This window comes from Schistocerca piceifrons, chromosome X (genome assembly GCF_021461385.2).
Source record: "Schistocerca piceifrons isolate TAMUIC-IGC-003096 chromosome X, iqSchPice1.1, whole genome shotgun sequence".
In the NCBI taxonomy this organism is placed as follows: domain Eukaryota; kingdom Metazoa; phylum Arthropoda; class Insecta; order Orthoptera; family Acrididae; genus Schistocerca; species Schistocerca piceifrons.
In genome coordinates this window covers 253,731,281-253,803,369 of record NC_060149.1, presented here as the reverse complement: position 1 = coordinate 253,803,369, position 72,089 = coordinate 253,731,281, and the positions used below count along the sequence as shown (strand labels likewise).

The 72,089-nt window shown below is 41.2% G+C and overlaps 1 protein-coding gene across 3 annotated transcripts; it reads left to right on the top strand.

The window, feature by feature from the left end:
• Positions 1–29,095: 29,095 nt before the first annotated feature.
• LOC124722475 (zinc finger protein 492-like) lies at positions 29,096–71,705 on the top strand. Of its 3 annotated transcripts, none has more exons than XM_047247632.1 (3): positions 29,096–29,133; positions 54,943–55,293; positions 69,352–71,705. In XM_047247632.1, coding segments are annotated over exons 1-3 (2,106 nt in total). In that variant the 5' UTR covers positions 29,096–29,131; the 3' UTR covers positions 71,105–71,705. The 3 variants fall into 3 exon arrangements, with proteins under 3 accessions (XP_047103588.1, XP_047103589.1, XP_047103587.1); XM_047247633.1 differs by lacking the exon at positions 29,096–29,133 and adding an exon at positions 29,152–29,468 and having other exon boundaries at positions 54,959–55,293; XM_047247631.1 differs by lacking the exon at positions 29,096–29,133 and adding an exon at positions 29,152–29,468.
• Positions 71,706–72,089: the final 384 nt, after the last annotated feature.

Genomic DNA, 72,089 nt, shown 5'->3' with positions numbered 1-72,089 from the left:
CTTGCCGTTTTCTCACATGCTATCCAGCGAACCATAGATGAAGGGCAAAAGGAAGATCCCATATTTCTAGATTTCGGAAGCGTTTGACACGGTTTGGAGGGATGACTGGAGTTATGTGTGTCCTGCAGACCAATGCAGTATGGCTCTGTTGATTTTCCTTTAAGGTGTGGACCTATTGACTGTAGGATGGCATCAGCACGTTCACATTCAGAAGACAGAACCACAAAAAAAATCTGCTGCATATGTTGGATCTCCTACATACAATGTAAAATATTCATAGTTTCTCAAACCATTTGTTTGAATTATTGTGTGTTAGAGAGGTATTATGGCGATCTAGTGTTTAGCTCTGTTTTTTTATTTCTTTTTTATTTGCAGGTCAAGTTCCGTAGGACCAAATTGAGGAGCAAATCTCCAAGGTCATAGAACGTGTCAGTATATGAAATTACAACATAAAAGTAATAACAGATAAAAATAAATGTTTATGAACCCGAAAAATGTCAGTCCATAAGTTTAAGTAAACGCAATCAACAACACAACAAGTATCAGCTTAATTTTTCAAGGAACTCCTCGACAGAATAGAAGGAGTGGCCCATGAGGAAACTTTAAGTTTCGATTTGAAAGCGCATGGATTACTGTTAAGATTTTTGAATTCGAGTGGTAGGTTAATGAAAATGGATGCAGCAGTATAGGTATAGTGCACACTTCTCTTCACAAGAGTTAAGAAGTCCGATCCAAGTACAGGTTTGGTTTCTGCCTAGTATTAACTGAGTGAAAGCTGCTTATTCTTGGGAACAAGCTAATATTGTTAACAAGAAATGACAGCAAGGAATATATATATGTATATGTATATGTATATGTATATATATATATATATATATTTGAGAGGCCAGTGTCACAATACACAGACCCGTGAACAGGGGTCGACAAGAGGTTCGTGGACTTACACCACTTTTTGCCTAACCACCCGTTTCTGAGCCAAAAACATCCTTTTGGAATGGGAAGAGTTACCCCAAAATATAATACCATATGACATAAGCGAATGAAAATAAGCAAAGTAGACTAATTTTCGTGTCGAACAATCACTCACTTCAGATACTGTTCAAATAGTAAAAATTGCAGCATTAAGTCTTTGAACAAGAAAGTAGTGGAATAGAGTTCGTATGAGCGCATTTTCTTAGTGCTCATTGCCTGTATCAGGAGCAGGTATGCACTCATGGGCAAACCTATTGTTCTCCTTTGATTGACAGGTCATTAACCTATTGTTCTCCTTTGATTGACAGGTACTTAACCTATTGTTCTGCTTAGGGGATCCTTCTTTTTGATTGACAGACACTTAACCTATTGCTCCCACCCCCCTCCACCATCCCCCCCCCCCTCAGGAAAATTCCCCATTGCTGCTACAGGTGCACTTTCAGGTCGGATTTACTGGAATAGGCCCTTTCACTCTTATCAATTTGATTGACTACTTAATTAAATTGATCAATTAATTAACCTCTCCCCATCTGGTAAATTTCCTCCTCCCCCCCTCCCCCAGGAAATGGTGGGAAGTTCAAATTCCAGCAGCATAATGCAACATACCATGGCTACCTCCACTAACTTAAGAAAATGGCAGGGAAAAAGGGTACTTGGGCTACCTCCACTAACCTAAGTCATCCGACTGCCACCTCTTCCTAGGAATTGGTTGGAAAAGGACTCAGCCTGCGCTGAACATGAGTCTTTATTTTCAGTCTTTATTTAAACAATTAGAGGCAGTACCACCAGCAAGTGCGTCCGAAATCCAATGACCTAGTACACAGTACTGCCACCAGAGGGTGCTTTTATCCCTTCTGTGATGTAATCCAAGATGGCAGTCTGGTGGTGGAGAGGAAGGATCTCATAACAGGAAATTCAAGGTATATTGTTTATTTATAAAAAAATCAGTTTCTGGGGCTTGGATTTCTCTTGCTCATCATTCTCTGCTGTTTGGAAACATGTAGGTCTTGTATGAAGTAATTACATGGGGCAAACATGCTGCATAACCTACTGTTTGGCACAGTACTCTAGGTGCCTTAACCTAATGTTTGGTCTTTGTTGGTGTTTACCTACTGTTCTGTTAAGTGGTTTTCAATGTTACCCCCATTTCCTTAAACTATTGTACCGCCTTTGGCACCAAATTAAGTAATTAGTTATGTCCTTCCACGATTTTCTGGTACACTTTTCGAATTTCACAAGCTTTTGAACGCCATTTCTGGCGCATTCTTCTTAGTTACCCACCCCCTTAAACTACTGTACGACGTTTTACATAACAATTATGCAAATTAATCAAGTGTTATGCACTTGACCCGCTGTTCTCTTCCGTGTAATCTACTCACGCAGACCCTCCCCTTAACTGCTGTCCTGCTAACACCACGGTGACATAAAAAAATTATGCAAATTAATTAATTCGATATTCTTCACATTTATGGGGTAGTTTCTTTTAATTCACAGCATCCTATTGGTTGGTGAAATCGATAGAATATAGTTTGAACAAAAGATCGCTAATAAAAACACATCCCGCCACTCGAACCCCCGACACCAATGCTACCGACTTCACTCATGCCCCCAGGAGTTGGGATGCACCAGCGGTCCCCGCAAAGTGGCAACGCGGTCTTTAGCTGCCAAGCGATGCGTTGGTGTCAGTTTGGGTCCTGCAAGGATGAGGCAGTGGCATCCCTTTCATACTCGACACCTGAAAAATTCCTGTTGAAATACATGTTCACCTAGGCACCATTGCTGGCTAGATGACGAACAGCTGTGGTGTGCATCCAGCACTGAGAGAGATGTTCCAATGCTTCCCAGAATAGTAAAGGATGCATTGTTCCCAGAAATCGTAATCGGACAGCCTGCTCTTCACTGAATTTACATCTCAAACTGCTGCTGCTCCGGTGTGGAAGCACGGTGCGCCATTATTTTCTGCAGACAAGACTTTCAGCAGAAAAATTATTTTGCACCAATCGCTAACTGCACTGACAGTTAAACCCTGCAAAAGTTGTCTAAATATCATCAAGTTCATATAAGACTAGCAAGAATATTGGGAGCCAGGAACATATTTACCAGTGTAACAACAATTAAATATATCAATTACTTAAACATCACCCCCTTAATAGCACTCATCTTCAGCAAAACTAGTGTCATTTGAGGCATACTCAATCTTTATACAGTACGGTCCATTGATCGTGACTGGGTCAAATATCTCACGAAATAAGCGTCAAACGAAAAACTACAAAGAACGAAACTTGTATAGCTTGAAGGGGGAAACCAGATGGAGCTATGGTTGGCCCCCTAGATGGCGCTGCCATAGGTCAAACGGATATCAACTGCGTTTATTTAAATAGGAACCCACATTTTTATTACATATTCGTGTAGTACGTAAAGAAATATGAATGTTTTAGTTGGACCATTCTTTTCGCTTTGTGATAGATTGCGCTTTAATAGTCTCAACATAAGGCTCACAATTTTAGACGAACAGTTGGTAACAGGTAGGTCTTTTAAATTCAAATACAGAATGTAGGTACGTTTGAACATTTTATTTCGGTTGTTCCAATGTGATACACGTTCCTTTCTGAACTTATCATTTCTGAGAACGCATGCTGTTACAGCGTGATTACCTGTAAATACCACATTAATGCAATAAATGCTCAAAATGATGTCCATCAGCCTCAATGCATTTGGCAACACGTGTAACGACATTCCCCTCAACAGCGAGTAGTTCGCCTGCTGCAATGTTCGCACATGCATTGACAATGCGCTGACGCATGTTGTCAGGCATTGTCGGTGGATCACGATAGCAAATATCCTTCAACTTTCCCCACAGAGAGAAATCCGGTGACGTCAGATGTGGTGAACGTGCGGGCCATGGTATGGTTCTTCGACGACCAATCCACCTGTCATGAAATAAGCTATTCAATACCGCTTCAACCGCACGCGAGCTATGTGCCGGACATCCATCATGTTGGCAGTACATCGCCATTCTGTCATGCAGTGAAACATCTTGTAGTAACATCGGTAGAACATTACGTAGGAAATCACCATACATTGCACCATTTAGATTGCCATCGATAAAATGGGGGCCAATTATCCTTCCTCTCATACTGCCGCACCATACATTAACCCGCCAAGGTCGCTGATGTTCCACTTGTCGCAGCCATCGTGGATTTTCCGTTGCCCAATAGTCCATATTATGCCGGTTTATGTTACCGCTGTTGGTGAATGACGCTTCGTCGCTAAATAGAACGCGTGCAATAAATCTGTCATCGTCCCGTAATTTCTCTTGTGCCCAGTGGCAGAACTGTACACGACGTTCAAACTCGTCGCCATGTAATTCCTGGTGCATAGAAATAGGGTGCAATCGATGTTGATGTAGCATTCTCAACACCGACGTTTTTGAGATTCCCGATTCTCGCGACATTTGTCTGCTACTGATGTGCGGATTAGCCGCGGCAACAGCTAAAACACCTACTTGGACATCATCATTTGTTGCACGTCGTGGTTGACGTTTCACATGTGGCTGAACACTTCCTGTTTAATGTAACTATCCGGCGAACGGTCCGGACACTTGATGATGTCGTCCAGGATACCGAGCAGCATACATAGTACACGCCCGTTGGTCATTAAAGTGAAAAAAGTGCTCCAACTAAAACATTCATATTTCTTTAAGTACTACACGAATATGTAATAAAAAATGGGGATTTCTATTTTTAAAAATCGCAGTTGATATCCGTTTGACCTATGGGAGCGCCATCTAGCGGGCCAACCATAGTGCCATCTGGTTTTCCCCTTCAAGCTGGACAAGTTTGGTTCTTTGTAGTTTTTTCGTTTGATGCTTATTTCGTGAGATATTTGGCCCGGTCACGATCAATGGACCACCCTGTATATACACGAGAACATAGTACACAAAATATATTTACACGACACACACACACACACACACACACACACACACACACACACACACACTATCACTCAGATTCCCTATCCCTTCTCTCGCTACAAGTGAGTGCGTATGAACAAATATATCAATATATAAACTGTTTTTCTATTTTTGCTTTTTTAAGTTTCTTTGTTTATGGTTTTTTCTTTCTTTCACACAGATGGTGTACAAATATAAATATAATTTTGTTCTTTTTCCTTTTTATCCTTTCTATCCCACACATTCTCGCTCCCTATGCATGTATATACAAGTGTACATAGTACACAAAATATATTTACACGATACACACACATACACACACAAAATTGCCTATACTATAATAAAATGGCCATACTATTACACTGCAGACTCTCTCTCTCTCTCTCTCTCTCTCTCTCTCTCTCTATCACACACACACACACACACACACACACACACTATCACTCAGTCAGAGTCCCCCATCCTTTCTCTCACTACAAGTGAGTAGTGTGAGTACGGGTGAGTTTCAATACCATCATCACAAATGACCCTTTTATCGTCATGAGGCGACAGACCGATTTTAGACTGCAGCACAGTGTACATCTCGTGTCCTCTCGATCGAATATTGGTCTGCCGTACCATATGCGGTGGTTGTGGTGCAGCACCGCGAACACCACTGGACAGGCAGTGCAAATAGTCTTCGACAGAGAGGGCTCTCGATGCCATACAACACACACCCTTAGCCTGCCTATGGGTGTCACTTTCCAATGTGTGATACACATACATTTTTGAGCGTAGACCTACAAACTCCCTAATCGGCAATCCATTCGCCTCTTCCTTCATAAGACCGATAACCTTATTGTTTTGCGGAATAATACGATAAGGATTATCAGCCCTGTATGAGGACATGCCGAATTCATTACCGTGGCACCTAATTACTTCATATGGATCGCAGTTCTTCACCCAATAGATGAAGCTATCTGTATCCATATAAAATAATTTAGGACCTTCGAAGTGAGTTTTAGAAAACTCATAATGAAAGTGGTACATGTAGAGTTTGGATAGGTCTAGTATGCACATCCCCACATAAATCCGCAAACTAACGGACTTACTGAACGCCTTAATAAGACCTTGACCGACATGCTATCAATTTTCATCATTGTTGAGCAGAGCAACTGAGATGAGGTGCTACCTTTCGTGACGTTTGCCTACAACACCACCAAACAAGACACCACAGGATTTACGCCATTTTTCCTGGTGCATGGCCGTGAGGCGACTACGACGATGGGGACTGTGTTTCTGTTACATCCTGATGACTTGGACGACGACTACATCGGTCAGGAGTTACCCAGAGCTGCGGAAGCTCTGCAGTTCGCTCGACTCCGTACGCTGCACGCTCAAGAAAACGGTCGCCGAAAGTATGACGCGAGCCACCGCCCTGTTGTCTACCAGCCTGGTGACCTCGTCTGGATCTTCACTCTTGTTGGTGCTTTCTCATCACACAGACCAAGTACAGCGTCAGTCGTCAGAGCCTTTCGCAGCACGTCGAAAGAATCTTGTTGAGCACCAACCCAGATAAATTTAGAATCGACTTTTAACAAATCTTGGAGTGGCCTGGCTTTGATACAAAAGTCTTGGATAAAACTCCGATACTAACAACACAATCTGAGGAAGATTCTCACGTCTCTAAAACTTTTAGGAGTAGGAAATTCCGTTATAGATCTCACCTTTTCTGGGTCTGGCCGCACGCCTTCGTATGACACAAGGTGCCCAAGTGTTTTGATTTCTTTTTCTCCAAAGAGACACTTTCTTGGATTAAGTTTCAGTCCGGCATGTTCGAGACACTTAAGAACGGCCCTCAGTCTTTTTATGTGTTCATCAAATGTCTCTGAGAACACTATAATATCATCTAAATAACAAAGACAAATCGTCCACTTCAGGTCCCTTAAAAGATTATCCATCATTCGTTCAAAAGTTGCTGGTGCATTACACAAACCAAACGGCATTACCTTAAACTCATACAGGCCCTCAGGGGTCATGAATGCAGTTTTCTCAAGATCAGCCTCATGTACTTCAATTTGCCAGCATCCCGAGTACATGTCCATGGTTGAGAAAAACTTAGCCCCCTTCAGACAATCTAGTGTATCCGCAATTCATGGAAGAGGGTAAACGTCATTTTTAGTTATCTTATTAAGCTTCCTGTAATCAACACAAAAGCGCAAACTGTCATCCTTCTTCCTGACGAGGACAACTGGTGACGACTATGGGCTCTGCAAAGGCTGAATGATGTCATTCACCATCATTTTCTCTACCTCGTCGCGAATTATTCGACGTTCTACTGCTGACACATGATATGCTCTCCAGTGCTAATCCGGTGCTTCACTGTCGATTTGTCTAATTTGCTCTTCACCTGTGGATTAAAGTATTCAGAGAACTCTCGAAGAATGGCAAGTAGCTTCTTATGTTGTTCCTTAGTGAGATCTGTTGATAGACGAGCTAGAAGATCTTGTCTCGTAGTGGTATCGCTAATTTCGCCCACAGACTCGGCATGGCAGTGACGCTCAACTGTTCTGCAGTTACTGGCTCAGCGTTTCCTATGCACATGCATCTTGGTAGGATCTGCGGTTCTCGGCGACAGTTGACTATTCACAATTCACCGAATCCGTTCTTTAACGAGACGACAGAGGCTGGGATGACCAAGTTATTTTTCAGTGGTATGCTGCTCTTACATTCCACTACAAGATCCATGGGTTGATGCATGGCATGACACATGACAGCTACCTTTATAGCACTGACTGCAGGAATGATCACTTCATCCTGCACACTTAGTCTCCACACACTCGGATGTGCATCTTCCTGTCCACAGTATCTCATCTCGTCTAGCATTATCTTCGACAAACTACAGTCTATAATTACGTGAGAAGCTTTCAAAACATCCCATCCGAGAATGACGTCATGACTACAGTCTTGTAAGACGATGAATTCCAAGGGCTGTGTATGGCCACTTTATACCCACACGAATGGTACATCTTCCTGTAGGTTTTATGTGTTTCCCATTAGCCACCTTCAGCAGACATATTTTGCTGTCGACGAATACAGTTTTCTGCAACTGGCGACGGTACATCTCCGAAATGAATGAATATGATGCTCCAGAGTCCGCAAGAGCTTCAGCTGGTCGGCCATCCAGGAGGATATCGACGTAGTTTCCTATCATTTTTGTAGTGATGGACGGCGGGGGATTTTTCTCTTCGGTGGCCTCATCTCCAAAGAAGGTCGCAACCTTTAGTATTCCAGGTTGCGGCGGCTACTAATCGGCTGGAGCTTCTAAACGGCGATGGAGACCTTGATCAGCGTGTTGGGGAACGTCCTCTCCAGCGGCTAGCTTGCTGCGATGGTGACCTACGTCGTCCTGCACCGTCATCTTCTTGTTCATATTCGTCGTCCCGGAGTTGGCGTCGGCTAAGATCGGTCTGCTGTCTTCTGGCACGGACGTCATCAAATATCCGCCCCCTTTATCGACAATAGCGCACCACATCTCCCGGTCGTCCGCAGTGGAAACATACCGGTTGGTTATCCTGGGTCCTCCAGATGTCAGTCTTCCTTGGTGCCCAAGCAGGTTCCTCATGCGCCATTGTAGGAACGTAACTCCGCCTGGGTTTCGACTTTTTCACCGTTTTAAAGGGAAGTGAAGGGCAAGAGATTGTGTTCAATGTGTGCTCCACTTCCTCCCTTATGACCTCTTGAAGCGTCTCGGTTTTTTGCTCGCCGTGCAATCCAAATACCTTCTGAACTTTCTCTCTCACTATCTAACGAAGAACACTTGTGAAATTAGTTGCTTCCTCCATGACAGACATCGATACGACGTTTGGAAGCCGTTCAAACTTTTTGCGTGTAATTCTTTTTTGATGCATTGTCTCGATATACTGGCACCATTTTATGAAGTCGTCTGCTGTCGAAACCTCCTTCAGGAGTAGGACTTGATACATTTCCTCAGCAACGCCCTTCATGAGATGTGCAACCTTATCTTCCTCTTTGATTCTAGGAGCCAATATTTTAGACAGCTACAAGACGTCTCGAATGTAGGATGCTGTAGTATCTCCTGGACGCCGTGCCCTGTACTTTAATTTATCTTCAGCGTTGCACTTCTGTCGTTGTGTGTCGCCGAAATCCCGCAGTCCCGCCTGGAGTACTTCCCAGCTTGTGAACTTCTATTTTTTCTCATACCATTCCTTGGCAGTGCCCTCGAAGTAGAAGAATACGTTAGCCAAACACACGGTGTCATCTCATTTGTTAAATTTGGCTATACGCTCATATATCTTCAGCCACTTGATTAGATCTTGGCCATCGTCACCAGAACACCCGGAAGGATGTCTCATGTGGTGGCACACAGTTGCTGTCATCGTAACGTCCTCTCCTTCTTCTGTCTCCGGTAGATAGCGATCTGTTGAATATGGCTCGAACTCGGGTTTCTCGCCACGTAAACGGCGGCTCTGTCGTGGCCTGATTGGAGCCACTGTGTCGTCGACAATGTGCGCTATCACAAGTTCCAATACCCGGCGCCTCCACCAGAATAATGTCACGTGGAAGAAGGTGTAATCAGATGAGTGACAAACGCTAACTTCACTTGACGAAGGTTTATTCAGCACTTGCACATACAAGAGCGTGGAGTGAACTGCCTCCGGTCAGGACACATACAGTATATATACATCTACAGAACATTCCAGTACAGTGATTCTTTACATTTGTGGATACTTGTAGAATGTACTCGAAGTGAATATAGAAATTAAAAGTGTATAGTCCAGGCGAGTTTTGAACTTACGACCCTCCATGCAACAGTTTAGTATCATAATCACTGCACCATGGTGCTAATCTGCTTCTGCTGCTACAGTCTCTTATGTTTCTAATGCTTGTATATTATGGAATAATCAATGATTGTGTAAATATGAGCATTCTGAAATATTCGATATTTGTATAAATAGCTGTACTCGCTGTCCAGGAGGTCAGTTCTGTCCTGGCTGTGCATTGATGTCAAAAACAAACATTCTTTTATTTCTAAGTTTTGGGCTTCATTGATGACTCTGTCACTGGATTCTGAACTGATTGTGATTTGATGTGACAATTTCAGTAGCATGTTGTTAAGTTCAGATTTGCACGCACCTATTTCTGGCAAGGATCTGACTTTCATCACGTTGGCTAGTGATATGTGTATTGGTAATAGCCTGTTTTTGTAAGTACAAAAAATGGTTCAAATGGCTCTGAGCACTATGGGACTTAACATCAGTGGTCATCAGTCCCCTAGAACTTAGAACTACTTAAACCTAACTAACCTAAGGACGTCACACACATCCATGCCCGAGGCAGGATTCGAACCTGCGACCGTAGCAGTCCCGCAGTTCCGGACTGCGCGCCTAGAACCACTAGACCACCGCGGTCGGCTTTGTAAGTACAGCCAGTAACAAGGTGTGACAGATCCTTGTTTGAAATCTGTTAACACTGTAAAGCTGAGATCATGTACCAGTATTCCCAGCTATTCCCTTAAATATTTAGTCTACCACACTTCCTCATACTTCACCTTCATAAAACAATCATTGTCTGACATTGCTGTATCATTAGTCTTTACATAAAATATCCAAAGCCACATACCTTTGAAAACCTGGAGGAATCTCTCATGGCATAGCTACATCTACTGACAATCGTAAATCATCTTGTAGTGCGCAATGTAACTTTTTTTTATCTTATGGGACCAAACTGCTGAGGTCATCGGTCCCTAAGCTTACATACTACTTAATGTAACTTAAACTAACTTACACTAAGAACAACACACACACACACACACACACACATGCCCGAGGGAAGACTTGAACCTCCGACGAGTATAGCCGTGCGAACCGTGACAAGACGCCTTAGGCCGCGCGGCTACACCGCGCGGCGCGCAACGTAACTCATAACAACAATAGCTCTACCGAATGAAAGGGATTTATCCATACAAAGTGATATAATTTAATTTACTCAGAATCTAGATCTTACAGTTAATCATTCTTACGATGGCATTTCACACTGGTATCTAGAAAGAACAACATGCGGAGTTACAGTTGAGCTGTAGCTTTCCACCTTCTCCACCACGTCCTTACAGACACACTAGATATATCCACTAACTATTTTCATTCGCATGGAACGAGACTTTGCCTTTCAGCATCACTCACTGCTGCTCGCTCTGTTGTTCTGACCTTGGGGTTTCCCCTGAGATACACATCTCTTGATGGATTGGGGTCATCGATCTGCAATTTGACAATTAACTTACCGCAGATTTTCTTCAATATTTCTGACTCCAACTCTACTTATGATTCAATAGCCATCTTACTATAGCTGCTGTTCACCTTGATGATGGCGTTTGTGGAGACAACTATCGATCTACAAAGGGCGTTCAAAAATTTTTACACAATCGTCTCTAACTTTTTTTAATTTTTGTTAACATACTTGGAAAATTTATCTATAAGTTGGTATATAAAAGTATTTTCTTTTATTTACAGGTGAGCCATAATGGACCGTGAAGTAGATGTCAGGTTGCGACAACATTCGGTGATGGAGTTCCTCTTCAAGACCGCCGATGACACCGCCACATCAATTCACAGGAAGTTGCTCCCTGTTTATGAGGAGGACACAGTGGATCGCAGCAGTATCCAGCGGAGGTTGCAGAGGTTTAAAGAGGGTGATTTCTCTCTACTGGACAATCCACGATGCGGTAGACCATCGACGGTAGTGAGTGATGTGAATAAGGAGACCACTGATCAAATCATCCAAAACGACAGATGTGTGACGACACGACAGCTTGCTGAAATGACTCGTTTGTCATTGGGTAGTGTGGTATCACCGGTACAGTCACTAGGGTACAGAAAAATCTGCACACGTTGGGTACCTAGATTATTGACAAGAGAAATGAAAACGATGAGGAAGAATGTGTGCGACGGTCTCATAAAGACCTTTACTGAAGAGTGGAAACGATGTTTTGACGGCGTCATTACCCAGGATGAAAAATCCATGGAGTGGCGTCATCCCGGTTCCCCTCGGAAGAAGAAACCAAGACTTTCACGAACAGCAGGCCGAAAGGTGATGGCCTCCTTCTTCTGGGATCAGTGTGGTGTCATTTTCCTCTACTTTTTGGAACCTGACTCTACAATTAACTGGGACCGTTACTGTTTGTCACTGAACGAGCTGAAACGTGCCATCAAGACCCACGGACCACAGCTTCAGGGTCAGCTCATCAGACTACACCATGACAATGTTAAACCCCATACAGCCCTTATGACACAGGAGAAAATCAGGAAAATGGATTGGAAAATTGTTCCTGATCCTCAGTACACTCTGGACTTGGCTCTGTCTGATTTTTACTTCTTTGGTCATCTTAAGGCCCACCTGCGTGGTTGAGAAAGACCTTATTTCTACTGAAAAGTCAATGGTGTGAAAGTCAATTCCCAGAATTTTACCAAAGTGCATTTGCATCATGGAAAGAACGTTGGTCCAGATGCGTCACAGCTGATGGAGGCTACATTGAGTGGGCCCAATGTATAGCTAAATGTTCCAAGTATGTTCACAAAAAATTTCATTCTCCTCCTGCAAAAAATAAAAAAATTAGAGAGGACTGTGAAAAACTTTTTGAAAGCCCTTTGTAGTACAGCATACATGTTATTCACCCAAAGAGCTGACACGTTTCCATTGATCGACGGCTGTATCCCGATGGTCCTGTGCCCACTGTGATCGTTATTGGCGATATCGTTGGGTCAACATGTGAATGCGTAGGGATAGTCTGCTGTGAAGCTCCATGTTCAACAGTGTTCAATAAATGGTGTGTTCCAAAACACTTGTGTGTGCACCAGCATTGTGCTCTTGTAGCAGAGATGCCACACATCACCATCTGTGCTCTTTTACGTTCTGTGAAGAGTCGTGGACATCTTAACTACACTCCTGGAAATTGAAATAAGAACACCGTGAATTCATTGTCCCAGGAAGGGGAAACTTTATTGACACATTCTTGGGGTCAGATACATCACATGATCACACTGACAGAACCACAGGCACATAGACACAGGCAACAGAGCATGCACAATGTCGGCACTAGTACAGTGTATATCCACCTTTCGCAGCAATGCAGGCTGCTATTCTCCCATGGAGACGATCGTAGAGATGCTAGATGTAGTCCTGTGGAACGGCTTGCCGTGCCATTTCCACCTGGCGCCTCAGTTGGACCAGCGTTCGTGCTGGACGTGCAGACCGCGTGAGACGACGCTTCATCCAGTCCCAAACATGATCAATGGGGGACAGATCCGGAGATCTTGCTGGCCAGGGTAGTTGACTTACACCTTCTAGAGCACGTTGGGTGGCACGGGATACATGCGGACGTGCATTGTCCTGTTGGAACAGCAAGTTCCCTTGCCGGTCTAGGAATGGTAGAACGATGGGTTCGATGACGGTTTGGATGTACCGTGCACTATTCAGTGTCCCCTCGACGATCACCAGTGGTGTACGGCCAGTGTACGAGATCGCTCCCCACACCATGATGCCGGGTGTTGGCCCTGTGTGCCTCGGTCGTATGCAGTCCTGATTGTGGCGCTCACCTGCACGGCGCCAAACACGCATACGACCATCATTGGCACGAAGGCAGAAGCGACTCTCATCGCTGAAGACGACACGTCTCCATTCGTCCCTCCATTCACGCCTGTCGCGACACCACTGGAGGTGGGCTGCACGATGTTGGGGCGTGAGCGGAAGACGGCCTAACAGTGTGCGGGACCGTAGCCCAGCTTCATGGAGACGGTTGCGAATGGTCCTCGCCGATACCCCAGGAGCAACAGTGTCCCTAATTTGCTGGGAAGTGGCGGTGCGGTCCCCTACGGCACTGCGTAGGATCCTACGGTCTTGGCGTGCATCCGTGCGTCGCTGCGGTCCGGTCCCAGGTCGACGGGCACGTGCACCTTCCGCCGACCACTGGCGACAACATCGATGTACTGTGGAGACCTCACGCCCCACGTGTTGAGCAATTCGGCGGTACGTCCACCCGGCCTCCCGCATGCCCACTATACGCCCTCGCTCAAAGTCCGTCAACTGCACATACGGTTCACGTCCACGCTGTCGCGGCATGCTACCAGTGTTAAAGACTACGATGGAGCTCCGTATGCCACGGCAAACTGGCTGACACTGACGGCGGCGGTGCACAAATGCTGCGCAGCTAGCGCCATTCGACGGCCAACACCGCGGTTCCTGGTGTGTCCGCTGTGCCGTGCGTGTGATCATTGCTTGTACAGCCCTCTCGCAGTGTCCGGAGCAAGTATCGTGGGTCTGACACACCGGTGTCAATGTGTTCTTTTTTCCATTTCCAGGAGTGTATTTAGCTCCTAGTGGTCGTTCCACTGTTCTACTACTTATTTCTGCAGATGCTCACGACAGTAGTACATGAACATTCGACCAACTTCGCCGTTTTCCTGAAAATCGTTCACAGGCTCTGTTCAATAATAATCTGCCCGTTTTCAAAGTCACTTATCTCGACGGATTCCCCCATTTGCTGCACATATCTTCGCTAGGGTGATCCCCCGTCTGTAGCTGCACTGCTTACATACTTTCGTTACATGGTCACATGCCTGCAACACGACCAGGCGGCATCCAACGTCATGGTGGCCAGTATCATAATGTTTTGTTCATCAGTGTATGTGTCTTCCTTACATATTACCACATGCTACTATAAACTGCTGCAGTGTACTATATTTAACAAACATTCGTTTGCTAAAGTTATGAAACCTTTAATTCTCTATTCAAAAATATGGGAAGAAGTGGCAGTATGGCTGCCTACCCTCCCTGCACTATCCCTGGTGGAGGCTCCAATGTGAGTATTGCAGGAAACAGCCCTATAAGGCATTACAGAGAGATGCTGCCACACACTGCACTTACATGTTGTTGTCTAGTTATAAAATTAGAGTAGGTTAAGTGTAAAGTTATGTAACCTTAGATATATACGTGAAAATATGCCGGCTGTTCAAAAATGGCTCTGAGCACTATGGGACTTAACTGCTGAGGTCATCAGTCCCCTAGAACTTACAACTACTTAAACCTAACTAACCTAAGGACTTCACACACATCCATGCCTGAGGCAGGATTCAAACCTGCGACCGTAGAGGTCGCGTGGTTCCAGACTATAGCGCCTAGAACCACTCGGCCACACTGACCGGCTATGCCGGCTGTGGTGCGGGGGCACCACACATAGCAGATGATAGGTGGCAAGCATCTGCCCACATTCCAAACTCCATTCCTGCAGGTATAGACATGCATCTAGAGACATTCATCAAGACTGTGAAAATCGCAGTCTGGCTATGCTGGAACACTGATGTCACACTTAATCTCACTGTTGGCCTAAGTGACACTGGTGCTGATTGGAGATGGGGAAGGTAGGTTATGAGGTTGCACTGTGATGCAGTGGGGTTGACAGAGCTGGATGGAGCAGCACAGTGTTCTGTTGTTCTAGGTGTGGACACTCGCAACAACCTGATGTATGCAGCACCAGACTGCAGGTGGCAGCGGATGACTTGTCTATTAGCAGCATGCAGACGAGTGCAGAGATGGTACCGAAACACAGCCCAGTGTGGGTTATCGACATGGACTGCAGAAGTTCTCATTGCTGTGCCAGAGGCCCTCAAGTGCTGCATTTGTTTAAATAAAGACACAGGTCTCCCTCTCTTATCCTACTAACACACGCCATAAATGTTTAAACAGCAAACAGTTTTTAACTTAGGGCAAGTCAGTTTTTAGGATTCCTAACCTAGGATGGCAAATGCTTAAACTTCACAAGAGGGCTGCCAATTGGGGTGGGGTAACTGTTTATAGTGCAAGTTGATTCAAACTTAGGGCAAGTGGGATTTTCAGTTTCCCACAATTTACACGTAGGAAAACTGGGATCTTAGCACAAGTGACCTGGCAACTAAGCAGGCTGTACCAGTGAGCTGCAGACCTGGCAACCATGTAGGCTGCATCAATATCCCCAGGTCCTTCATCTTGGATTCTATATGTAGCTCAAGTGACCTGGCCACCATGAGGTTTCACAAGTGAGCTGTGACATCATGGTAAATTCTGGCAACCATGCAGGCTGTGCTATGATCGTCAGGACTGCCATCTTGGATCGCCTTCTTGGATTGTGACATCATAGGGCTCAGGAAACACAGGAAATACGACAGCTATAAAACTTGCGCTAAGGTCAACCACCTTGGATTGTAACATCATACAGCCGTGTTGTCAGCCACTTTGAATTTCTATAGTTATTATTTTGACATCATATGGCTGCACAAAGGTCCTCAATCCTTTAAAATTGGACTAGGTCCGCCATCTTGGATTCTAACATCATAAAATCTGCCAGCTTGGATTTTATGCTCAGAACAATTACGTTATGTTCACCATCCTGGATTTTTTAAATTTCTCTCCACTTTATACCTAGCAAAATTCGATTATTTTAAACTTCTCACCAATTTTTTACCATCCTGTCATTTTATACGTAGGATAATTGGCCTATGATGTCAGAGGGGAAGGGGAAGAGGGGATGGAGGGAGAGAAATCTAAAAACAATGCCTGGTGAAATCATTGATGACATCATCAGAACCCTGGCTAACAATGCAGACTGCAAGATGTGTCTAGCCCCATTAATTGCAGAAACTGGCAATTGTACCTAAAAGATGAAATGTATGAGGTCGTCTACATGAGCACTAAAAAGTTTCGCTAAATATTGTTGAAAAGATTAATAACACATATGTTAAGATTCTAGATTTAACTACATACCTATGGATTTCATTTACAAGCAATTTACATTGGGGCCATCGCATTGAAAATGTTGTGAAGAAGGTGAACCAAAGACTGCATTTTACTGGCAAAACAACTAGACTGTGCTACAAATCTACTACAATAGACTGCCTATTCGTGCGTTATGCTTATCAATCCTCTGCAGTATTGCTACGTGGCAGGGGATACTTACCTGACAGGATTGACAGAGGTCTTCGAAAAAGTTCAAAGAAGTGCAGTTCGTTTTGAACTATTGCGAAATATTGAGAGAGTGTCACAGACATGACAGGCAAGTATAAGGAGGCAATAATTAAAATAAACATGTTTTTCGTTGCGCCAAGATATTTTCATGAAATTCCAATCAGCTGGAAACGACCACAGCGGTAATCTGCCAAACGCTAAAGGGTGAATTGCAGAGTAATCACGTACCTTTAGATGTTGTGACTCGACAGAATATAGTTTTAGCCATGCCTGACTTGTTATTTCAGAGAAAAGTACTATAATGTGAATTACATTCTATTTATACACATCATACTGAGGTGAAAAAAGTCATAAGATACATACATACAGATGGCGGTAGTATCGCATACACAAGGTATAAAAGAGCAGTACATTGCTGGACCTGTTATTTGTACTCAGGTGATTCCTGTGGACAGGTTTCCGATCTGATTATGGCCGCGTGACGGGAATTAACAGACTCTGGACGCGGAATGATAGTTAGAGCTATACTAATGGGACATTCCATTTCGAAAATCGTTAGGGAATTCAGTGTTCCGAGCTCCACAGTGTCAAGAGTATTCCGAGAACACTAAATTTCAAGCGTTACTACGCAGTGGCCTTCGGCCTTCACATAATGACCAAGAGCAGCGGCGTTTTTGTAGGATTGTCAGTGCTACAAGACAAGCAAAACTGTATGAAATAACCACAGAAATAATCGTGGAACTTACAAGGAATGTTTCCGTTACGATAGTGCAGCGAAATTTGGCATCAATGCTATGGCAGCAGACGACGGCCTCGAGTGCCTTTTTCTAACAGCACACTTCGCCAGTAGCGCTTCCCCTGGGCTCGCAACCCTAGACGACCGGGAAACCATAGCCTGGTTAGATGACTCCCGATTTCAGTTGGTAAGAGCTGATGGTAGGGTTCGAGTGTGGCGCAGACCCCACGAAGCAATGGACCCAGGTTGCCAACAAGGCATTGTGCAAGCTGGTAGTGGCTCCATAATGGTATGGGCTATGTTTACATGGAATGAACTGAGTCCTCTGATACGAATGAACCGATCATTTACTGGAAATTGTTATGTTCAGCCACTTGGAGACCATTGGCAGCCATTCATGGACTTCGTGTTCCCAAACAACGATAGAATTTTTGTGGATGACAATGCGCCATGTCACTGGGCCACAATTGTTCGAGAATGATTTGGTCACCCAGATCGACCGATGAGAATCCCACAGAACATTTGCGGGACATAATCGAGAGGTCATTTCGTACACAAGATCTTGCAGTGGCCACACTTTCGCAATTACGGACGGCTATAGAGGCAACATGTGTCAATATTGCTGCAGGGGACTTCTAATGACTTGTTGAGTTCATGCCACGTCGAGTTACTGCACTCTACCGGGCAAAAGGATGTCTGACACGATATTAGGACGTATTCCATGACTTTTGTCACCTAAGCATATTTAGTAAAATTCTTAACAAAATTGTTTAGTGAAAAATTCTATAGTTTCCTTTCATGTAAATACAGACTACAGTGGATTTTTTAATATTATATTTCGTTAACCAGCCCTGACAGCCATGAGTTTAAGGAGTCATTTCAGAGGTGCGCCATTAGGTGGATTCTCACATCCCACTAGCTGGTTACCAGCTCTCGCCTCAGTAACACGATTCGTAAACATTTCAAAAACTCCCGCTCACTTTCACATAAACAACGCTTCATGCAGACAGTTGAGGTACACGGGGCTAACGGAGTGGCGACAGGAAGAGCATGCAGCCACCCCTTAAATCTGTAAATCTGTGCCGCTGTGGTACAAAGGCACAAGAAAAAGAAGAACAGAAAAGAAATTATATTCTTCAAATCTACTGTATGGAAACGTAAAAGTACATGTGTTTGCTTACACTATGGCAAAATAGCTCTTGCAGCCTTAGTTTATCCTAGAAACTTCGGTAAGTTACATAAAAGTTTATTGTCATTCAAGAAGTAGAAGAGATGAGCCCTACAACACAGATGCAGACGTAGCACATGGAGTGAGCATTGTACCGATGGCCAGGCCAGATCGTGACCTACGGCTGGGGGGGAGGGGCTTTCCAGGCCAGCATTGCGTCTCCACGTGCTCGTCAGACTTAAGTGGGTTGGCAGAAGAGCGAGCGATAGGACAGCCTGGTACAGGACGGCAAACCCATAGAAGGCAACAGTGGACTATCAGTTCACAACACGTGGCTCTGTTCCCGAATAGTCCCCACCTGGAGATCCAAATAGTGGACTATTTTATCACTGGAATATTTTACACAAGAGGATGTAATCATTATTAAGCCATTTAATAAAGCTAAATATACACTACTGGCCATTAAAATTGCTACACCACGAAGATAACGTGCTACAAACGCGAAAATTAACCGACAGGAAGAAGATGCTGTGATATGCAAATGATTAGCTTTTCAGAGCATTCACACAAGGATGGCGCCGGTGGCGACACCTACAACGTGCTGACACGAGGAAAGTTTCCAACCGATTTCTCATACACAAACAGCACTTGACCGGCGTTGCCTAGTGAAACGTTGTTGTGATGCCTCGTGTAAGGAGGAGAAATGGGTACCATCACGTTTCCGACTTTGATAAAGGTCGGATTGTAGCCTATCGCGATTGCGGTTTATCGTATCGCGACATTACTGCTTGCATTGGTCAAGATCCAATGACTGTTAGCAGAATATGGAATCGGTGGGTTCAGTAGGGTAATATGGAACGCCGTGCTGGATCCCAACGGCCTCATATCACTAGCAGTCGAGATGACAGGCATCTTATCCGCATGGGTGTAACGGATCGTGCAGCCACGTCTCGATCCCTGAGTCAACAGATGGGGACGTTTGCAAGACAACAACCATCTGCACGAACAGTTCGACGAAGTTTGCAGCAGCATGGACTATCAGCTCAGAGGCCATGGCTGCGGTTACCCTTGACACTGCATCACAGACAGGAGCGCCTGTGATGGTGTACTCAGCGACGAACCTGGATGCACGAATGGTAAAACGTCATTTTTCGGATGAATACAGGTTCTGCTTACAGCATCATGATGGCCGCATCCGTGTTTGGCGACATCGCTGTGAACGCACATTGGAAGCGTGTATTCGTCATCGCCATACTAGCGTATCACCCGGCGTGGTGGTATGGGGTGCCATTGGTTACATGTCTCGGTCACCTCTTGTTCGCATTGACGGCACTTTGAACAGTGGGCGTTACATTTCAGATGTGTTATGGCCCGTGGCTCTACCCTTCGTTCGATCCCTGCGAAACAATACATTTCAGCAGGATAATGCACGACCGCAAGTTTCAGGTCCTGTTCGTATCTTTCTGGATACAGAAAATGTTTAACTGCTGCCCTGGCCAGCACATTCTCCAGATCTCTCACCAACTGAAAACGTCTCGTCAATGGTGGCCGAGCAACTGGCTCGTCACAATACAGAGGTCACTACTCTTGATGCACTGTGGTATCGTGTTGAAGCTGCATGGGCAGCTGTACCTGTACACGCCATCCAAGCTCTGTTTCACTCAATGCCCAGGCGTACCAAGGCCGTTATTACGGCCAGAGGGTGTTGTTATGGGTACTGATTTCTCAGGATCTATGCACCGAAATTGCGTGAAAATGTAATCACATGTCAGTTCTAGTATAATATATTTGTCCAATGAGTACCCGTTTATCATCTGCTTTTCTTGTTGGTGTAGCAATTTTAATGGCCAGTAGTGTAGTCATAAAACATAATGGTTGTAGTTTCTGCTTGTTCCGAGGTGTTTGCAGTACCATCACAGTAAAGCCTTGTTTGCTAATGTTACAAGGCTGGACCAGCCCATCATCTGAAGTGTTATCCCTGCAACACTGAAAAGTCTGTTGTCCCATTCAGGAACCATATGTTAGTCTGGCATCTCCACAGATACCCATGTCACATGGTTTCACCCATGGTACGGCTCTCGATATCTCTGAGACGTTATATGGCACTATGGATGAATCACTTGAGTTTATGACCCCACTCGTATATCATGTACACTAATGTTCCTATAACATTCCGTTTTAGTACTCCCAGTATTATTATTAAATCCTACAAAGCGGGGATCGACAGGGGTAAGACACGGGACACATATTTGGGATGGATTTTGAGCCATCCAGATTTAGGTTTCATGTGTTTTCCATTGATCTCTTAGGACAAATGTTGGGGCGGTTCCTGGAAATAGGCACAGCAGATTTCCTTCACCGAACCGAAATTCTACTCCATTTCTAATGACGTTGTCGTCGATGTGATGTATTAACCCTAATTGTTAATTGTCCTTCCCTTTACTATCACAGCCATTTATTCCATCCTGTCAAGAACGACGTTTTCAATTCTGTCTACTATAAAAATCCTCGTCTGCTATAAAATCCTGGATCCTGTTACAAAACTGACCCAATATTCCATAACCCAACATTTTGTTCACGACATAATTGTGTGGAATTGTGTTGAAACTGTGTCAATTGTTTCCTGGAAATCTACTACCCCTGGGTCACATGAATTTATGGAACCTCTGTTAATTCCTACAATGGAGGTATTTATTTTGCAAAAAAGTGATAATGTGCGAGAATAAAATGTATTCCATAATTCTACAACAGACTGATGTCGTCAATATAGGTCTATAAATATGTGCATCTGTCCGATGACTATTCTTGAAAATGGGAGTAAGTGTTGCTTTTTCCAATCGCTTGGAACCCTTACTAGCTCCAATGACTTACAACGAACTGATGCTAGAAGTGGAGAAAGCTCTTTCGTATAGTCTGCATAAAATTGTGTAGAAATCTCATGATATTCAGTTGCCTTTCTTCTCTTGAGCGACAGTTTAGTTGATTTTCTTGTTCCATGATCACTTACTTGCCCCTGTACCTGTCTTTTCGGCATTTTTGCATTGATTGAAAGGCGCACCATGTTATGACCTTCCTTGTGCAAGAGCAATAATTATAAATTGAGCAATCTGTGTGTTTGGGAGAAGGCTGACCAATTTACATAACTGATAACATCAACAGTCACCATACATTGAATGTAACTTTCCGTTATATCAAAATACGTGGTGAACATTAATCAAACCTGCAAACTGCAGGGACACACTCCTAACTGAAAATGAAGGAAAAAGATCCTATAAAAATGTGTCCAGGCATGTATCATGTGTTCCTTGTGTGTTGCAGGCTGTGTGATTCATGCAGCGTACTGTAAGCAGCAGAATGGCCCGATATTCATGTCAGGAACAAACCGATATGGTGTTTGTGCATGGCAAAGCAGATGGAAAAGATCGAGAGGCAGCACAGCTGGCCGGCCGGTGTGGTCGTGCGGTTCTACGCGCTTCAGTGTGGAACCGCGTGGCCGCTACGGACGGACCGAGACTCGAACTCGGGACCTTTGCCTTTCGCGGGCAAGTGCTCTACCATTTTTTTTTATTATTTAAAAAAACTCATTTTTTAAAATGGTCATTACTGTGTGATGTGACAGTACCATTTCCATAGCAGCTTGACTTGCTGACTTTGAGGGGCTCTGTCCAAAGATGACCTCAACAATTTTGTTCTATATTGTTCGTTGGCTTCGTTCGTGGCGGACATCCGATGACACTAGTTCAGGTTGTTCGTTGATCCGTTGACTCAGTTTTCTTTTTTTTAATTACAGAGGATAGCTAAACCCTCTGACCGAACACGCTGAGCTACCGTGCCGGCACACCACAACAACGACCATCTGAGCTACCCAAGCACGACTCACGTCCCGTCCTCACAGCTTTACTACTGCCAATACTTCGCCTCCTACCTTCCAAACTCTCCTTCGTAGGAGAGCTTCTGTAAAGTCTGGAAGGCAGGAGGCGAGGTACTGGCAGTAGTAAAGCTCTGAGGACGGGGCATGAGTCGTGCTTGGGTAGTTCAGATGGTAGAGCATTTGCCCGCGAAAGGCAAAGGTCCCGAGTTCGAGTCTCGGTCCGGCACACAGTTTTAATCTGCCAGGAAGTTTCATATCAGCGCACACTCTGCTGCAGAGTGAAAATCTCATTCTGGAAACGTAACATAGATACGTTCACTTTTCGTCTGTATTGTATCGCAATGCCTTGAGATGTTTGATATACTCTATACAAAGAACTCAGTTAACAGCACCATTATCGAAGGATACTATAAATCCTATCTCCACACTCACCTATGCCACAATGGCAAATTTCTTTTACTAAACTCACTACTTACTATGGAAAGCACAAATATGTCCTTTTCACCTTTAATGCAGGTAACCCTCCTACTACCAGGATTTTTTTTGTTACACTGAGTACCGCTGGGGTCAATATGACCCAAAGTAATTAACACAGGATATATTGGCAGTAGGTGGGTTTGGAAGGTAGGAGACGAGATACTGGCAGAAGTAAAGCTGTGAGTACGGGGCGTGAGTCGTGCTTAGGTAGCTCAGATTGTAGAGCACTTGCCCGCGAAAGGCAAAGGTCTCGAGTTCGAGTCTCGGTCGGGCACACAGTTTTAATCTGCCAGGAAGTTTCATATTGGCAGTATTTTGTTTATTTTAATGAACTGACTGAAACCAGGCAAACTATGTATATAACCACTTACAGATCTTGTCTTAATCCTTGATCTTATAGATCCTTACGTTTAAAACAAAGCAACTCTTTGTATTTAAAACAAAGAATCTCTTAATGTTGTTTACAGACAAAAGAAAAGCATCTTCTGCACGTTTCTGAATGTTTTCTATCCGCTGAACGATCGCATAGGGAGCACCGTCCACGTTTTGCCCCCGTATGCACTTCTGCTGAAGAAGGACGAAGAAGAGAAGCTTTGCTGCGCCGACTTCTGTTTTTTTGTACTAGACTTGTTCCCCGTTCCAGAATAAACCCTCTTCTTTTGTAGTTTTTTTTGTGCCAGTCAGGATTTAAGTCCAGCAAATTATGAAAGCATTTAGAGCACTAATATCCAAAATATTACAAAAAAGTAACCATGGGCCATCTTCTTGTCATATGTTTTGTGGTGTAGGTCCTGACTAGCCGTCACCTGTTTCCTCTCTGAAATGCATAGTACTCAGCAATATCACTATCTCACCCTTTTTTGGGCAGTAGAACGCTATTGTAGCTGATTCCTGGAATCCGAAGAGACGTGAAGCTGCAGTTCTTCTCCTTGCTTCGATAAATTCTGCAGGTAGTTCACGACGACTTTTTCTTAGTGTTCCTAGCAGTCATTTGTTTTCATTCTAGTTCCCTTGCCTAGTCCAAACCAGTAAAGAAATTATCTGTTGTGATATTTCTACCACTCCCAGGTAAATGTCCTGTCAACTCTAACACTACTCTCTTTTCCTGACTTATTCCTCTAGGCTGGCCTTCGCCCTTTCCTGTGTACACCTGCAGGTGAGTGACATAGTAATTAGTATGTCACATGCAACCCATACCTTTATACCATATTTTCCAGGTTATGAGGGGATGTACTGGCAGAATGTACACCTACCCCTACCCATAAAAGTTACAGTTGTTCATCATATTGAAAATAGGTCCGCCATGCTCTTCGTTCCATAAATTCACTATGCCCTCATTGTCACCTTTGTACACTCCCACAATAATAAGCAGGCCCAGAAAGTATTCAGATTCTTCTCTGTCAAGATCTGTCCATTTATTACCGAAAGTAATCTTATCTTCTTTGTTGGTCCACTTCAAAACAATCTGGAAAATGCTGGGCTTCATAAATAATTCAAATGCTGACTGCACAGTATTTACGTTCCTTACAGTATGCCTCATGGGACCTGGAGATGTCTTCAGTATATTCCGTGCTTGTTATCTCCCATGTAATCTAACACGATTATTTCCCCATCTTTCGTTTCCATTTCTCTACCTGAAAAAATGGGATTACTATTTTACATACTGGTATATACTTACATATTATTATTATTATTATTATTATTATTATTAGTACTGTCACTAAAGTTTTTGCAAACATGTGCTAGATTATATATACTTACTTGAAAACATTCTGATTTAAGATGTCAGGAACTTCGGGAAGTAGAGTATTCCAATCTCCAACATTTTCATCAGAATCTTCAGTTGGTTCACTACCTCCAGAAATAATAGCAACGACCTCTTTATATAAACAAACTGGTCTCTCGTTGGGAGAAATGTGTTTGTTACCAGGGTGATTATGTTGAGGAATAAATATCTACAGATGAGGAATAAATGTGTAGAAGATAATAATGTTTGTTTTATTTATAGGGCTTTAAGAGGATCTACATCAAAAATTTGGAGATATTACTTTTCAGTACGCCCTTGGAGTTTTCATATTTTAGTAAAACCAACAACAATCTTCAAAATATTTTTGCTGATAAATGCTGCATCCATCAACAACAGTCACAGTGATGCAGATGACAAGGTTTGACAGATCACACCACAGGCAGTGCTCCAGACGGTGGACACACCCTATGACTAAATGTCGGGTCATTTAGTACTAACCAGTGTTCTCCTAGGCAGATGTATGCCTGCACAGCAAAGCACAAGCAGGCGTATGTGGTTGCTTGCTTAATCTTATTATGTTATGCTCTGACCACATCACAGATGACGACTTTTACCCATCTCACACAGACTCACTATGGTGGTGGTGGTAGTAGCAGTTTTATTCATCCTAAAATCACTTTTACTAGGATACTGAACACGTCATGGTATTAAAATTTAAGAACAACAAAAATAACATAGTTCATATACACAGGCATTTACATGCAATTCTAGTTTGACATGGGTTGGACAGGTAGTCGGCTGCAGCCTTAAAATAAGAACCATACTGGCTATTGTCTGAAGTAATTTAGGGAAACCATGGATATCCTGAGGTACCTCATTCGGTTTATCCTTAATGTACATTACTGTTTTGTAAAGAAGTTTTTGAATAATGTAAAAGACTAGTTCTACACTGTTTATGCATTTCTGACACCCAGTTACTGCACACGCTACAGACACATGGATTATTGTATTGGACTGATTTTCGATTGCAGGTTACTGATGACTATGTCTTAGACTCAAATCTGTGCTTTGGACTTGTAGTTAGTGTAAACTGTTCTTGTGCCCTGTGTTCAATAAACATGATGTACATCACATCACAACGATAATATCAACATTTAAAACAGTCATTCATCCCTAAACCATTAAAATCAACAAATGCTGCACACTACCTGAGGCAAATTTCAAAGAAATACAAAAAGAGTAATAAGTTTTTAATATATTGCCTGACAGAACAAGTAAAGCACCCACAAGTTGAGGAAGAATGAAATGAAACTTTATGGGTCAAGAGGGCATGTGATGTTATTTCAGTGTCAGCCGGGGTGGCCGAGCGGTTCTAGGCGCTACAGTCTGGAACCACGCGACCGCTACGGTCGCAGGTTAGAATCCTGTCTCAGGCATGGATGTGTGTGATGTCCTTAGGTTAGTTAGGTTTAAGTAGTTCTAAGTTCTAGGGGACTGATGACCTCAGAAGTTACGTCCCATAGTGCTCAGAGCCATTTGAAGCCATGTTATTTCAGTGATTACGAAATCGAATGAAATACTAAGACTTGTCATTAGGAGGACACTTAACAGTGTGATGGTGCACCCCCTCGGGCCTGGATCCATGTACTGATTCGACTGAGAACGATGTAACAAATCCATTGTATCCTCTCTTGAGCAATCTCGTCGGAAACTGTTGCAACTGGTTCTTGATTTCTTGAATATTGGCACTGGGATGAAGTTGACAGCTGAGCTAACCCCCACACATGTTCTGTCAAGGACATGAGCAGGTACTTCAACATTATGCAGACAGCTCATAGAGACACATGCCATGTGTGGATGAGTATTGTTCTGTTGATAAATGGCACCACGATACCACTGCATGAGAGATAACACACAAGGGCACAAGATGTCAGTGACATGACATTGTGCCATCAGAGTTCTCTCAGTCACTACCAGCCATGTCGTATCCTATGGCTCCCCACATGACAGTACCAGCAGGAACACCGCTGTGCCTCTCCAAAATATTGGAAGAATGTGAACTCTCCATACTTACCAATAATGATCATCCAGTGAGTGCAAAAGCGTGAATCATCGCTGAACACAATGTGGTGTCATTCATTAGCAATCCATCTTCCTAGTCACTGCACCACTCACAACACAGGCATATTCATGGCAGGCTATGCATGGGGCAGTAAATCCCCTGTCCGGCTGGTGCTAGTCTCTCGCCGATGGTATAGGATGACACAGAATGTTGCAATGAGCACATTACTTGTTCTCACGTGCCAGGCACAGATGTAAAGGGGTTACAAAGTGTGCTTAGTGCACAGTATTGTGATTCCTTCTTGTGGTGATTAGACATGGTCGACCATAACCTTGAGGATGAGTATGCCTGGCTTCATGTTCTCATGCAGTCCAACACTGGGCCACTGTCACATTCAAAAGCCCCACATAGCTGGATATTGCACCATTAAACCAGCTAGCCAGATGGAGATCTATAGTGAGACCCTGTTCAAAATCCATCAAGTGCTGATAATGATATCTCACATGAGTACACAGTATCATTCACAGTGATCACTCAACATCTGACGCTGTTCACACCCCTGATATATTCTACCTGCCCTGGTAATGACACTAAAAACGAACTAAGCTAATGCACTATGCTGGCAATTCTATGTGTCACAGGGAACTGCATTTTCATACCATCTGAGGGTGTGTATGTGTGCAAAGTATCGACATGCGACCTTGTCTTCTGGGTGCTTCCCTTTTTTATCAGGAAATATAAATATACAAAACCATTTAAAAGTATACCATACAAGTCACTGACATTGTAAACATATGAATGGGTGTGAGGGCAGAGGGGTAGAAGAACACACTCACACAAGTGTGCACTCTATTAACAAGGACCAGAGAAGAAAATGACAAGTAATCTATTAAAGTATGTGGAACTTAAATCGTTAAACTGTTAAATACAGCCGCGCGGGATTAGCTGAGCGGTCTCAGGTGCTGCAGTCATCGACTGTGTGGCTGGTCCCGGTGGAGGTTCGAGACCTCCCTCGGGCATGGGTGTGTGTGTTTGTCCTTAGGATAATTTAGGTTAAGTAGAGTGTAATCTTAGGGACTGATGACCTTAGCAGTTAAGTCACATAAGATTTCACAAACATTTGAACATTTTTTTTGTTGAATACAGTGGGAGATCCCTGTTGTTTTCTTCTCATTTGTATGAGCACAACGATAAAAATAGTCCTTGTCTGTGGACTAATCATATTTATGCATGGATCCCCCTTTCCTCATGGATGACTTACTTGTTAGTCATGTTGATAACGAGGAAGAGCTTTTCTACTTCTCTGCATATTTTCATTTCTTCACATTTTTTCGTGCCAGTATTTTTTATGTTCTTTGCGGACTTGTACATTGTATGGAATTACAGCTAAGAGCTGCAGTAAAATTCAGTAATGAGAAATTTTCATAATATCACAATGTATGTGTATGTAAAGCAATCACTACATTTACATGCAGCACATCTTCCGGAAGACGAAAACTTAATTTCGAAAACCGTTTTTGCTCTCGTGTTTACATGTCGAGCTCTGAAGCGGATTTACTAGCCCAGTTAAATATGGCGCCTGGAAAACAGCTGTTACAGTTTCTGATTTAGTCAGCACAATCGCTATTCCTCTTCAGTCAGACGAGGTGTGAATAGCTACAGCCTAATATTTCTACTTGTCCGTCACTGTAAAAAAAAATCCACTGCGTTCATATTAACCGAAATTTTTTAAAAACAAGACGAAACCTGACAGCCCAAGCACATTTCAAAGCCGGTTGCGTTTACATAGGAGCGAAAATCGTTTGCGGAACTGGAAAACCGGCAACTACAAGCGGATTTCCAGAATCGATTTTGAAGTGTTAACATAACCACCCAGGATCGGTATTGGGAAATTGGTTTACGAAATCCGGTTTTGGGAGCCCCATGTAAACCAGTTGACTCTACAATGACAGGAGGACCATCTTGCGGCCGTCTTCAAATGAGTCACATCGACTCGTGCTTCTTTCGACTTAGGTGCCTTGTTGGAATATATCGACGCTTGCAGCAAAAATACATGGGCTATCGATATCCACTGTGTATATTGTATAGTGCTTCCTAATGGCGGTTGTAGGTTGATTGTTTTCATGAAACGCTGAACGTTTATATACATACAATGTTAGTAAAGTTTTTTCATGTAAACAATCTAAATAACGAAGTCACTTTAAGTGATGTTTACTACGCGGATGTTTCAGCCTATGAATAAAATATACTCGTGAATCACAAATACACAAGGGAATAAACGCCATAACGTTGTTTAACAAGTGCTGAATTATAAATAAACACTAAAAGCTATGCATGGTATAGCCAACCCTTATTGCTTTAATGAGTATTCCCGTATGTTGAGTGAGAGAGTGCAGCTTACAACTTATTTAAGTGCAGACGCTAATCGTCGGAAAGATGCGGCATACTAAAGTTGTTCGGTGACTTACTGGAGTTTTACATTGCCACATGTAAGTGCATAGTTCTTTTACATAACATCGTCATTTTCATATAGTATGAAGAGCGAGGATTCGAATTTGATGACGGCTCACGAAATCTTTCGGCACCATACTGCCAGTTATACATTTCTGCTTATTTGTTTTTAATTTGACAAGGACGCTGTCTAAGTTGTATTCTTGAAATAGCAACAATGAACATTCTTCTGATGAAATAATCTGCCGCATTGTTATAAGAAAACAGCCCAGCAAAGTATTAGTGGGTTGTGTTATACGTTTTCTCAAAAGTAGTAGCATGGTGCAGGGTACTGCATGGGTTGTGACCTGTCAAGTTTACCCCATTTTTTAGCATACTATATCCCTTTCTTGTATTGTTGTTGTTTCCTTGTATCTGTTTGGAGGAATATCGTACGCTGTTATTCTTTAAATCAATGCAACAGATATATGTCTTTGTTTTATCACCTCTGTATATGTATTTAAGGGATATAACCATAATTCACAGTCGCATGACATTAATGAATTTAAGGAAGCTGAACAAAAGGGGGAATACACGGACATAAATTACAGAAAGAAATCTACTTGTTATGTTGTGATTTTTTCCCAAACCTTAAAGACAGATGTTTCCTAAAAGATGAGATTTTTTTTAAGGCTTTGACATTAATTTTCGTAATAAAATAAATGAAAGGTATGCACACATGTGTACGTGGGTAATTTAGAGCTCTTTTTAGCAAACATCCTATTTCTCTTGGATGGCGTGACATGCATGTAGATGAAATATTAACTAGGAAATTTGAATGCATTTTATGTTCTGAACTTATTATAATTGAAATATAGTAAAAATTTGTACTAGTTTTCAAAAATATTTTAAGTGAGAGATTATTGTTTAAATCAGTCCTCATGTTTCCACACTTTTTTTTCCCTCCAGATATCTGCAGTTTGGTTTGAGCACTGCAAATGGTTAGCCTCTGTGATTTCATTTAATTATAAAATTAAGAATTTAAAATGAATAAAAGACATCCCAATAAAATCTTTGCTCCATCAGATTCTTGTAGTTTTTTTTATTTCTGTGTTTTATTTTATTTTTATCTTTCAAAATTTGCCATTCTGACTGACTATAGGGTGGTTATTATACTTGGATGTTTATCTCTCTCAGATAAAAACAGGGTGTGAACTTACTTAAAGAATGATCAGCTAATTTTGCCTATGTGGGTTAGAGAAACTATGGAAAATGTTTCCCTGAAAGGAAGACATTATTTTAGTACCCTAAACATTCTGTCATCACTATCAATTTTATGAAATGTAAGGTGGACATTTGCTCTGCTCTTTCCCCCCCTCATCCCCCCCCCCTCTTCCTCCGTTTTATGTAGTACAAAGCATGACATAGAATAAGTTTTTAGTACTGTTGTGTTAAATCTACTGACTCTTAGTATCTACTGACTTCTTAGTATCGTTCGTACTATTGGTGATAAGCTGCAAACTTTTAGGGACTAGTGTAGCAGGGGATACACCCGTCGGCTTTGGACAATGACGTCACAAGTGGCCAATCGAGAAGCGATTCTTCTTAGTGTTGTAGCTCCCTTCAGTGGCTGATAAGTGTTTTTTGGCTTTTTAAAAAAAAATCTCACGAGATAGAATAAACAGATCCACTTTATTAAGCAATCAGTAAAAAAACGAAACTGAAACATAACAGCAAAAGCGAAAATGGTAAACTGCTCTCTGGCGACTTGTGACGTCATTGTCCAAAGCCGACGGGTTGTATCCCCTGCTGCACTAGACCCAACTTTTACTAGCCTGTCTCACAACCGAACTCTATAGTGGAAACATTTCTGTAAGTACTTGCAGCAAGTTTCTAAAATTAACTTCTCAAAGCAACTTGCGGAAGTTAAACAGTCACAAGTTTTTATGCTAGTCTAAGCATTTGCAGAAGTTACTTGCTAGTGAATACACACCTTAACGTTCAGCTCTCATCACATTCTTTGAGGCCTTGATTTCTATGGTTGATGTATGAGGTTACTCAGTTTAACATCTTCTGGGTGTAATGCAATAGCATTTTCCCTGTATAAACCATACTTGAGAACATGCTGTATTGGATAAGTATGAGGAAAGAAATCTGATATAGTCTTGTTGGAGAATCAACCTGCCATTTACCTGAGATAATTTTGGGAAATCACAAAAACATATATATAAGGATTGTTATATTGGATTTGAACCCATTCCTCTCAAATATAAATCAAATGTCTTAAAAGTAGTACCTCCTCACTCAACATCATATTTTGCAATCACATTAGTTGCCTCATCCCCTGGTCTCATCCCTTTTCATTCTTTCCTCTGATGTTCTCTATTTCTACCAGTGCTTCCCCATTTTTACCAGTGCTTCTAATTCATGTGTCTGCTGATCACTGCTTTTCTTCGTATATTCGCACCTCACTTTCTCTCCTTTTGATCCTTGTTCACTCTGACCTGATCACTGTATTCCTTTCATCTGCCATCGTATTTGACACCAGTTGCCACCAGGTCTTACTGTGTTAACTGTATTCATTCTGAATCATAAAGCTATATAGCCTATTCCTCCTACGAACTTTTGTGAGAGAGAAAAACTGTATCATACTCTACCTGCTTCAAATTTTGTTTTGACCATTTGAAATATCATAAATTTAGACATTTTCAATGCAATCAGTTTGTTACTTGCCTCCTCCTCTCCCCCTCTCAATCTGCACTAGACATTTGAAGGCCACTGTAACCCAAGTCTGTAAGGAAACATAGTGGTATGTTTCTTCTGTGATCTCTCCTACATTAACATCTGGTACCACACTTTTATATTTTATTGTGGGAAGAGTTTTGATTATTGTTATTTTTATTATTTTCATTATTTTTTCCCCTACATGGTGTAGTGTGGTGTGGCCTTTGTATTCTTGATGTTGTCTTTATCTACAACATACCATTTATAGGATGTAGCTTATAATTGATCATGAGCTTTTCAGGCTTACTCACTGCAATATGAAATTAAAAATAAAGTATTTGAGGATTCATATACTTAGATATGGATGTAGGTTTATGTTCCTGCCAGGCAGTGATATTGTATTCAACCTTTCAGATAGAGTGCATTGTAAGTATCCAATTTTTTTCCGTACACAGTGATGATGTTCCATTGATACACACTTGTTTACATATAGCAGTGCTTTTAAATGATAAATTTCGTTTTAGAAGTGTTCAGTGCCATTCCACACTTTTCACAGGCATTTGTAATCCATATTCATTATCAGCATCAGAATGTTGTCATCAGCATACCTGAGGTTATTACAGTCTTATTGAGACCTTCCACTGTTCCTCTGTTTATTTCTTTGGAATATGTGTGTGGAATAATAAAAGAGAGTATTGACGACTTTGAAATGTTGCTTGACATATCCAGAATGTCATTCATTACAGCCAGAATTGCTCGACTAATGCTCTGCCTCAACAGTGGGTATTTGTTGCCAGTAAAGGATAGCAACAATCTGCATATTATTCTCACATCTGAATTAGGCTTGTAACTGTAAACTACTATCTATGTTGTATTGTGTTAAAGGCCCTTTACAGAATCAAAAAACAACCAAAGACAGCTTGGTTAATTCTTGTGTGTCTTTTTGCCATTACTTGAATGCTTCAAAGTACTTTGCTCCCAAAACCCATATGAAATACGAAATGTGTGTATTTTATATTTTTTTTTCAAGTTACATACACTGAGGTGAGAGAAGTCTCGCGATACCTCGTAATATTGTGTCAGACGTTTTTGCCCAGCGTAGTGCAGCAATTTCATGTGGCATGGACTCGACAAGTTGTTGAAACTCCTCTGCAGAAATATTGAGCTTTGCTGCTGCTATAACGAAAGTGTTGCCAGTGCTGGATTATGTGGATGAACTGATGTCTCTTGTTATGTCCCATAAATATTCTGTGGATTCATGTTAGATAATGTGTGTGGCTAAATCATTCACTTGAATTGTCCAGAATGTCCTCAATCCAATCACAAACAATTATGGCCCAGTGACATGGCATCATTGTTTGGGAACATGAAGTCCATGAAAGGTCGCAAAGGGTCTCAAAGTAGCTGAACATAACCATTTCCAGTCAATGATCAGTTCAGTTGGACCAGAGGACCCAGTCCAATCCATGTAAACACACACCACACCATTATGGAGCCACCACAGGTTTGCACAGTGCTGTGTTAATGAATTGCGTCCATGGCTTCGCAGGGTCTGCCCCACATGTGAATCTTGCTGTCAGCTCTTACCAACTGAAATCCAGACTCATATGTGCAGGCCACTGTTTTCCAGTTATCCAGGGCTACCAATACACTCACAAGCCCAGGAGAGGTGCTGCAGGTGATTTTATACTGTTAGCAAAGGCACTCGCATCACACATCTGCTGCCATAGCCCATTAACGTCATATTTCACTTCGCTGTTGTAATGGATACATTTGTTGTACATCCCACATTGCTTTCTGTGGTTATTTCAGGCAGTGTTGTCTATTAACACTGAAAACTGTACAGAAGCATCATTAAGTAAACGCTATCAGCCACTGCGTTGTCCGTGGTGAGAGATAATACCTGTAACTATGGACCTCGGAATAAAAAATTCTCTAATGATTTCCAAAATGGAATGTCTCATGCGTCTATATCCAACCACTATTCTGTGTTCAGAGGCTGGTGATTCTTATCATGCAGCCAGAATCACATTGGAAACTTTCTCACATGAATCATCTGAGTACAAATTATAGCTCTGCCAATGTACAACCCTTTTATATCTAATGTAAATGATTCTACCACCATCTGTATATGTGCATATTGCTATCCCATGACTTTTGTCACTTCAGTGTGTTGTAGTGTAGTAGCTTCATGCTAATGCCAGTGCTGATGGCAATGTAGCATGATTATAACATCAAAAGGACCATTGAAGAGTTACAAGTAATGTAAAACCATTCACCATAGACAGTAACTAGCTGCGTACGGTTAGCAACCACAGAACTTTGTTCCTACAGAGTATTTACATTAGTTACATCATCATGTGCTTCTAAAATAAGCACTGTCCAGCCATCTAGGTTTATGTTTTCCATTATTTCCCTAAATTAATTAAATTGAATGGTTACTTTGAAAACAATACTGTTAATTTCCTTCCTCTTTCTTGTCCTATAGAAATATTCTTTCTCCCCTTCTGTGTACATTAGTGATTTTGAATCCCTAATTGCTGTCTGTGTGTTCTATACACCATGATTACGTGCTATTATTTCATAGGGTAAGTGCAGCAAAGATATTTTAGATTGTTGCTCGTTTTCCATAGCTTATCTTCCCCCCCCCCTCCCCTTTTTCTCTTTGTGTGTGTGTGTGTGTGTGTGTGTGTGTGTGTGTGCACGCGCGCGCCCTTCCTCACATGCCGCCTGGGAGCACTTTGACACTGTAGTGACATCTTACAGTCCTATAGTGCACATCACCTCAAAGAGCAGTGATTCCTAACCTGGGGTAATTACCCCTTAAGGGGTAATTACCCTTAAGGGGTAAAATGGAATTACCTGAGGGATAAAACTAAAGGGTTCAATTGTATTTTGGCCGCAAAACTAAATTATTTGTAATGGATCAGTATTTCATAAGATTGTAATACTAATTGTGAAAGTTACCAATAATTACATCTTTAATGTCAAATACTAGTATTAATACATGAGATACAGTGATGGAGGTTACAGCTTGTGAAACAAATGTATGAACATATTCCTTACATAATCCACCCACTACACACACACTTTCTACCATATGCCTATGACAGTAAAATAATTGTGCCATATGTATCACATATGCTTACATATCTCATGAAAATGTCTTCTCCTAGTTGTAAGTAATTCCCACAATAGACCAGAAATTATTTCATTATTCACTTCGCAACAATAAACAAGCTGATTGACAGTACAACACTATGGTAACTATGTAATTGCTATCACACTACCATTGTGTTTGCACATTCTTATTATTATTATTATTAATGTGTAGACCAGAAGAGGACCATGTGAAGCGTCCACTTAAGGTGATATTTTCTTAAGTGCCACAGTTCTTCTTATGTGCCACAGTTCTATCATCTTCTCACTATGCATTTTCTTTCTTTAATCCAGCCAGGTTGTTCCTGACTCGAATTTCTTGACCTCTTGGCTCACTTTCCACTTGAGTACTTTGTGCTTGAATGTTTGTCTGTCATGTATATCTGATTCTGTTATTGCACCATCCTTCAGATCTCTCCTGACTTCAGTAATCCACTTCATGTTTTTGATGCTTTCTGTATACTCAAATATCTGTTTAATTTGTCAGGTGTCTGGCATTCTCTTGATATGCCCATAAAATTTCAGTCAGCATTTCTTCATGTCACGTATTACCTTAGATATCTGTTTGGGTTCTTGCTTTCTTCACTATCTGTAGTCTCCTTCCAACTTATTGGGCCCTAGGATTTTTCTGCTGACTCCACTCTCAGGTTCCTTGATATTTCCTAGTGCACTTTTCCACTCCAGGATGGATGTTTCTGGTGTGTTTCAGTTTCTGGCATGATGACAGTGTTGTAATGTCTCACTTTTGCATTATGTAATAGGCATGATGTAGATGTTTCCATTCCTCAAGAATGCTCTACTCGGTCTTTTGATTTCTTTGTTCTTCAGTTTCCTTCTGTACCCCATTTGCCCATTATCAAGTCTCCAAGGTACTTGAATTTGTAAACTCCCCTGATGTTATCATATTTTGTCCTGATCTTTTTTGGTGCATCTTTGTGATTTGAAACGTGTTCTGTTTTCTCAAAGTAGATCTGTAGTCTGACCTTTTAAGCCTTCACCAGTGAATGCCAGACAGCCAGTATTTGGGGGTGGGGGGTACTAGCTAATATCTGATCTCACTCACGGGTAATAATTCAGAAAGGTCGGGAACCACTGTCATGTAGTGTTTCTAAGTGTAGGGGAGAAAGTGTGTGCAATAGGGAGTTATGTAGAGGATGAGGTTTGTTTATGTATGGTGACATGTTGATACTCCTTTCAAATTGTTGCTGCAGACAGCAGTGAATGAAAATGTATGAGCACTAAAGGCTACAGTCTGGAGGACAGCAGTTATTTACGTCCATTGTCACTCATGGCAGTGCACTTGAAACAAGACTAAATCTCACTGGCTGCCCTTAGCAGAATAGGTTGCAGAGAATGGTTCAAAACTGGGCCTTCTTGTGACACAATACTGATTTTAAAAGGGATGGATTGCTATTATCTGTGAGTGATTGGTGGACTGTGCAGAAATTGTATGTCTCCGGGCTAAAGGTTAATTTGGGCACCTGTCACTTAGTTGTGCCCATACACCTTAAAAACGCCTATGAGACAGTGACTGTTGCTGATAAGGTACCTAAAACAGCAGTAGTCACCTCACCTCTTTGGAACTAGGTCCAGTCTTTCTGCAAGGCTTGGACTTGCATCGAGCAAGGAATTTCTCACTATTGGGAGCTCAGTTGTGAGGCAGGTAATGCATCCCCTCTGGGAAATAACAGTCAGATCAGGAAAAGTTCAGCTCTCATACAGTATGTTCCTGACAGATCATGTTCTGAATATGAAGGAGTCTCTGGTTACAGGTATTGAACCTAGAGGATACAGCCAGCCACAAGTTATGGCTCATATTGGCAGCAGTGAGACCTATTGCCTGGCTTCAGAGGATACTGTCAGTTCCTTTCAGCAGTTGGAAGTAGTAGTAAAGAAGGCTGCTTACACTCATGGGGTGGAGGCACAGTTTGCAATTTATTGTACCATTCCATACACCGACTGCAGTCCCCCAGTTCGTATCTCAGTGGGAAGCTTAAACCAAAGGCACAACAAATTCTGTAACAAATGCATGTTTCTTGACATTCACTGTTAGATAGAGCCATATTAGCTTGTACAGATTAGGCATTAAGTCATTCACTTCATACAAGAAGCAGTTATTAAACGCAACAGAGTAAGTGTGGCATGCACATGAAAATTTTTTAGGTCAGAGAAACCCCCTTTGAAGGCTCGACAAACAGTTTGTACATCACAGAACTCTAAATGTGTCACCTGTGTTTGTTATGGAGCAATACACACCCTTGCGGATCAAAAGAAGTAAATGTTAACCCTATATTTGCTAACTGCAAAAACATTCAGGGTAAGATCATAGAATTACTCTCATTTTTTGATGGTACTAGTGTGCTTATAAAGCTTAGAATAAAAAGGTAGCTTGACACAAAAATAAATGACAGTAAATTCTTAAATTTTGAATGGAATTTATGTTGGGAAAGCAGATTGGTCTCCAATTGTGGTGCTGCATTTATCAATGGAAAAAGTCTCACTTATGTGTAAGGGGATAAATCCATACTGGGAACGCCAAATAATCTGGATTAAGATAAGTATCATAAGTGGTCCAAAAATAGACTGTCCAATCCATCTGTCAAATGCCTCAATAACCACCTTTTGCAGTGTAGATCACTGCAAGATGTGAAGATATGGTGGAAGAGAGTTGATAAGGTCCTGGAAAGTACCAACAGGGATGTGGAGCCATGCCGACTCCAGTGGTTTCTCAGTTGAAGATCCATGGTGTTACAAGCCTGATTGAGGTTGTCCCACAGATTCTCGATTGGGTTTAAATCCAGGGAGCTTTGTAAACTCATCCTGGCGCTCCTTGAACCACACACATACACTGCAAACTGTGTGGCACATTGAATTGTCCTGCTGGTAGATGCCATCATGCTGAGGAAAAACAAATTGCATGGTTCCCAAGGATAGGTGCATACTTGTGTTGATCCATTGTGCCTTCCAGAATAACAAGATCACCCATGGAATGCCACAGAAATATTCCCCAGACCATAATTCTCCTCCCTCCAGCGGACCCTTCTGACAGTTGTTGCGGGATGTTTGCTTTCAGATGTTTCATGCCGTACAATCCAATGACCATCTGTCCGATGGAGCACAAAACATGATTCATCTGAAAAGGCCACCAGCCACCACTCAGTGGACATCCAGTTGTGGTATCGACATCCAATTTCCAGCCTTTGTCACCAATGAACGGCAGTCAGTATGGGTGCATAGACCACGTGTCTGCTGCAGAGGCCCATACGCAGCAATGGTCATTGAGCGGACACTCTTGGTAGTCCTCTGGTTCTTCTGGGTGGTCAGCTGGTTAACTGTTGCATGTCTATTCACCCGTACACATCACCACAGCAGTCATTCACCTGTCATCTGTTATCTGTGGCGCACCACAGTTGTCTCAGCATCAGTTTCTGATAGCACCATTTCACCATGCACGGTATACTTTAACCACGGTGGCATGCAAAAAGTTTACAAACTTAGCCATTTCAGAAAAGCTTCCACACATTGCACAAAAGTCAATGATAAAGCCCTTTTGGACATCTGATGAAATGTTCCGTTTTCACATTACAATGATATGAGCACTGTTTGCTGCCCCTCTCACCTCCCCAGGCCCCTCCCCAACACACTTTATATACCCTCCACTGCTAATGCTGCCACTTGCCATCTGTGCATAGTTATTGCACATTGACGTAAAACATAGGTGGTGGTCACATTAATGTAACTAGACCGTGTGTTAACCAGACATCGCATTGAACAACCGCATAAGTTTCAACGCTGCAGATAAAGCTGGGAAATATTGCTTTTAATGGCTTGGTCATGTTATTGTAATAACAAGAAATTTCAGTTTGTCAGCTGTGTGTATATGTGAAAAATGTCAAGTTACACTGTGATTTGGAATCCACATTAAACTGTAGGTTCCCCTCTAACTGGGCTTCTTAGTCAGGAGAAAGGGAAGGGCATACCAATGAATCTTCCTGGCATATTAAAACTGTGTGCCGGACCGAGACTTGAACTCAGGACCTTTGCCGTTCATGGGCAAGTGCTCTACCGTCTGAGCTATCCAAGCACAACTCACGACCTGTCCTCACAGCCTCAATTCTGCCAGTACCTCATCTCCTACCTTCCAAACTTCACAGAAGCTCTTCTGCAAACCTTGCAGAACTAGCACTCGTGGAAGAAAGGATATTGCAGAGACAAGGATTAGCCAAAGCCTCGGGGATGTTTCCAGAATGAGATTTTCAGTCTGCAGCAGTGTGTGCACTGATATGAAACTTCCTAGCAGATTAAGACTGTGTGCCGAACCAAGACTCGAACTCAGGACCTCTGCCTTTCGCGGGCAAGTGCTCTACCATCTGAGCTATCCAAGCACGACTTGCGACCCGTCCTCACAGCCTAAATTCTGCCTGTACCTTGTCTCCTACCTCTGCAAGGTTCACAGAAGAGCTGTGAAGTTTGGAAAGTAGGAGATGAGGTACTGGCAGAATTGAGGCTGTAAGAACAGGTCATGAGTCGTGCTTGGGTAGCTCAGATGGTAGAGCATTTGCCCGTGAAAGGTGAAGGTTCCAAGTTTGAGTCTCGATCCAGCACAGAGTTTTAATCAGCCTGGATGTTACATATCAGCGCACACTCCGCTGCAGAGTGAAATCCTCTTTCTGGAAACATCCTCCAGGCTGTGGCTAAGCCATGTCTCCGCAATATCCTTTCTTCCACGAGTGCTGGTTCTGCGAGGTTCACAGAAGAGCTTCTGTGAAGTTTGGAAGGTAGGAGACACGGTACTGGCAGAATTGAGGCTGTGAGGACGGGTCGTGAGCCGTGCTTGGATAGCTCAGATGGTAGAGTACTTGCCCGCAAAAAGCAAAGGTCCCGAGTTCGAGTCTCTGTCTGGCATACAGTTTTAATCAGCCAGGAAGTTTCATATCAGCGTGCACTCCACTGCAGAGTGAAAATCTCATTCAACTGCATACCACTTCTAACTTGGTCATGTCTAATAAGGTATCCAGTGTTCAAAGAAGCCTTTGGGTTGAAGACAGTTTTACCTGACTTCTAAGACTGGAAGGCATACATTTAAAATGGGTGGCAGAGACAAAGATTCATGCATCATTGCGGTAAATTTGTTTCAAGAATATTATATTCACTATTTGTGATGCTAACTTATCAGATTTGGTAGCAAGAAACTTGCTAAAACAATCAATTTAGTGAATGTAGAGACAAGGGTCAAGAACTAAAAGACTATTATAACATCAATGATCACTGGTTTTGAATGGAAAGTTAGTGAAAATAGAAGATATTTCTGCTTAACAATTGCGGCAAGGGAAGGTTACAAACTAGCTGATCAGCAAATGCTGAAGTCTGTGTAGAAGAATGTAGAAGATCTACAGCAAAAATTCATAAATATTCTTTGTCATATGCTAAATAATTTCATAATCTGGAAGATAGTGAGTGGGTGGAGTGATCATTGTTCATTAAGACACTTGTGACTGCAAAAGAATAGTGTTTATGGCAGATTTCAAGGAAGCAGAATCCTTGTTGACAAATGAATGCTTGACAAAGAAAATACAAACAAGTTCAGCTACATAAATAGTGTTCAATAAATTTGAAAGCAAGATCCTGCCTGCCAAAGTTTCAAAACACCGTAAAAGTTATTTTATCCATGTTGGATCTTGTTGAACTCTGTGGCTGTATTCAATTACGGATTGTTGATGGAGAACACGACCAACAACAAATACATTTAAAAAGCTTTAGTGTACTGCCAGAAAGGGCTTCGTGTTATCATACCCATTTTCAGAAGGCTACACTTGTTTTGTAACAGTATTAGATTTGTCACTAGTATGTTGTCTGCCCCCATACTGCATAAGAATATTTGAGTAGCTAGTGCCACCTATATGGTTTTAATGTGTATGCAGTTGATAACAAGTAAAGTGAATTATACGCACTTACATTTGTTCTGTTGAATGGCATTTTGTCTCATTTTGATCCTTTTTGCATATTGTAATTCAACCATGAAATAGATCACTTATAAAAACTCCTCTCTGACCAGTTATTGAGTATTATTTGCCAGTTTGTGACTCTAATGAAACTGTATTAAATGAACAGAGAGAGAGGAGATGATCTTGTGTTTGTTTATCGGTGAGAGGGTGTTGCAGAAGTGTTTGGCAAATTCTAGTTAGAGATGCTACAATAAAGGAGATGTACATTGTGGAGAGCTTTACTCTGAAAGTTCCAAGAGCCTATGTTCCAATATTAGTCAAGAAGAGTGTTACTTCCTCCAGTATACATCTAGTGTTGACCACAAGGTTAAAATTGGAAAATTCAGCCAAATACAAAGGAGTATCAACAATGGATCTTCCCAGTCTGCAAATCAAGTCAGAAATGAGAAAGTTGACAAAATTATTGTGGTCCACTTTCAACTCGCTGCCATAGACTGCACAGTGCTTTGTAGAATGCAGATGTTCATGTAGGTGTATGGGGGTATTCTTTGCTAGCTGCCATCAGAGCAAAAACGAAATTAATAAGGAAAAATATAAAATTTGGTGATTCAGATAATGGTTTGGAGGAGTCCGTGAAAATTTAAGTTGACCCAACTTTTAAAAACTTACAACTCCAGTGTTAAAATATTGATATGTTGCTTTGATTGTAAATAACACATAAACAGAATTGAATAATATGATATCGAGGCAAACCCATGTTGTTAATACAGTAAATAAAGTTATGTTGAGGGAGAAAAGCAAACTGTATCCTGTTGTTCTCACCACCTCTACCAGTGTCATTCTTTATGAAGCAATGTGGTGTTCTAACCATAGTTATTGTTGATCACTTAAGAGAAATGTTGTATGTTTTCTCTTCTAGGGGAATAATAGTGGTAAGAGCTTTTCTAGATTCGTTACAGGTTCCACAGATCATTTGTAGATGATATCATAATTATGTGAAGATAGTCACTTTATGAGCTATTTAATATAAATAGTATTGAAATACTTTCCTTTGCAAAACATCTTGCAGATGTGTTAATGTAAAAGTATAAAATAATTTCTAAATTAACCTCACCGTTGACTGCCATAAACACACAAACATTTAGATTTTAGAAGTAAGTATATAATCCTTTTACACTACGTAATTCAGCTTCTTTTCAAATTAGGCTTTCTCATCCGTCATTTCACATTACGTAAATGATTAATGGTTACAAAATTATCAACAACTTTCTGCACTATAGTTATTTTCTGGTATTATTATAATGGATAAAAGTAATCTTTCCAAACTGTAATTGAGGAGTGGAATGTGAAAAGCTTCTAAGTGCCAAATCACACATTTGTCAGGAGAATGAAAAAACAACGTATCTATCTTTAATGAAAAAACAATGTATCTATCTTGGTATATAACTGATATGTATCCAGGGAACTGAGAAGGTATTGTGATACCACAGACTTATGTAGTTAACCACGTCACTGCAAAAAATAATGAGACAAATTAGAAAATACATACTTTTTATACATACTTTATTTTACTACTAGTGTACTGACTGTTTCTAGGTGCCAGTAAGAAAGTTTTTACAAGTTTTTTCTTGCATAGAAGAAAACACCAACCAGTCACTGGTAATAATTCTATTTATTTACACGAACAGTGCCGTTACTAGTTTTGAAATGACAGGTTCATCTTCAGGCAGCTGTTCATATTGTATTTGTTGTTGTTAACATTTTTTCCAACAACTAATATAAAAGACAACCAAAACATGAACATCCATCCGAAAATGAACCTGTTGCTTTGAAACTGGTAACAGTGCTATTTGTGTAGATAAGTTGTGTTATTAACAGTGGCTGGATGACAGGTTCATCTTCAGGCAGCTGTTCATATTGTATTTGTTGTTGTTAACATTTTTTCCAACAACTAATATAAAAGACAACCAAAACATGAACATCCATCTGAAAATGAACCTGTTGCTTTGAAACTGGTAACAGTGCTATTTGTGTAGATAAGTTGTGTTATTAACAGTGGCTGGTTGCTGTTTTCTTCGCTGCAAGAATCAGCTTGTTTTTTACACACAGGCAGAGTCTCAAAAATGTCAGTTTTCAACAAGATAGCAGGCAATTTTCTTTTTTTTGTGCAAGTGCCATTAATACCGAAACACTGTGTTTTATTTGTGATAATATAAGCACAGAAAGAAATATAGCATTAGGTTTTTAACTAATAAAACTGTAACCAACAAAAACCTTTTTTCAAATTTAAATTTTGGAACTTCAGAGGGAAGTACAGCTAGGCACAAAGACCATTCACCATCTACTAATGCATATTTGAAAGACTTTCTCAATTGTTTAGCATCTGGATCAAATATAGGGATATTCAACAGAGTACTGAGAAAACAATAACACTGAAAATGCATTTTCAGAAAAAATGCTATTTAAAACAGTTTTCATTTTCACTATTTAGTTGTTTACAACACATTTCATGGGCAAAAAGTACTGTGAAACTGAAAAAAAAAATACCAATGGGGTATATTGATGGCTGTGGGGATCTAACAAAAGTTGGAAATGGTTTCGTACCCTAGAGACCTCACCAGTTTCAGACTCTATAAGGCAGTGTAGTGGTTAAAACATTAGACCTGTATGTGGAAGAGCTAAATTTGGATGTGGTTATCCTTAATCTAAACTAGGAGCCATCTTAAAGTGTTAACTTGGCTCCGTGGTGTTGGTGCTTAGCATGATTTGTGATGCACCACTGCAATCTCAATATGGTGGAGGGTGGGGGTACCCTGAAATACAACACATGACCTGTAGGGTGTAAAGCACAAATATCACATAAAGCAATTTGTGTTTTAGTATATTTTGTGCAGGTGATGCCCCACATCTCGTAAGTATTTGCAAAAAGTTATATTTCAAAACCACTAAGTGCTTCTGATAAACTGATTCTTTATTTACTACCAGTTTTAATCATCTGATCATCTTCAGTTATTGTAAATTTTTATGTACCTGTAGATGATCAGATGATCGAAACCAGTAGCAAATAAAGAATTATTTTATCAGCAGCTCTCTGTGGTTTTGAAATGTATGTTTCTCATGTAGGTGTAAAGCTGTTCCTTTTCATCAGTGGAGCTGTGTGCATGTCATAAATTCATGAAACAAACTCTCACTATTTAGTAAAATACAACAATGTTTTATTTCATCTTCCAAAAATTCAAGACAGTCTAACCTTAGCCATTGGTTAGGGTAGGGTTGTCAGGTCTCCTGTATTTCTCACGTTTTCACCTATTTTGACTCTTTCTTTAGTCTCACATGTTTAAGAACATTTCTCCCATATTTCAGTCTGATATATTATAGTGTGGTTGAAATGAAGTATTTCTTAAAATTTTTAATTATTCAACTTCGCTTATCGAAATATTCTGAGCTGTAGATCGAACTATACATTGGCAGCATAGCATTGTTCTAAAACAGTAATGAACCTACTGTGCAGCACATCAGCATCAGTTTTACAGGCATAGACTCAAATGTGCATGGTATTAGGTTGTAGCCACATGGAACAAAATTATTAAGTTGGTTAAGCTAAAGACTGGAAGCTGAAGGTATGGAATCTCCCTTATTTTCAATTAGAAAACCTGGTAACCCTTGTCAGGGATACAAGTTTAATGAAGATAACAAATACAGCGGAACAATTGCTAAAAACATGTTTCTCATCCATGTTACATACCAAATACTGGAAAACAAGCAGTAAACACTCTGGATACAACTAGAGATAAACAGATGAGCTTTTCATGGAATCATAATGTAAAATACGGAGACAGTTACCTCAGGAATGGTACAGTGAATAACAAATTCACCACATGAAAATGGTGGCTTCAACGGTGAACTATCCATGACTGTTGCCTCATGGTTTCACAATATGGCTGGCTGAGATAGAACTGCATCCTCTTTAATACTTTCCTATGAAGAAGTACTGCTGTTTGTGTTTAGAATCATTTGTGGTCATCTCTGCGGTACTCGCTGCTCATGTTTTGTAGAGGACACAGCTACCAGAACTCCCAAACTCACCTTCTGACTGCAGTGATGCTGGATGTGGTTAGAATGGACTGTGGTGCTATTGTGATCTGTGGGGTGGTCAGCAGTTGGCTTTGGTCCTGTCAGGCACCTGGTGGTGGTGGTAGTTCACCTTCAGACCTAGCATGGTCCTCATCCGGCCATCCAGAGTTAGCTTTTTCGTGATTTCCCCAGATCATTTAAGAAAATATCAGGATGATTCTGTTGAAAAATAGATTACTGATTTCTTTCTCCATGCTTCCTGAATTCGAGCTTCTGCTCCAACTGTAATGATGTTCTCATGGATTAGACCTTAAACCCTAGTCTTCCTTCTCTCCTTCATCTGTGGATGGTGGTTGTCATACTGGTTCCTTAGTGTTTATCATCCCCCCCCCCCCAAAAAAAAAAAAAATAGAAGGTAATGGGCCAGTATTTAATGTGGACCCTAAGTGGTATTGCTTATTTTCCTACTATTGTGGACATCACGTCACTGATACAAAAACATCAACGTCATATCTTGTTTTTGTGGGTGAATGCTACTGCACCCCTGTAGGGCTCTGCACCACTGCCGGCACTGGGCCTTAGAGTATGTAGAGTATGAGTGTGGTGCCAGTTGTCCACCTAGGCTGGCAGCCACACCTCCCACTGGGCACAGGACTCTGGATTCTGCAGCAGGAATGAATATTCAAAACAAAAAAAGGGCAGGGGAGCAGCTGCTGCATGTCTAATAGGAGGCAGTATGCTGCCCTGCACTAACTGCCATGGAAGGACTCAGAGTGCTGTACATAAGGTACTCGAGGTGGTCATGAATGTTGTAAACCGAGTTTCTCCATAAATGCTATTGTCATGTGTATGGCTTAGGCTGCTATGACATTAGAAGATAGAGATCAATGTACAGAAGGAAATAAATGTGAGCAATCCAGAGGCAGAAATATATGACAAACGAATTTGAGAGAAACTGACATAAATGACTTATGTATGATGCAGCACTCAGTGGTCAGCATGTGATTCAGAAAGGAGTCAATTGTTGTCAGTGTACACACAGTCCAAGACATGAACTGGTGCAGTACTAGTTGAGATATGATGTGAATGCTGTACTGGCTGATGATCTGTTTGATATTCTTGTTACTTGCTAATGAGTAGACATATCTCTATGCAAGTTATTTGGTAGAAAACATCCACCTTCAGTGTCCCTCGTAGGAGACTCTCCCAAGATCTTGAATCAGAGAATTGTAGAGATATCAGTGTGATTTCCTTTGCTAACTTCTAATCTTCCTTCCGCCTTTGCTGACACACTTCTTTTGTTGCAAAGCCATCTTCATCCTTTGACATGCCGAAGGTGAGAGGGAAGGGCCCTAAACAGTTGGCAATTCAAATAAATTACGATATATGGCAATAAGGGCTGGGAACGAGCACCGTATTCTCTCGATCTACATTGGAGATCTATTCAGCATCTCAAAGTGTTCATTCTAACAGCAGTCTTGAACACAGGTTACAGCCGGTTGTGGATTCTTGTTCACATCAGAACAAACAATGCTTTTCACTTGGATACTGAGGTCATATGTAGTATCTTCCAACAACTGACTGAGAAGATTAAAACAATCAGTGTTGCTTGTGATGCTTTGATGGAGCTCACAGCCTGTAGCATTGTTCCTAAAAATTGCCAAGAACCTCCGGTTTTGAGCCAATTAGAAGACATAAACCAGAGACTTTGGCAATTCTGTGACAACCTAGGCTGTGACTACCCAGAATTGAGCCATAGGGTTGAATCTGACTGGCTCTTTAGATCATGTGCAAACTCTTGTCATACTTTTCATGTGTGGGCAGTGGGCAGTGGAAATGAAGTTAATTTGGTGTTTCTAGACTTCCACAAGGCTTAGTATGGGACCCACACCAGATAACAATACCTGGTTACCAGAGGGTTTATAAATCAGAGCAATGCAAATGGTCACAGACTTGCTTCATTGGTGAGAGAGTGTAACAGAAATGTTGAGAACAGGCAGACATTCAAAGAAAAGTGCCGTACTTCTTGCAAGGACCTCCTTAGTAAATTTCAAGACCAGGATTTGCAAGCAAAATCTATAAATATTTTTCAGTCTTCCATGTATTTATACTGTATCAATTTTGGAAATAAAATTAGGTGATAACAGCTCCCAGGGAGGTGTACATCTAGTCATTCTTACCATGCTACACCTGTGAATCTAACAGGAAGAAACATTAATATTCAGTACAGTAAAAAGTGCCCTCTGCCATACATTTCATAGTGACTCGTAGAACATAGATGTATATATAAAAGGGGATGCTAAAAAACACCTTAACTGATTATCAGGAGATTGCAGAGGGAACCGAAATTCTTGACATTTGTGTGCCTGGAGTAGAGTCTTTAAGGCCAACCACGCTACAGGTTTTAGAGTGTAGTGCTCTGTTGGTGCATCCATGTTACATTGTGTATTTAATGTGAGGGTCATGGGAGGTGGATTTTCTACCTGAAAACAGATTTCCATCAAGCTATCAGAGTTTACTTTGGGTCCATGGGAAGCCTAGACAAGACATGAAGAATGTCTGTGGAGCAAGTCTTGTTATTCCTTGTATTCAGGAATACTGTGCCTAAGTCCAAAACTCACCAGAATAGCATTGCAGTCCACAAACATTTTAAACAGGAACATTTATAGGTAATCCAGTAACTTACAGATACCATACATTACGGTGAATCTACTTTTTCTATTTGTAAATATTTTTTGTGAGATTTTGACAGGATGTTCAAAATGTATGTGAACGGATGTTCTGCTCCAGTCATGTGTTATGCTATAGCATCAGGCCTCAACAACACTATTGCAAAAATGAGTGGATGGCCTAATGTGAAATACATGAAACATTAGCACTTATTACAGCCATTGCTTTAGATTCATGGGAATTTGTTGGTTGCATTCCATTCTTTCAGGGAATATGTTGCAGGTGCTAGATTTCTGGATGAAAGAACTGATACAATGCAGACCTATCAGCTGTTGTAGTAAAATACCAGCCATATGTTGCACGGGTGGTCAGATCAACTGTTTGTGATAACTATCTCATGAAGGTAATTTTCGAACTGAGGTGCACCAAATACAAGCTGTTCTAGAGAAAGCTGAGTAATAATGAGTTCACTTGCAACGCTGAGAGGCACCTGGTAGCATATTAATGACCTTCTTTGCATCCTTTTTCAAGGGGCAGCTGAAAATATACACCCATTACTCAAAGGGACCATCTTCCAGTCTGGAAATCAACTCTTTTGTATTAGGCAAGAGATATGTTATCTTGAAATAGCCACTCATTTGCAAGGACTTGTCTGATTTGTGAACAGCTATTGGGGGTGCGGTGAGGGGGGGGGGGGGGGGGAGGAAGCTCAAATACTGGATAGAATGTGTCATGGAACTCCTATTTCCATCAGGCAATTGAGTTCTTTGTGAGCTCATTCCAGAGGGTTATGGTGTAGGACATGCCCTAGGAAACTGAAGAGTGGGATGGAATGCAGTTTTGTGAAATATTGCACATGTACAATGTCCTTCTGAAATAAGCAAGAAACTGCCTTGTATAAGTTTCTGGGTTTATACATGATATAAGGCTAGATGTGATGCACACCGAATTGCCCACAGGAAATATAAATTTGTATTTCTGAAATAAGCAAGAAAATGCCTTGTATAAGTTTCTGGGTTTATACATGATATAAGGCTAGATGTGATGCACACCGAATTGCCCACAGGAAATATAAATTTATTAAATAAATTCAAGCCAAAGGTATTTGCAATTTCATCTGAAGCTGACACTACAGACTTGTGTGTGGTGGCCACTAACCTGATGCCTGGTGACAACCTATACATAATCAATATTATTATGGTTTTCAGCAGCAGGGCAGAATTTAGCTTCCAGTAACTTGTGGGACCAAATATTGCTGCTGCTTCAGCATCCAATTAAAAAGAACCTTTCAACTGGCTGTGGTGATATTGATCCACAGCCTCCTTATCTCTAGATATTCTCACTTGGTGCAGCATGAGTGTTGCAGCCGCCTAGGTTAATGGCATACCCTGTACAGTCTTCTCTCTGCTGTTGCTTGGACTTAAGTAATTACCATCCAATTTCCATACTGACATCTTCTTCCCAAGTATATGAAAAAGTAATGTATTCAAGAGTAGTGCCACACTTAAATGAAAACAGTTTACTTAACAAATTACAGTTTGGATTCCACAAAGGTTGCTCAACTGAGAATGCTATTTATACATTTACTCACCAAATAGTACAAGCATTAAATAGTAATATATTGCCAATTGATATTTTTATCATTTCTCCAAGGCTTTTGATTGTGTACACCTTGATACTCTCTTACAAAAACTCAAATTTTCTGGAATTGATGACTTAACACATGCTGATTTGAATCATACTTGACAAACAGAATGTAAAAGGTTGTGCTGAATATTTCAGACAATGTCGTAAAGGTAGAAAATTTTAGTGACAGGGGTAAAATCACGAAGGGAGTTCCACAGAATTCAATTTTGGGTCCACTCCTATTCCTTATATATCTGAATGACCTTCCATTTAACTTTCACTGAGCAAAATACATACTTTTTTGCAGATGACACTAATGTTACAATCAAACCCATTAGAGAGAAAGCAACGGAAGAGTTAGTAAATGATGTGTTCCATAGAATTATTAAGTGGATCCCTGAAAATGGACTCTCCCTAAATTTTTAAAAAAGAAAAAAGAAAAACTCTACATTCAGTTCTGTAAAACAAGTAGAGTCATACCAACAATGGATGTAGCACATGTGCAGGAGTCTGTAAATAGTTTAGAATACTCCAAATTTTTGGTTGTAGATATTGATGAAAACTTGAACTGGAAGAAGCATATTACCGAGCTCCTGAAACAATTAAGTTCTGCTACTTTTGCTCTTCGGACAATTGCTGGTCTTGGAAACGAATGTATCAACCTCCTGACATATTTTTCATTTTTCCACTCAACAATGTCTTACAGAATAATTTTCTGGGTTAACTCATAACTTACAAAGAAAATATTGATATCACAAAAGCAAGCAGTAAGGATAATAACTGGTGTTCGGCTATGGACGTCATATAGGTATCTCTTCAAGGAGCCAGGCATTTAACTGTGCCATCACAGTTCACATTTTCACAAATGAAATTCATCATACTAATCCATCACAATTTGAGAAGAACAGTGATGTACATACCTACAAAACTAGAGGGAAAAATGACCTTTATTACCCACTGTTAAAGCTTTCAGTGCCTCGGAAAGGAGTTCAAAATGCAGCAACACAAATGTTTAATCATGTGCCCAATATCATAAAATATCTGGCAGGTAGCAAAGCAAGTTTTAAATCTAATTTAAAATCATATCTCCTGGACAACTTTTTCTATTCCATTGACAAATTTCTATTTAATAACTGGTATACAGTATTTAAAAAATCTTGTTTTTAAGTATAGCTGCATAAGTAGGAATAAAATGACAATATCTTCATTAATGCTAACAGTAATCATGTATACATATCCTGTAAACTCACTCATTCAGCATCATTTTGATTAAAGAATCTGTTGTTGTCGTGGTCTTCAGTCTGAAGACTGGCTTGATTCAGCTCTGAATGTTACTCTATCCTCTGCAAACCTTTTCACCTCCAAATAACTACTGCAACCTACATCCTTCTGAATCTGCTTTCGTCTCCCGAGTTCTATTCAGTACTTCCTAGGGATTGATGACCCTGTAGTTTGGTCTCTTTACGCCCCAAACAAACCAACCAACCAGTACTTCCTCGTTAGTTACGTGATAAACCCATCTAATCTTCACCATTCTTCTGTAACACTACATTTCAAAAGCTTCTCTTCTCGTTTTATCTAAATTGTTTATTGTCCTTGTTTCCCTTCCATTCTTGGCTACACTCCAGGCAAATACTTTCAGAAAAGACAACCTAACATTTCAATCTATATTTGCCATTAACAAAATATCTTTTTCAGAAATGCTTTTCTTGCCATTGCCAGTCTGCGTTTATATCCCCTCTACTTTGGTCATCATCAGTTATTTCACTGCTCAAATAGCAAAGCTAATCTGTTACTTGAAATGCCTCGTTTCCTACTCTGATTCCCTTGGCATCACCCAATTTAATTCGACTGCATTCCATTATCCTTGTTTTGCTTTTGTTGTTGTTCATCTTATATCCTCCTTTTAAGACAATGTCCATGCCCTTCAACTGCTCTTCCAAGTCCGTTGCTGTCTCTGACAGAATTTCAGTGTCATCTGCAAACCTCAAAAGTTTTTATTTCTTTTCCCTGAACTTTAATTCGTACTCCAAATTTTCTCCCCCCCCCCCTGCCCCCCCTGTCTCACTCCCTTCTCAACCACTGCTTCCCTGCCATGCCCCTCAGTTCTTGTAACTACTGTCTGGTTTCTGTTCAGGTTGTAAATAGCCTTTCACTTCCTGTATTTTATCCCTACTACCTTCAAAATCTTAATGGGAGTATTCCAGACAACATTATCAAAAGCTTGCTCTAAGTCTACAAGTGCTGTAAATGTAGGTTTGCTTTCCTTAATGTATCTTTTAAGATAAGTCATAGTGTCAGTATTGGCTCGCGAGTTCCTACATTTCTCCGGAATCCAAACTGATCTTCCCCGAGTTCAGCTTCTACTAGTTTTTCCAGTCTTCGGTAAAGAATTTGTGTTAGTATTTTGCAGCCATAACTAGTTAAACTGATTTTCACACCTGTCGGCAACTGCTTTCTTTGGAATTGAAATTATTACATTCTTCTTGAAGTGTGAGGGTATTTTACTTGTCCCACACATCTTGCACATCAGAGGGAAGAGTTTTGTCATGGCTGGCTCTCCCAAGGCTACCAGTAGTTCTGACAGAATATCGTCTACTCCTAATACCTTGTTTCAACTTAGATATTTCAGAGCTCTATCAGATTCTTCTTGCAGTTTCATATCTCCCATCTCATCTTCATCTACATCCACTTCCCTTCCTATAATATTGCCTGCAAGTTTATCTCTCTTGTGTAGACCCTCTTTATACTCCTTCCACCTTTTAGGGCTGGTTTTCCATCTGAGCTCTTGATACTCATAAAGCTGCTTCTCTTTTCCCCAAAGGCCTCTTTAATTTTCCTGTTGGCAGTATCTGTCTTTCCCCTAGTGAAATGTGCTTCTAAATCCTTACATTTATCATCTAGCTATTCCTGCTTAGCCATTTTTCACTTCCTGGTGGTATCATTTTTTAAACTTTTTATTCCCTTTCACCTGCATCAGATAATCTATGGAATGTGTAGATAATGAACTAACTAACTATCTATCTGATATGGTACAGACTGAGTACTTTTGAGTATTTTCTTGATCAATAAAGTGTCCAATTTGAGGGCTTCAGGTAGCTTCATATTGTATCAGATGATCTTTTATGAGGCTTTCCATGAGCTGGAGAAGACAAAACAAGGGCCTACTTATACATATCATCTTAGCAGCCATTTCTAAATTTGATTAGCCTGGTTTTTTCTTTTAATTAAAGATGCAAAAATACTTGGACATCCCATACACTTGCTGATCATAGTATTGGACCAGCATCTTTATTAGTTCTTAAAGGTCAAAAGAAGCTTTTGCAACAATTAAAAGACTTGTGTGCCACAACAATGTAGGAAATAATCATGTCAGGAACAGTATCTCTCTTATGAGCTGCCATGTGGTGGTGCTGTAACTGTGTGGATTAGTTATTTCAATCTTTGCAACCCCTCTCATAATATAGGGAATAGATCAAGGAACCATTGGGCCAGTGGTGGGGAAAGGGGAAACAGTGAACATTGCAATATAAGTTTTTGGATAAGCTATTGATACTGCTAAAGTGGTTGCTTTTGTTACAGCTGTTAAAAAGGAGTCATATGGCATTGTTGGCTGGAAGTTCCTTAGGGGTGGGGTTAGCTATCTAATCACAAAGCATTTTCTTCCTACAGCCTCAATTCCATTTTCCACACATTGTGTGAGAGTTGTGTCTTAAGTGTGTAGATTACCATATTGGGTGTGTGATAGTGTGGTGTCATGTTTGCACTGTATGAAGATGAGAGAAGGCAGAGGGTGAAACCCAGTTCTTGCTATAGCCTACACCTCTCAGATAACATTAAGCAGACCTCCAGACTTAAAATCCACATCTGACAGACAGCTCACCATCAGCAGCATAACATGCATTCATGTCATGAGACATTATGGAGAGGTTTGGAATTTTATGCAGAACATTGGTGCCAAGTATAGTGATCAGGAGCTTTACACCACCACTCCTCCTCTGATTGTCAGCCAGATTTTGGGGGTGAAAATTTCTTCCACCACCAGCTACCAACAAGTCAAGCATCTCCACAAAGGCATGCATTAGTGACCTTGGTTAAGGAGTCAGAATTGTAGCTGTTGCTACTCCATCTGTTATCATAGCACTGAAGTTATATATGAAGTCTTCACAGGTTGTTAGCTGAGTAGCATCGTCGTCTCGTAGCAACATTTTGATGGAATGCGTCTCCATCATCTTCAGGTGAAGTGTCGGGATATCATCGGTCACAGGCTTATATCTCTGCTGGACCGCTCTCCACTTCCCGCAGCCGGCCAATCACGGCGCCTGTGGAAACGCCCGATGCGCCTGGATCGGCCGGTGTTGGTGGGGGGGGGGGGGGGAGGGGGGGCGCATGCACGGGGTTCGAGTTCCGGCGTCCATCTCTGTCTGCTCCATCCGCGGCCCTCGGTGGAACGGAACGTTCTTCTCTGATTTTCCTGATTGCAGGCTCCCAGGCTGTGCTGAGATGGTAGCCACTGTTGCAGTTGATTAGGTTGTCGTGTAACCGTATTTCTATGGACTCTTTGATTACTGAGTCCGAAAGACCATTTGTACTGCATATTTTCTTTGTGTCCTCGAAATTGAAGATGTGCTTCTCGTCAATACTATGTTCCGCCACAGCAGATTTGTTGGTCTGACCCAAGCGTACATGCCTAATGTGTTCACTGCGGCACTGTGAGATGCAACGCTGCGTCTGTCCTATATATAGTCCATAAAAATACGGTTGATGTGTCAGCCTGAAACCGGTAACCACTACAGCTGAATTTTATATCATTGCAACTGAGACAGATTAAAAAAAAATAATAATAATCATCAAATTACCCCAATACCGAACAGTTCTCTGCAGTGCACAAGACTGAAGGTTAAGACATTTTGTCATACTTGGATATAAGGTCTGCAAAAACAAATTGTTGCATACCAGTTGTTAGGAATAAATAGTGTGAAAAATTGTATATGTAAGGTGCATGTTAAATGGAGTGTTTGATGCTAATATACAATGGAAATGTAGCACAAGAAAGGCTATAGGTCCTAAACATAACTGTCTGAAAAAATACAATTTGTTGTTTGTGAAAAATCAATGATTCTAATAGAGAGCAGATGAAGTTGCTATGTAGTATCTGTTGAAAACTGAACATTTATATTTCTCTTAATCTTTTTTTAAATGTTTACCTTTTATTGTAGTTTTGTCTTATGAATAGACTTTGCTTCATTCAAGAACCATCTCCATATACATGAATCTGATTTATATTTGTTGTAGCTGACTCTTTATCTTGGAAGTATTTCTTTTCCTGTTAAAGGTTTGATTACCGGCAGGCATCTGTGCGAACATCAATGGCCCTAGAGTCAAATGCTTGGCTCTCGTCCAACAGTACAGCTGCAGGTACAACAGCAAGGGAACAGCAACAGCAGCAGCAGCAACAACAGCAGCAGCAGCAACAACAGCAGCAGCAGCCACCGCCACCACCGCCACCTCCTCCACAGCATACAGCTGTTGTAAAGACACGTGATGATCAGCTTGGTCAAGTTCCACAGCATGGTAGCCAGAATTTCATTGGAGCAGATGATAATCAGCAAAGAAGTTTGCTGAAAATACCCTCATCAGTTGTTGGCAAATGTTCCATGTTCACACAGACTGAACACACGAACAGGTAACCTTCTACCATTTCACCCACTGGGGACACCCTAAAGCATGAAATAATTTTACTTGGTGGATGCTGTTTACTGTATGTTGTTGTAATGGGTAACTGTTATGTTCAGAGTAGCTTTCTGTGTAGAATACTGTACCATTGATTCCAGTCATAGCTAGGCACTAAATTTGTTCTACTTTGTAATAGTCTCAAATGTTGTTACTTTATGGTACTGTCTGTGTGCCACTTTGTCATTAGAATGTTTTTCATTGAGGCATACTTTCTGCTTCCCCTTTTTAACCTTCTCCTCTCTCAGTATATCAGTAGCATCATGCTTCACTAGGAGCTGCTTAGGATGTTTTGGTTTGGTAACAACTTCAAGGTTATAATACTTTCCATAGCGATACTAGTACCACAGAACTATGGGCTCTCTCTGCAATTTGAGGGAAGGTTGGTGGCAGACTGAAGCTTTGAGTCTATCATTGAGACAAGCATGGGTGGCATTATTGGGAAGGTATTAGCAGAGCAAGGCAAGTGTGTAGGTCTGAGTCCTGATCTGGCACACAGTTCCAATGTATTAACAGTGTACATCACAGAAAATATTCCACAAAACTCAAGACATTTCATTTTAGTTCCAATTTCTTCACCTTCCATGTCCAGTCTGAGCTTGTGCTGTATCTCAAGTCACCTTGATTTAAATTGGATGTTAGAACCTGAACCTTCCAGCAGGAGCATTTCATATCAACATTCTTCAATCTCTAATAGATGTGTGACAGTACTTGGGGTCACAAGATGCCATGCCAACTTTAGAATATCTTATGTATATGCAAGATGCTATTTACAAGTGGGATGAGTGGCCAATTATACCAAATATAATATAATATTCTAAAGTATTAACATATTAAAACATTGTACTGAACAGATATTTGAGAACTTGCACAAGAGCTTGAATTTAAAAAGAAAAGAAGCTTTTTGAGTATAGTCCTGAAGAGCTCTCAGATTTCACTACACATTTTTCCTTTTCATATCTGACACTGTGCTAAGCTCAAACTTTAAGAAAGACACACTTAATTTGGTGTCCAGACATCAGTATTAACTTTTCGACTGATTCTCCAATATAAATTGATCTTCTAGAGTTTTACAACCAGGCACATACAGTGTACTTTCCAATTTGAGTATAGGGGAACAGAAGTATAGCCATAAACATTTCTCCATGGATTTTTTTTTTCTAGTTGCCAGGGATCCTCAGAGGAAAATGGTAATGACCTGCTAAATCATAAAGCACAAGAAATTAATGAAATTATATTCCAAGGTAGTGAGCGAAGTATTTAGAGATATGGGTTCACTTAAAAAGCAAACATGTAATGCAAATCTCAGTGGGCACTTTTGACAATCACCTTAGTTAATTGTTCTTTCCCATTAAAAATTTACAAGCAGAACTACTGCTGAGTAACAAGTCATGTTAACAAATGGCATTACAATATAATGTAGAACACAGTGGGTGCTGTATTGTAGTATGAAGGACAAAGCCCAGTTACAATACTTTGCTGCCTATAATAGTGAAAAGTGTTAAAGAATGGAATCGAACAGGCCAAAAAAGTGCCGCACATGAAGAGAACACGGCTCTCTCAGGACAAAATTAAAACTTACGTGATCAATTGGGAAAGAAGTATCAGGGCAGAAGCTAGGTGCTCAACATACACTCGTGTGCAAGACCTTAGAACAAAAGTAACTTTTGCATGATGTGTCACTGCCAATTAATGTAGCTTGATGAAACTTGGACCATACATAGAAAGAACTGCTGCAGTGTAGTATAGAAGTTAACTGAAAGAAATATGCAATGAGATGAACAGAAATGACACTTTCATTCAGAGACAGTAATTACACTGAAGTCTCCATGATTCTTGATGGTCTCTTGGACATTACGAAAGGCAGGACATGCTTCTCAATAGAGTGTGTGATCACCATGAACAGCAATGCCTGCTCTGCAATGTGCTCCCATGCTGGCCACAAGGTTGGTAAGGAGTTCTTGTGGTAGGGTATTCCATTTCTCCACCAGCACAGCTGACAACTGCTGGATGGTCAATGGTGCATGTGGATGTGCTGCAGTACATCTCCCCAATGCATCTCATATGAATTTGATGGAATTTAAGTTGAGGGAACAGACAATTCAATCCATTCACAGAATATCCTCTCGTTCCAATAGTTCCTCCACCAGTGCTGTTTGATGTGGTCACACATTGTCATCCATAAAAATGAAGTCTGGGCAGAATACATTCCTGAAAAGACACACACGGGGAAGAAGTATAGAGTCACATTAACATTGACAAGCTGTCAGATTCAGATCCCGCGTGTCTGTTGTGGTTGTAAGTTTGGTTGTTAAAATAACAATATGGTAGTTGGGAGCAGAATAATCAATCAACATTAATCAGTGAGTATAACGTGTTCAAAGATTTGGAGGTCAGTACATCCATGCAACATTATACCTCCCCATACCATAACACCTGGACCACCAAAACAATCATGTTTGACAGTACTGGGTGCAGCCTCTTATGGCAAGGGGTCGGAACACACAATGCACGCAAGAACATTGTTGAACATGATCCAGGAGGACGATGGTTCAAACACATGTCTGGCCATCCTGATTTAGGTTTTCTGTGGTTTCCCCTAAATTGCTTAAGGCAATTGTTGGGATGGTTCCTTCGAAAAGAACATGGTGGATTTCTTTCTCCATCCTTCCCTAATCTGAGTTTGTGCTCCATCTCTAATGACCTTGTTGTTGATGGGATGTTAAGCTCTAACCTCCTCCTCCTCCTCCTCCTCAAACATGCTTGTTTTGGTGGTCCAGTTGTTATGATATGGGGAGACATAATTTTGTATGGGTGTACTGACCTCCAAATCTTTGAACATCAGTTAGTGTTATTGTGACACTGTGCTTCTTCCTCACGTTTGTCTCTTCATAAGTGCATTTGTCTCTGACTTGAGTTTTATGTGTGAAACTGCATGAAACAGCACTGGTGGAGGTACTCTTGGAATAAGAGGATATTTGGTGAATGGACTGCCTTGCCCACTCTCCAAACTTAAATCCCATTGCACATGTGTGGATGCATTGGGGAGACATATTGCAGTACGTCCACATGCACGCACAAATGACCATCCAGCAGTTATTAACCACAGTAGTGGAGGAATGGAACCATACTGGTGGAGGAGTGGTAGTTTGTTAGTCAGTCAAGTCAGTCATATTCATGTTCTGGGGATCATTTGCAAGATAAACCGCAATGATGTGCAACAAGTAATTTTACATTTATATTCCAAATTAATTAAGTTTTTTTTAAATACACAGATGTGAGTTAGTAATGACTAACCACCACCCGCTTACACATCGCAATAATAGAAATTATTATACAGAATAGAGAAGGTGTCAAGGAACAACTTAAAAAGTTTGTTTTCAAATTTTACATTGCTGTCTGTCAGGCATTTTATATCCCTGGCACATTTCTCTATATACAAGTCCCCAACTATGATCTCCTAAGTCAACATTCCCTATATTCAGACTGACGAACGCTGTGAAGACAGCATCATCTGCTCATAACTCATTCCGCTCTTCTCAGTAGTACAGGAAAGTCCTATTTATATGCCTTCATTTGCACTCAGCACTACTACTAGAAGGTTAAATGATTCTGCTGTATGCCCTGTGCATGGTTGATCAAGCAGTTAACCCATAATGCCCTTCCTATTTGGTACACTTGGAATTTTCCTACTGTACATCTTTTGGACCTTGCAACAAAGAGGCGAGTCACATGCCGCTGTTATGCATCTGAGACTGGTTATCGAGTTCAAATATTAGCTTGTCCCCTTCCAGAGTCAGCGCAATTGCGCAGCCACCCCTTGGTCAAGAACTTCTTCTTAAACTGAACTAATGGATTCCTTGGAATATTTCTTACGTTTGCGACGTGTTCCTTCCCCCAGGGAAAATTTTGTAAGCTTGGACCTCTGAGGTTATAAAATTTTCATGGCCTAACCGTGCATGCCAGTGGATTGTACCATCGCTTTATTTCCAAACACACAATTAGGTATTACAGGCTTGTTAATACAGATTCATGATAAAATAGTTTTCACACTGTAAAACTTTTGTATATTGTTCACATGAACAGTATAGAATCATAGCTTTTAGTAGTATGTGACTTATTGGATACCTTTTCTCACAGAATTACTATTTTTCTTCATGAGTGTTCATCATATACTACATCACTACACATAATTCATGGATATAGATTACATTTTCACGTAATACAAAATTCATATCACTGGAATCATTGGTATCATAATAAAGAAACACATTTTTTTACAATTATCACATTGGAACACAATATTGTTGGATATAGTTTAAATATTTACATGATACAATGTTCAGTTTACTAGACTCAGTAGAGATACCTCCTACTGTACCATTTGTCAGCCTGTAACTTGGGTGGCTCTACCATTGGCATTTCTGCTTCTACTTTTCTGGGAGGTTGGGGCATCTAGCTTCATTGCTTCCACAACACTCAGTCAAAATGAGTAGTATGCTGGATTGCTCTAGCATTGTACTCAACTAACTCTTCCTCTTCAACGTAGCATTCTGCTTGAGGAGAATGTGTATACCTTACTATGTTTTTAAGAGTGTTACTGGTCACTACTGTATTACTTTAATTAATGACAGTGCATACTGCCTTTTAACCATTACATTTGATATACTGGATACTCGTGTACCCTAACTATAGTGCCCTATGCTGACCTCAGTTATTTGCACAAATACCAGATGCATCCTGATCATCACCAGCACTTACTATGTACCTACATGTATAATTTGACATTAATACCTACATCAGAATATTTTATGGTATGTGTGGCTGGTATACATGGCTGTTAATTGTGTAAACACATTTTATTTTCCTTATGTATCACCAGGTCTTACATAGATTTGGTGTGAGCAAATTGATCTTAGTTTGTTACACCCTGTTTTTGTGTGTAACAGATCTGAAGGTGGCAGTAGCCGAAACCGGTAATAGTGAAGTGTAAAAATGCGTGTGATTAAGACGGGCCTTTAAAATAAAGTGCCGCAATATGATCATGGACTCATTTTCATACTTTTGTTTTCAACTGATGACTACTGTATTAGCTACACACACCTTATTACAACATCTTCCTCCAAATTTACAAAATTGTCGACCACATCTCTGACAGCACTTACAGTAGATACACAAATAAGAAGTTATAATTAAAAAACAGAGTAATATTGTACCAGTGTACTACCACATGGAGTACTTGCTCCTCAACCAACCTCTGAATGTTGTGTATTGTTATTAGTCGATTTCAAATTGTAGATCTTCCATTTCATGTCCAGCAACCTTAAGGTGGTCCAAATGCTTAACTACATGCTCTAATAGTAAAATTATAGGAATCTGGGATACTTCGTGTTTTTATTCCTGTGCTAGACAACAATCCATGTCTATATTTAACTTAGATATTACGTCTATTTTACTGGTTTTGTTGCGTATCATATGTTTATACTACAACATTATCTGTGTAGCATAGCCCTGACATTTACTTAGAAAGCTTGCCTTGCCCATGCTTCTCACAGTGAGGTGAGTAGGAGATAGATCGTTACACAGTATAGTCAAACCTTTTTGCTTTGAGGCAACATACAACCATTCGTTGTCTTGTATCTGCATCCAGATACTATGTACTTAAGATTGCAATCTTTTGGAATTTCTCTTACGGGCTGAAGCGTGCCAGCTTCATACTGTTCATGATTGTACATGGACATCGGCATGAAATGCTGCCTACATATCTGACATCTTAGGGTGACCATTTACCATAGCACTGGACAGCTCCACATACTGTCACTTCACTTTGTCCAAGGTCAGGAATATAAGTGAATAATCACTTCATCATATCAAATTCAGCTGGTAAGGGCCAAACCGTATATAGAGTATATACATTGCTATTAAACTAAGGATACACTCAACACACAATGCAACGTAGTACTTGCTAAAAATATGTCTAAATCCATTATCTGCAGCAACTGATACCATTGGCCTTAAGTGAGTTCAATAGGAAATCTCTTTTCTTTCAAATCCTCCTCAGTAAGCTCAAGGTGCTTAATTTGTACAGAATTTATCGAGTGTGGCTTCAATAGGCCCTTTTGTGCATTCACTATGGTAGAAATCAACAAGTCATATTGCCATCCTAGTTCATTAAACATGGCTGTAAGTTGCTCTAGTTGCTGTTAATGTTATTAAGATCATGGTGTGTTGTACCTTCTTACTTGTACTGTTTTTGTATTCTTCTACATGTACTCTCAGTTTTCTAATCCCATTGTTAATAGTGTACTCATTCTTAGTCACTGTGTTTATTGTTTGATTTATCCCTGTTAGTCATGCTGTCACTTTAGTCACTTGTCCTTTTGACAATCGCAACAGTTCTGTCTGTTGTTCTTCTTGCTCTAAAGAAGGATTCACCATCTTCATCTAGTGTACCTAACAATATCTTGCTAGTCTCACCAATAAAATTTAGTATTCCTCATTTTATCCTTGTATTCTCGTACCTAGATAACTGTCCAATTAACTCTTTCACTTGTGGAATTTTTCCTACATGCTGTGTGATCGTCTGCTGTATGCTTTTGCACTTGCCTTTGCTTACCTTACCTAGATACAACTGCATAAGGCAGCGCGTTAGACTTGTCTGGCCACTCACTGTATTTCCTCAAACTTCTCGTGTAGTTCCTTTAGGTCAAAATAGCTAACTATTCTCCAAGTTTATTGTACAGACTGACCATACTGTTGTTATCATAATATATTCCCGGAACCAACTGGAACTGTTGTATCCTTAAATCTTGTGACTGCATTCCTCTTTCCGTGGGGCAGGTCACCAACACACTTCCCATAAGTGCTGTTACCCAGAGTGCCCATCCCCCTGGCATCTGTAATAGAAAGAAACTATCAGCCTACTGGTCGTACCCTCACTCCAGAAAAACTGTTTTAATTGATTTGCATGCACTTTTATACATTTCTTTCCCGTAATCTAAAAATCACATTTGGCTCTTTCACATCCACAGCAGTATATGGCCCTCACCGTGTACTATCTAATTTGTTGCTGCATCCCCTTCGTACACTTTCATCATAAAGTAACATGCAGTCATGCTTCTGGAACACTTTTGGACTCTGGGTCTTGTCATAATTTAACTTATACTTTTCCTTGTGCTGATGTCACTACTTGAGCAGCCTGATGCAGCATTTGCATCTTTTGTACATTTCAGTTGCATATTCATAGTAATTACAAATCACATTTGCCAGTTGCTTCTGGAGCCAAAGTTATAGGTTAAATTTCCTACCGAAAAATAATTCAAACGAGGTGTTCCCTATTGTACTACAAAGTGTCGTGCTATATGCAAACGAGGTGTACGGTACCAAATGGTCCCAATCTGATTGACTGCGACTAATATAGTATCGTAACACCTTTGTTAGCATACAGTGGGTGTGTTCCAGTGCACCTTTGGTTTGTGGGTGATAGCTTGTGTCTGGGCATTTTATATCTTTAATGGCTTACATGTCTGCCTCATGCATGGTACCACTTATAAAATCGTGTGGTTGATGCATTGCTGCGTATTAGAAGTATATGCAATGCAGGTACAGAGCCCAAACACAGTTGACTGAGCCAATTCTCACTTAGTAGTGACGTTGCTATCCCAAACCTTACGATTACATTCTCAAATAGTTTTCGCACAGCCATGTCAGCGTCTTATCGGTCAATTGGCTTGGCTAAAACAAATTAAGTTAGTGTATCTTGAAATGTCAGAATGAGTCAGTTACCTGCATTTGTTTGCGGTAACAGTTCTACGATGTCAGTACTGCATCTTTCAAATACAAATTCTGGTGTTGGGGTCAATTCCAATGGCTGCTTCGTCTTTGTCTGTGTTATATTGTTTATCTGACAGCTCTCACAAGTCTTAATAAATTCCTCTATATCAACCTTCATCCCAGGCCAAGTACAATATTGTTTCATCTATTCATAAGTTCTCCCCATCCCCCGATGTCCACCTATAGGGGATATGTTCATCTGAGTTAATAGCCAGTTTGTGTGCTGGATTCATTGTGCTCTCCGTGCTTAGCAATGGTGTGTCAACGTTTTCACCCTCAGCTGTCTGCTCTGTTGTCTCAGCGATTGTTTTTATCGCTTTGCCAGCTCTTTCTGTGCATGTCTCCAAGGTTCCCGGCTGTGACTGGCTTATTATCACAAACACTCACATCCTCAGCTGGCTCAGTCAACTGTGTTTGGGCTCTGTACCTGCATTGCATATACTTCTAATATGCGACAATGCATCAGCCACACGATTTTGTTTGCCTTCCTTGTAAAGTATTTGATTATCATACTCTTCCAGTTTTAAATGGAACTTCATCATCCAGGAAGACGGATCAGAGGTGCTGCGTAACAACACTAGTAGTTTGTGCTCCATGATAATCTTAAACTTTCTGCTGAACAGAAATATTTCACAGCCTAAACTATTGCTAACACTTCATGTTCTACCATGTTGTACTTCTGTTCAGCTTTGTTAAGGGTCATCAGATTGGCAGGTCTTTCCCATCTGCTCTTGGCTAAGTATATGCTGATCGCGTGATGGCTTGCGTCTGTCATAATGAAAAGTTCCTTAGTGAAACCTGAATACACGAATACTGTTTGCAACTCAAGTATCTTACCCCTGATTCAGTAGTGCATCTATGGTGATCTTTGTGACAGCAACCATTTTTCTGTTGTTTTCTCCCTTTCCACATTGGTCACTTTGGAAAGCTGACTGGCAGACTTTCTCGTCTACAGCTACTTTTGCAGCCAGTTATACAACGGATATTGACAAAGTAGTACAAGATATTATTATTCATGCTGCAGCAGCAATTCCCTACGCCTATGGCTCATCCCACCAACAGCCAGTGCTATGGTGGTCTGAAAATGTGGTCACAGCTATCAGGGAATGCCAGAAGGTGTGTCAATGGCATAAGTTGCATCCTTTAAGGGATAATTTAATAGCATTCAAGAGACCCTAGGTGAAAGTGCAGTTTTTGATAAAGAAAACGAAGCAGGAGTGTTGGGAGCAATATGTATCATCCGTGCGATCCCATACCCTATCATCCCAAGTATGGACTAAACTCTGCTGCATTTGCAGCCATCCATCACCTACGACGGTTCCTGGCATCGTTGTCAATGGTAACGTCTGCACTGATCCCGTGATACATGCCGACTGTTTTGTGGCTCACATTGCTGAGGTGTCTGCTTGTAGTAATTACCATCTTCATTTCCTGACCCAGAAACACCTTTGTGAGCACTGCCCAGTAGCCTTCCATGCATATGGTTCTCTATCATAAAATGCTCCTTTTAGTGAATGGTAGCTTGGCAGGACTTTGGCAGATTGTCAAGATACAGCCCTTGTACCCAACAAAATCCACAACCAAATGCTCAGACATCTTCATGCTGACAGCATGAAACATATTCTCGGGCTTTTTAATCGTATTATGTGGGAAGGAGAATTTTTCTCTCAATTGCGGGAAGGTATTATTATTCCTGTCCTGAAACTGGGAAACGATCCACATATTTTAACAAAATACTGGCCAGTCTCTCTGATGAATGGCCTGTGTAAGCTATTCAATCAAATGGTCAGGCACCGTCTTTGTTGGTGCCTTGAAGCCAGGGGCCATATGTCATGATTCCAAAGTGACTTTCAGGCTTTCCAGTCGAACACAGATCACCTGGTTCATCTGAAATCTGCAATGCTCAATGCTTTTGCACATTACCAATGTCTCATTGCTGTGTTCTTTGATCTACAGAAGGCATATGATATACCTGGCAACATCACATTTTGTCTACACTGCACGAGTGAGGTTTTCGGGGAAGTTTACCCATTTTTATCCAGAATTTTCTATCTCTCCAACTTTTTTGGGTCAATATAGTTTCAGTTCTCAGTAACCGATGTGTACAGGAAGCTGGAGTACCTCAGGGATCAGTTCTGAGTGTAAAACTGTTCACTATCACCATCAATGGCATTGTTAATGCAGTGGGCCCCACAGTCTCTCCGTCTCTGTATGTGGATGATCTTTGCCTGTACTATGCCTCTGCACACAACTGTGCACCACTGAGCGCTAACTACAGGGAGTACTACAGGGAATATGTTTGGAGAGTACATGACTGGGCTTTGAATCATGGCTACCAATTTTCTCCTGCAAAATCAAGAGTTTTGCATTTTTGCTGATGCCAGACTATGCACCTGCACCCATAAATTTATCTTCATGAACAGTTACTTGAAGTTATTGGAACGTTTCAATTCTTAGGTATTTTATTTGACAACAAGCTAACTTGGCTGCCACATGTCTGCCGACTCAAGGCAGCTTGCTTGAAGAAGCTAACTCCTCATGGTGCATGGACCACATAGTTCTTCTGTGAGTCTACAAAGCACTGATTTTATATCACTTGGATGAAATGTGTTGCCTATGGGTTGGCAGCACCATCTGCACTGAGCTTTCTGAATCTGGTTCACCACACTAGTGTGTGGTTGGCAACAGGGGGCCTTATGTACGAGCCCTGTTGACAGCCACCTGGCAGAAGAGAAGCTGGTGTCCCACTGTTGAGGGGGGGGGGGGGGGGCTGTTAGACGACGGCAGCTTCTGGCTAATTCCAAGCCACCATCTGTCAGATGCCTTCAACTCTGTTCCACAACCAACAGTTCAGACTGTTTACACACTGCTCAAAACTGGGTAGACCAGTTGGGATCTGACTCGATACTCTTCTGAAGAACCTCCAACAGCCTCCTTTAGTTTGTGTTTTGTGTTCCTAGGGCTCCCTCTCGAACACCCCCTCCCCCTCTGTGTTCTGTACCCTGTCCTGTGATATGGATGGACCTCTTTTGTGGCCCCAAGAAGGATGCTGATCCTACTCTTCTCTGACACCTGATTCGTTTCATCCTCCATGATTATGCATCTACACAGACAGATTGAAAGTCAGTGACGGGGTTTGTTATGTTTTCACATGTGCAAGGTGACACAAGAAACACTCTCTGCCAAGTGCCTGCAGTGTATACACTGCAGAGTTGGTTGCCATATCTCAGGCTTTGCAGTACATCAGATCCCTTGCCACGACAAACTTTCTGAGCTTTATTGACTCCATGAGTTGCATAAAAGGCATATTCCTGTGCTATCCCAAAAATTTTTTGGTCCCCAACATCTAGGACCTATGGGTTGACCTCTACAGCTCTGGAAAGACAGTGGCCTTCATCTGGACAGCGAGCCACATAAGCATTCCAGGAAACGAACTTGCTGACTGTCTCGCTAAAGACATCACTAGAGGAAATCAACTTGATGTCGGAGTACCAGGCCCAGACTTACAATTACAACTTTGACGCTATATTTGAGGCTCTGGGAATTGGGATGCAGGCTACTATGACCCAAAACAAGGGCGATAAAAGGTCCACTAAGGTGTGGCATACGTCTCTCCAGGCCTCTCAGAAAGATGCCCTTGTGTTGTGGCCTCAGGAGCCTCACTCATTTGTTTCTTCTGCATCAGGAGAATCCTCCTCACTGCAGCTGCAGTAGTTATCTATCATGTTACAACTATTCTCACACGGTTTTTCCAACTCTTTGACTTCCTTGTATAGTTGGAGCAGCCAAGTCCTCACTTGCAACTTCCTGGCAGATTAAAACTGTGTGCTGGACCGAGACTCGAACTCGGGACCTTTGCCTTTCGCGGGCAAGTGCTCTACCATCTGAGCTACCCAAGCACGACTCACGCCCCGTCCTCACAGCTTTACTTCTGCCAGTACCTTGTCTCCTACCTTCCAAACTTTACAGAAGTTCTTCTGCGAACCCTGCAGAACTAGCACTCATGAAAGAAAGGATATTGCAGAGACATGGCTTAGCCACGGCCTTGGGGTTGTTTCCAGAATGAGATTATCACTCTGCAGTGGAGTGTGCACTGATATGAAACTTCCTGGAAGATTAAAACTGTGTGCCGGACCGAGACTCGAACTCGAGACCTTTGCCTTTTGCAGGCAAGTGCTCTACCATCTGAGCTACCCAAGCACGACTCACACCCCGTCCTCACAGCTTTAATTCTGCAAGTACCTCGTCTCCTACCTTCCAAACTTTACAGAAGCTCTCCTGCGAACCCTGCTAGTTGTGCAGGAGACAAGGAGGAATTCTCTGCTTGAAAATGTTTCTTGTGTTGTGGTTGTGTAAGAGAAATATCTACTGGAACTTTTTTTGTGATTAGTAACAAATCCATTAATGAGAAAAAGTATGCTGTCTTTGGTGCGTGATTACCTCGTGAAGAAGACCATCAGTTTGTGTTGCTTATTAGATACCAGTTACAATATATTACACTTTAAGGACATGCATTTTAAATCCAGATAGAACAGCCACCTGTTGGTTGATTGTTTAACTTTCATTTCAGATAAGAATTACATGAATATGAGACAGGTTTTAAAGATTTGTGTGTTGTCAGGACTACTCCTGTGATGTCCTACGCAGCAGATGGCTCACCCATTGTTTGATTATCCATATAAAAGTAACTTGTATTGTAAACTTCCATTGATTTACAACTATATTGTTTTAGTTTAGGAGAAACAATGCAAAATTTATCCATAAATATTTTGTCTGAATTCATCAGTTGATTTTTGCTTCATTCTTACCCATTTTATCTACAGGGAAGGAAAATGTCCAATAACCAGTCCTTTCTGTTCTAAAATTCCGAAATCAAACCAAACTGTGGCAGCTGGGAATTGCTACCCTAAATGAAATCTATGCTGTGACAATGATTAAATTACCGAGTACTGGCAAGTTGGTAGCAGCCCCAAAGGGATTGGGGTGGAAATGTATGTCTGTCAAGAAACATGCTTCATTGTCTTAACAGTTTTCAACATTTTCTTTTTAATTTTGTTGCACCTTAATTTCTCCTGTGTGCTTTACATAGATTATCAGCAGCTAACAGAGTACTTTATGGATGAAGACGTTTCTTTGATATCACATTGAGTTTGTACTCTTCACAAAAACTTTCATTGAAGTAGGATGATAGCCGTCTACCTCATGTGGTCATTACTACTCAGCTTCTACAAAAATATTCTCGAATAGTTCTTATTTTTATTATGCAACATCTAGTTTCATAACCATGAACTCCACAGCATCAGAGATTTTGAAAATTACAGTAATTTCCCTGCTGCAGTAAATGAAAACTGGAATGTTTAGATTGTGAGAATGTTATCAGTTATCCCAGACTTTGCTGGTACTCATAGTTGACAAGCCAGTATTTGTCCCCTCCAATATATCTTACAACAGCCTTAGGATGCGCTCTCTCTCTCTCTCTCTCTCTCTCTCTCTCTCTCTCTCTCTCACACACACACACACACACACACACACACACACACAGATACACAGATATAGGAGATACGGAGATACGTCAAAATATTACTTAGAAGATTATAACGTGAATAATTAGTAACTATTATTAGATATCTGAATATATTTTATGTGACATAATACTAATTTATATCTTCTACAGTATATCTTAAAACGTGGAAAATATAGATGAAATATCAATATGAATATTAGGCTAGATTGCTAGAGGAGGCATTGAACAACAGGCAGGCACATGTAATAGTAGACTATTACCCAGATTCTAGCTATCAGAGAAAGTCCATCATATATAGGAACAACTCACAGTGCGCAACTCACACCCAGATGCCTGTCATATTAAATGTGCCTATCTGGTGTTCTGTGACAGATCTATGTATCAAATAGCAATCTATCCTAATAATTATATAATTTACATCTCAGGAATAAATGAAGATCATTTAGAATATGTTTGTAAGTTACAAGTTTTATTTCTAAAATATAGTGCAATAAATTGGCAGAGAAAATTGTTTTTTACATATGATATTGTCTCTCTCTCTCTCTGTACCTGAACACCTGTGAATGCTTGCATTAGTGCAATGAAGTGTGGTGTATGTAAGCATGTAATTTCTTCTTTTTCTCTTTTGCTTTTTTTTTGCCTTTTTCTTTATAGGTTCACACAGACAGAACATCCAGCTGCCAGGTATGGTGGTATTTGTCTAGAAAACGGCAGTAACGGAGGTAACTGTAAAGCAGATTCATCTACCATGTTTGACCCAGCAGGTATGCAGCAGCAGGGCACCAGTTCACAGATGTATAGTGCTTCATCTGATAAAAATAAGGATCCTGAGAAAACATCTAGCAGTGCATCAGCGGATTTCCCTTTCTGCTACAACGTGAACATGCTTCAGAAAGTCCACCAACAGAGCAATTCAGCTGTACCTGTTGGAGGAATAAGTGGTGATGACAAAGGCTGCTATAGATTTGATGTAGCTCAACCATTTGGATACAATTATGCATTAGTTAATCAGATGTCTTTGGCAGCTGCTGCATCAACTGCAACATTTAAGTGTGATGTTTGTGGTTTAGTGTTTGCTCATCTCTCTCTCTTAAATCATCATAAAAGGATACATAACACAACTAATATGCTGGCAACTGGAGCTCAAAATGCTGCAGAAAGTGAACGCCAGTTTACTTGTGATATGTGTGGTGTGAGTTTTAGTTTAGCAGGGGAACTTAAGAGCCACAAGAATGGAGTTCATGGGAAAGCTAATCAGAATCAGCAGCACATAGGAAGTAAGTGCTGTGAGTCTTGTGGTGTTGAATTAGCTTGTGAACATAACGGTGGTAATTTGGTGAAAGGTAAGAAGAATGGAAAGTTTGTGAAATGTGAATCATGTCAAGAAATGATGTCAGGCAGCAGTTCAGGTTCTGGCTCCACTCCTGTGTACAGCAATAGCAGTGGTTCGGGGAGTGAGAGTGGTGGTACCAACAATGCTGCAAATAATACAAATCTGGGTGAGATAAAACCTGGGCATCATCCAGTGAAACGTAGAGGTGTGGCCAGTGTTACAAAATGTCATAAATGTAATGGATCTGGCATCATTTTCATTGGTGGGCCTCGTAACGCAACAGCTGTTGACAAACCCTTCCACTGTAATGTTTGTGATGGAACATTTTCAAGATATTCTAGTTTGTGGAGCCACAAAAGATTGCATAGTGGCGATAAACCTTTTAAGTGTGAAATCTGTGGTCTCGCATTTGCGAAAGCGGCATACCTGAAAAACCATGCTCGTGTGCACACGGGAGAAAAACCTTTCAAGTGTGCCGTTTGCGGGATGCAATTCTCACAGTCCCCACACTTGAAGAACCATGAGAGGATACATTCGGGTGAACGTCCGTACCAGTGTGAAGTGTGCGACAAGACATTTGCCCGTCATTCGACACTATGGAATCACAGACGTATTCACACCGGTGAGAAACCTTACCGATGTGAAGTCTGCGGCTCTGCATTCAATCAAGCTACCCACCTAAAAAATCATGCCAAGGTCCATACTGGTGAGAAACCACACCGATGCGACATTTGTGAGGTTGGCTTTTCTGACAGATTCGCTCTGAAGCGCCACCGTGGTATACATGAAAAGTATGGAAGAACGTCTGTTAGTGCTTCAAATAATCCAACTGGAAATGTGCAGAACAGTCAGGTACCTCCAAATACTTCAAATGTGAATGTTAGTAGTGTTAATGTAAATTCTGTTTCTAATGTAAATGCTGTGAATGTTAACAATGTTAATAACAGAAATGGGTCAAACCCAAATTCAGCTTCAAATAATTCACAAGCTGGCATAGACGACCTATACAAATGTGAGGTTGGAGGGCCAGTGGCATTTCCTGGTTGTTCCAGGCCCCATGATGAGAAACAGTGAAAGGGAGAGTGCTCTTACATGTAACCCTATTGTAAATAACAGTATTGAGACAGTCACAGTCTATAATGTGTAATTATGAAGGTTACATATATGTCCACTAGCATTTTCTGAACTGTGATTTTCTCAGTAGAGCACTAGGATTGCTGCTAGAGATCCCTTTCTTTTCGGGGTGATTGGGGATTGTAGCTTGATCTGTTTAGTGTGTATTGTCATCATTATTAGGCAGCCTTCAGGAGTTACTCATGGTTCATGATCCCTTTGAGATGGCAGAACATTTAATTTGTGCTTCCACTGTTCACAATGAAGTGCTACTAACAAACTTTGACGCTTGTGCCTCAGCCAACCTGGTCCTTGGCAAAACCACATAACATAATATACTGTGTGGAAGACTCCATGAATGGTTCCCCATTAAAATATCTTCTGATAAAAAATAGTGCACCACATTGTGACACACAGCTATTGACCCTGTTAGTACTCCATGAATTTATTGGTTCTAGCGTATTGCCTGAGAGTGGTGCAAGGCACATTTGCTTCCAGAAATGTGATACAAATGCTCACTGTCATTGGTCAACAAGATAAATAAAGATATGAAGATGGTATCTGTTCTTTCGGACATGTCTGAAAGAATAGATACCATCGGTGGCCATGCAGCTCTCTTAGAATGAAATGATAATTAAATCAAGACCTAAGCTGTCGACAGGCGTTGATATACATCGACAGGGACAGTTGAAAATGTGTGTCCCGACCAGGACTCAAACCCGGGATCTCCTGCTTACATGGCAAAGGCTCTATCCATCTAAGCCACCGAGGGCACAGAGGATAGTGCGACTGCAGGGATTTATCCCTTACACGCTCCCCATGAGACCCACATTCTCAACTTAATGTCCACACACTACTTTCGTAGTGCCCCTGCCCGTTACACTCATTACTCGCAGCAGACAATCTTACCGAGTCCCGTAAGAGTTCGGGCAATGCGTGTTCATCC

Excerpts from the sequence above, each read along its gene's own strand:
- LOC124722475 (XM_047247632.1), top strand. Across the intron at positions 55,294-69,351 it reads CAGACTGAACACACGAACAG|GTTCACACAGACAGAACATC; the intron begins GTAACCTTCTAC and ends TTTTCTTTATAG.